The sequence below is a fragment of the Petromyzon marinus genome, unplaced genomic scaffold (genome assembly GCF_048934315.1).
Source record: "Petromyzon marinus isolate PM22_M1 ecotype Great Lakes invasive population unplaced genomic scaffold, UKy_Petmar_22M1.pri1.0 PM_G_Scaffold_30, whole genome shotgun sequence".
Taxonomy (NCBI): Eukaryota; Metazoa; Chordata; class Hyperoartia; order Petromyzontiformes; family Petromyzontidae; genus Petromyzon; species Petromyzon marinus.
Genome location: NW_027422873.1, coordinates 807535 through 879623, shown reverse-complemented (window position 1 = coordinate 879623; position 72089 = coordinate 807535). Strand labels below are relative to the sequence as shown.

At 44.7% G+C, this 72089-nt stretch overlaps 1 protein-coding gene across 1 annotated transcript; it reads right to left on the bottom strand.

Annotated features, from left to right (window-relative positions):
• Positions 1 to 28458: 28458 nt before the first annotated feature.
• On the bottom strand, positions 28459 to 60904 carry LOC142915370 (uncharacterized). The gene is made up of 11 exons (XM_076061204.1): positions 60741 to 60904; positions 55758 to 55974; positions 50450 to 50681; positions 45965 to 46053; positions 45066 to 45408; positions 42435 to 42485; positions 34824 to 34974; positions 34529 to 34650; positions 31431 to 33964; positions 30821 to 30934; positions 28459 to 29955 (listed from the first exon to the last, which is right to left on the bottom strand). Exons 1-11 carry the CDS (start codon positions 60902 to 60904, stop codon positions 29242 to 29244), a joined length of 4731 nt encoding a protein of 1576 aa, XP_075917319.1. The 3' UTR covers positions 28459 to 29241.
• Positions 60905 to 72089: the final 11185 nt, after the last annotated feature.

The following is a 72089-nucleotide window of genomic DNA, read 5'->3' as shown; positions in this document are numbered from 1 at the left end:
GCGTCTCCGGCGATGGTGCGCAGCGATTGGTCAACGGTTGTCCTATGCTAATTTTGGTATGCTAATTAGTTTTAATCTATATGCTAATGCAGTATATTTATCCATACTCATTAAGTTTAATGCTTATCCTAAATTAGTTAAAAATGTATTCTCGTTTAGTTAACATTCTATGATAGTATCGTTATATTTTTTATGCTATGATTACAGCAGTGCATACTGGCTGTGGTGGTACCTGCTATGATTACAGCAGTGCATACTGACTGTGGTGGTACCTGCTATGATTACAGCAGGTATACTGTGGTGGTACCTGCTATGATTACAGCAGTGCATACTGTGGTGGTACCTGCTTTCACTACATCAGTGCATACTAATGTGGTGGTACCTGCTATGATTACAGCAGGTATACTGACTAGTGGTACCTGCTATGATTACATCAGGTATACTGACTAGTGGTACCTGCTATAATTATATAAGGACATACTGTGGTGGTACCTGCTATAATTACATCAGGGCATACTGTGGTGGTACCTGCTTTCACTACAGCAGTGCATACTGACTGTGGTGGTACCTGCTAAGGTTACAGCAGTGCATACTGCTTATATGCTTTATCACGTGTCGTGAATGTGATAGTTTCATCCCAGAAATGGTGTCCTTGACTGGCCCAGAGCAGACATTTCACTTTGCCTTAGAACCTGAGGTGGCACAGCATTAGCAATTCCAAGATCTTTATGTGACCAATAGCAACGAATAATGTGGCAAGCATTTGAAATGAGTTGGTTATGACGTACTGTACTTCACTCTTATCGACCATTAACATGAGTCTGTGTTACTGGCGTTGTGCTGCCTTGGCTGGTACCAACTTCTTCTTTGACCACGTGGACCACGCAGATGAACGGTCTACGCGAGTCGAGCGACCGATGGAGAAGATCTATGGGGGCACGCGGCGGGAGACTTTCAGGCGAAATCATGGAAGTCGCGTGACAGAAGCCACGCGTGGAGGATAGATGCATGCTGGCGAGACGTCGTCTTCAGTTTAATTTAAGTTTCATGTGTCAGGTGTAGAGCCCTGTGAGCCGTGCGGCCCTTGACTCGGGTGCAACCGCAACAAACAAAAACGTGAACATATTCATGTTGTGGGTCACTGTTGACGATGTGGGTCCCTGATGACGATTTGGGTCCGTGTTAACGATGTTAGCACTGAATTGGTCCTCGTCTAATAGCCTATATGTTCTACCATATGTAAACCCATAAGACAATGCATGTTACAATACATAGCATGTATAAGAATTCAAATTCATGTCAACCACCACTCACCCTCCCCTCGACTCACTCCCACGCTCAGCCCTCCACCAGGGTACCCCCCCACCCCCGCCCACACCGGTGGCAGAGGGCCTTGTTTGACCCAAGACACCTCTCCATCTTTCCACAGAGCTACAAGACAATCAGAGTCTAGTCGTCCTACACATCGTCAGCAAGACGGATGAGGTGAGCTACGTCTGGCTGTGTGTGGCGCCGAGCGTGAAGATTTTCTTCTCTTCCGCAGCGTGCGTCCACGTCAACTTTCACCATCAAGCGCGCCCAGACTCCTCCACGGCTCCGCTGCCTCTCCTGCCCTCGTCCTCCTGCTTCCGCTCTGTCCGATCGCCCCCCTCTCCTCCCGCCCCTTGCCGTCTCTCTTCACACGCGCACTCCGACCTCCCTCGCCTTCCACGTCAGGAGGTACGCCCGAGATCATTCGTCCTGCCCGCACCAACGGCTAACCCATCGTCTGACCGCGTCTCCGTTCATGCAGGTAAGGGCACCATCACGGCGTAGCGGTTAGCGGCGCTGCGCCATTCTCGCTCACGGCCAATACCAGCGACAATTAGGGGCCGTCCGTGAATGACGTCACGCACCTAGAGGGGGGGGGGGGGCGGGGTCAGAGGTTTGTGACGATGTGACGAGGGGGGGGGTTTGAGAAAAGTGACGTCACATCAAATTGCGCAACTATAAATAAATATAAACACGTTCTACTTAATTAGACTTTGTAATAAATGTTTTTTACCTACATCAGAGTGCAGCGCCACATTAACTACGCACTACAATGACAACAATAGTTTAAAGCAATTTGAAGCATGTTTTATTTTTTGGGGGGGGGGGGCGGAGGGGGGCAGAGCTTTGTGACGTCATATTTGAGGCGAGGGGTCTGACTTTGTGACGTCGTGTGACGATGGGGGCGGGGGGGGTCAAAAAATCCTCTAAAATCACGTGACGTCATTTAAGGTCGGCCCCTTACCTGAAGCAGTCCTGAGCGTCACTTAGGTGGACTCAGCCATAATTAAGGAGGTGGTGAGGTGGGTGGGGGTGCTAACATCAGAATTTGAGAGACGAGCGGCCAGCCGTGGTTCTGTCCACACCAGCCCCTGGTGTTGTTCCATCGCGACCCTCACCGGTGCTCGCTAACAGCGCACGCCCAGTGGGAGTCGATGAGCCCGTGGGTTTCTGTGCGAGTCCGTGGGTCCACGTGTGGGTCTGTGGATGCGTCAGTCTACATTGGGGAGCCTTTGTCTTTGCAGTTTGGGGACTAGTGCAGCACTAGTGTATGTAGTGTATAGTAGTGTATAGTAGTGTAGTGTATAGTGTAGTGTATAGTAGTGTAGTGTATAGTAGTGTATAGTAGTGTAGTGTATAGTGTAGTGTATAGTGTAGTGTATAGTAGTGTAGTATATAGTGTAGTGTCTAGTGTAGTGTAAAGTGTAGTGTATAGTGTAGTGTATAGTAGTGTAGTGTATAGTAGTGTAGTGTATAGTAGTGTAGTGTATAGTAGTGTAGTGTATAGTGTAGTGTATAGTAGTGTAGTGTATAGTAGTGTAGTGTATAGTAGTGTATAGTGTAGTGTATAATAGTGTATTGTATAGTGTATAGTAGTGTATATTGTAGTGTATAGTGTAGTGTATAGTAGTGTAGTGTATAGTAGTGTTTAGTGTAGTGTATAATAGTGTATTGTATAGTGTATAGTAGTGTATATTGTAGTGTATAGTGTAGTGTATAGTAGCGTAGTATATAGTGCAGTGTATAGTGTTGTGTATAGTAGTGTATAGTGTAGTGTATATTGTAGTGTATAGTAGTGTATATTGTAGTGTATAAGTGTATAGTGTAGTGTAAAGTAGTGCATATTGTAGTGTATAGTGTAGTGTATAATAGTGTATTGTATAGTAGTGTTTAGTGTAGTGCATAGTGTATAATAGTGTTTAGTATAGTGTAGTGTATTGTAGTGTATAGTTTAGTATACTAGTTATCACGTGACTAGTGTAGCTAGCCAGGTGGTGACCACACCCGTGCGTGCATCTCCACTCGTCCGTGTCTGCAAGTAAGCGCTCGTGTGTGTATGTGCACCCGCGTGTTTGTTCGTGTTTGTATGTACGCACACTGTTGCACATGGTTCGCTCATGTGGGTGTGTAGTGGAACGCATTGCTCATGAAAACGTTGCCTCGTTATGCGGTAAATGCTGCGGGAGAACAGGAGGGAACTGCAGGGATGAGGCTCTCCGCTCTTGGTGCTGTGAATTAAAACAGCGTCAGGGTGGAGCGTCCCGTCCCTACAGCTCGTAGCTGTGACGGAGCGGGAGTGATCAGCGGACAGCCACCATGGTTGCCAGGTAAGGGGAGACTTGAACATTGTTGCAATAAACGTACGATCAGTAATCTTTAAAATATCCGACCTTTGTTGTTCCGCAAGAATATTAACGCTCAAACTCGTATCGAACTCTTCGTGAATTCACTTGGTCAAACAGTTCAGGTACTCGGCAAAGCATTTCACCACCCGGTATGCAACAGTTAAACAATCTACTCCAAATCAATACCGAAATGTCAAATTATCATCCACCATTGACTTCCACATCGATGGAAGCCATTTGCCATGACGTCCAAGCCATTAAACACCGGAACAACGAACGTGCCATTCAAGTACATCTTGAAACCCATTATCTGAAGTAGTTTGTATTAAACAATAACTAAATAATAGAAACACATTGAGCGAAGTTATAGTCACGGACTTTTTCCAACTTTAGCTCAACAGGACCACAAAAGCTCAGATATGTGGTTCATAATAAATGAATCAATATGATTGAAATCATCAACTGGCCAAACACTTTCCAATTTCAACATCACCTTATAAAAGAATAACATTTAAAATATAAGCGCACAACTTTATCTATCTGTGATGAGCGCTGCACTTTCCGTTGTTTTCATGCAGGGGGCGCTGCAAACCTACGCACCCCCTGCATGGACGACGGAGGCGCAGGGACAGACGTTCGATTACGTTGGAATCGATCTGCAGACGGTGGTCTTCTCGCACGGCCAGCTCCGTGTCGCCTTATCTCGATCCCGCAATCCCAACCAGGTGAAGGGCCGCATCGAACCGAACCCCCGGCAAGACCGTCTACTTAACGACGAGAGAAAATTCACATGAAATGTCCTTTTCAATGAAGTCTTCCAGATGTAAATTGAGACAAGCTTTTAATGAAGAAATAAAATTATCTAATTCAAAACACAACACAATTCAAAGATGCTTCATTTTAAAACTTCAAAACGGAGCATGGGGTACTTGCGTGAATGCGTCCTTCGTGTGCCGTAAATGTTGTGACTTTCCTGGCCTGAAGGCCGTCAACGTGTTGGACCATTATTGGTGCACAGCGTTTCAACAACAGCAGTGGGGTTTGCTTCAAACAATAGGTACGAACATCCAGACGTGAATCAGCAAGGTGCATTTCTAGTCCTAGTTAGACAAAATCTACGTCAACATGTAAGACAAAACTACAATTCGTGTTGTAGAGAATGTACCTCCTCCTATACGTGTAACTTTTAAGTGGTATGCCTTGTAACTGATGAATGATCCGAGCGTGCTACCTATTTCAAAGACAATGAGTTGCTCCAGATGCTTCGTGGAACACAAAAGTACCCTTTGACCTGTATCACAAGAACAACGGGTCTCACCTGAGTAATCTGTACAGGTTACTTTCAAACACACACACACACACACTTTGTCCTAACATCACTTAATCAATGTTTGACCCTTATAGATCAAATGTTACAAGTATGCACAAAACCAGACAAGTATACATTCTAAATTATTGACAGGCATATTAACAAAATTGGATTACTGCAGTGAAATATACTGCATCACGTTACATCGTATTGACAAGAAGCTTTTTAAAAAAGTTGCACAGTCTGCTTCACCGTGTATGTAAAACATACTATTGTGTCATTCAAAACGAGTAGGCCATTGCATGCTGGCAGCTGAGTGAAAATGTAGCAAATTCTAAACATTACCTACAAACCACACAACTGAGATAACACATCAATCATCGCCCCCTACTGACAGGCTCTTGTCCACATGCAGGCCGGTGCAGGGCCACCACATTGTGCCACACAGGGGCAGCTGCTACTTGGGGATGCTCTTTGAGTGTTTCAGGCGAGGTACGACACAAAACTCCGAGTTGCTGAGGCGATTAAGCAAGCACCGTGTAAAAGCAATTATTATAACATAGTGAATGCTTGGGAGCTTAATGGCTCTTGCTCCTGGTTAGAGATCTACCCAACCCACGGGCCCACAAAGTGTTCAACTTCACATTGTCATTAAAGGCTTGTGACAAAGGTGCATCTATTGTAGCGACATCGTCTCTGGCTTACACATCTACCGGGTCTCCACTTGACTTTGGATTGTCTCGGAGGAAGTCCACCCACACCTCCACTTCCACAAACTGCTGGGAGTTGCCTCGCTCTGCCTCACAGTCAGAATTCTCCTCCTGCTTTACGTTGCCTCCATCGATGTGAAGGTCCCATTTTGGAGTTGAATCTTCATCTTCACATTTCACCTTCACTTCTTCCCTCTTCACCATCACTTCTTCCCTCTTCACCATCACCTCTTCATATTTCACCTCGATACCTTTAAAAGTGTCCAAGCTGCGATTTTCGTCCGGTTCTTGTTTCATGAGGGATGGGCTTATTGTGGCACTTTGACTTTCACAAGCTGATTTCAGATTCCACTCCTTGCAGATCTTCTGATGCTTCCGTGTTCTCTGGTGTACTTGAAGATTTTATGACTGTGCAAACGCCTTCCCGCAGAGTGCACCTGAAGGGTCTCTCTCCCGTGTGTGTTCTCTGGTGTACTTTAAGATGTGATGACTGTGCAAACATCATCCCACACAGAGTGTACCTCAAGGGTTTCTCTCCTGTCTGTGTTCTCTGGTGTACCTGAAGATTTGATGAATGTGCAAATGCCTTTCCGCACACACTGCACTTGAAGGGTTTCTCTCCCGTGTGTACTCTGGTGTTTTTTAAGAGCAGATGACTGTGAAAATGCCTTCCCACACACAGTGCACTTGAAGGGTTTCTCTCCCGTGTTTTCTGGTGTGATTTAAGACCAGATGACTGTGAAAATGCCTTCCCACACACACTGTACTTGAAGGGTTTCTCTCCCGTGTGTGTTTTCTGGTGTGTTTTAAGAGCAGATGACTGTGAAAATGCCTTCACACACACAGTGCACTTGAAGGGTTTCTCTCCCGTGTGTGTTCTCTGGTGTTTTTTAAGAGCAGATGACCGTGAAAATGTCTTCGTACAAACACTGCACTTGAAGGGTTTCTCTCCCGTGTGTGTTCTCTGGTGTTTTTTAAGAGCAGATGACTCAGAAAATGTCTTCCCACACACACTGCACAAGAAGGGTTTCTCTCCCGTGTGTGTTCTCTGGTGTGTTTTAAGAGCAGATGACCGTGAAAATGCCTTCACACACACACTGCACTTGAAGGGTTTCTCTCCCGTGTGTGTTCTCTGGTGTGTTATAAGAGTAGATGAATCTGAAAATGTCCTCCCACACACACTGCACTTGAAGGGTTTCTCTCCCGTGTGTGTTCTCTGGTGTGTTTTAAGAGTAGATGAATCTGAAAAAGTCTTCCCACACACACTGCACTTGAAGGGTTTCTCTCCCGTGTGTGTTCTCTGGTGTCTTTGAAGATGAGATGAATCTGAAAATGCCTTCCCACACACACTGCACTTGAAGGGTTTCTCTCCCGTGTGTGTTCTCTGGTGTGTTTTAAGATTAAATGAATCTGAAAATGCCTTCCCCCACATACTGTACTCGAAGGGTTTCTCTCCCGTGTGTGTTCTCTGGTGTTTTTTAAGAGTCGATGAATCTGAAAATGCCTTGTCACACACAGTGCACTTGAAGGGTTTCTCTCCTGTGCGAGTTCTCTGGTGCTGTGTCAAATTTCCAGTCGGATCCGTGCTGTATGCACGCTGGTCGCATTGTTGACTTGTCGTACTGAGCTGCTGTGCTGACTGCATTTGCTCCATCAGACCAGCGTCAGCTGCAGACAGAAAATAAGAATATCCACACCATTGACACGTCAGTATCGAGCCATGGAGGAATTAATATATACAGTCACACGTGACTTACACGTCTATATTCATTCATGTATTCATGACTAGCTGTACTACCCGGCTTCGCCCGGGACTTGGATCCACCACGTCCGGCCGCCTTTGTCTCCCCAGTGGCGATGTTTACACCACAACAGTTACTCGTTTAAGGCTGAGTCGACCTAGGGGAGGCCCAGAAGCGGTTCAAATAATCGTCGCCGGTGGTGGCCGTGAGCGGGAATTGAACTCGGGTCGCCGGGTTCGTAGCGCGGCGTAGCGCTAACCGCTACACTGCAATGCGTTACGCTTACACACACACACAGACACACACACAACGCTAACCGCTACACTACAATGCGTTACTCTTCCACACACACACACACAGACACACACAGACATACACACACAGACACACACACACAGACACACACACACAGACAAGGCTAACCGCTACACTACAATGCGTGACGCTTCCACGTGCGCGGGTCACGTGACAGATTTGACGTCACAGCTCACTTGCCGTGCAAACAATTCAATACATTATTGAGCTCCCCCCCCCCAACAAAAACACAAAAGTGTATTGGTATAATGTTCGCACGGTGTACAGTCTGGAAAGTACCCACATGGCAAATTTCCAGTTTGTTGCATGTCGGGAAGTACGCTAAACATTTTGAACAGACAACACACACAATCACAACTTTGCCTTTTATATATATTTGGAGATGCAGTGAAAAACTTTCCCAAATTCATCACGCGGTTTCAGTTTTTTTATTTTCAGTTTGATTTATTTTGGTTATAGTCCCGTGAGCCATTCGGCTTTTGAATCGGGTGCAACCACAACAAGCAACAAAACAAAAACACGACCGAGAAAAACATCTTACAGTGACTATGTGACTGCAAACAGCACTGTCATGGCACGCAATGAGAGGGCAAATGTCAAATATTCCTGTAAGCCCTCGCATCTTCAACATTAATGTTGCCATAGAAACGTCGTGGGGTGTTTTGCTTCATTGTAAAAAAGAAAATTTTGTATCTGTTATTTTTATTTTATTTTCTATCTACGTGACTTTACCGAAAGAACCAAGAATATTAATTCCTGCAGTCACCAAAGTTTTAAGTCAAAACATTCACACACGTTGACAAAGCCTCACCTTGTGTTGTTGTGGGCAGGTCGCTTCTGATAACAAGAGCGGTATAGCAGCTCAAGCGGGCTTGGCCTGGTAACAAAAGAAAATAAAAACTGCGTGAATATTGACAATAAAACAAAGTTACAAAGTGGCGAGCCGGGTGAAGACAAATTAAACTTAAGCGAGATAATTAAAGTGAATGCAATCAGGCGAGGGCAGGAGGCAAGGCCCCGCGTGGCTAGGCCCCGCGCTGTAAAGTTCCAACCTGGACATCGATTCCCATGCTTGCTGCTACTCAACTGACATCCCTGAGAGAGAGAGGCTCTACCTTGGTAAACAACAACAACAACAACCACCACCACCACAACGACGAGAATTTCTCACCTCGGATTTCAGTGCAAGCGCGCACACGGCAGCTTCCTGTTGTGTCGCGACAGCAGGAAGTAGTATGACGTCACTTCCCTCCCACGAGCGGCTCTGTGACTGAATAAATTATGTTAATGAGGCCGGCCCATATGTCGAGCGATGGGGGCGTGGGCGCTGAACCCGTCGCAATAAACTTGCCACGGCTTTAACAGAAACATTATGTTAATGAGCTACCAGTCACTGGGCGTAGCTTTGCCCAAATAAGGATTGCCACTGGAACGATATCGGCAGTGACACAAACGGAGGTGACGTCACGCTCAACAGCGCGGTGGACGGAGGGGTGAATACCGTGGTGACATGACGTCACTAGCGAGGTACACCTCCCCCTGGGGTTTCACGCCGATGAAGTAATGCAGAGTGGTGATGTCACAGAGTTGGAGTTTAAGTTGATTTAGATTCATTTTACATTGCTCCCTCCCTTGGGTGTGTGAGCTCAGCAACAACGTGGACATTATTGTGTATACACTGTGTGTGTGTACACTGTGTGTGTGTCACTATGTCACTGTGTGTGTCACTGTGTGTGTGTACACTGCGTGTGCACACTGTGTCACTGTGTGTGTGTACAGTGTGTGTGTATATATACACTGTGTGTACCCTGTGTGTGTACACTGGGTGTATACACTGTATGTACACCGTGTGTACACTGTGTGTGTGTGTACACTGTGTATATCCTGTGTGTGTACACTGCGTGTGTGTACAATGTGTGTATAAACTGTGTGTGTACACTGTGTGTGTACACTGTGTGTGTGTGTGTACATTGTGTGTGTACACTATGTGTGTGTGTACATTGTGTGTGTGTACACTGTGTGTGTACATTGTGTGTACACTGTGTGTGTGTACACTGTGTGTGTGTGTACATTGTGTGTGTACACTGTGTGTGTGTGTCACTGTGTGCGTCACTGTGTCACTGTGTGTACACTGTGTGTGTACACTGTGTGTGTCACTGTGTCACTGTGTGTGTGTACACTGTGTGTGTACACTATGTGTATACACTGTGTGTGTGTACACTGTGTGTGTACATTGTGTGTACACTGCGTGTGTGTACATTGTGTGTGTGTACACTGTGTGTGTACACTGTGTGTATACACTGTGTGTGTACACTGTGTGTGTACACTATGTGTGTGTGTACATTGTGTGTGTGTACACTGTGTGTGTGTACATTGTGTGTGTGTACACTGTGTGTACACTGTGTGTGTGTACATTGTGTGTGTACACTGTGTGTGTGTACACTGTGTGTGTGTGTGTCACTGTGTGCGTCACTGTGTCACTGTGTGTACACTGTGTGTGTACACTGTGTGTGTCACTGTGTCACTGTGTGTGTGTACACTGTGTGTGTGTGTACACTATGTGTATACACTGTGTGTGTACACTGTGTGTGTGTACACTGTGTGTGTACATTGTGTGTGTGTGTACTGTGTGTGTACATTGTGTGTACACTGCGTGTGTGTGTACATTGTGTGTGTGTGTGTACACTGTGTGTATACACTGTGTGTGTGTACACTATACTCTTTGGTTCTATTGGGTAAAGTCACGTAGGTGAAAATAAAATAAAAATCACGACGTTTCGGCCACAACACAAGCGGCCTTCATCAGGTGAAGGGACGAGACTGCCTGGAGGACAGCGCTGGAGTGAGAAGCCACGCTTAGATCACGACCTTTAAGCTTGTGATCGCGGCATCTTTTGAGGAAGGTCAGCGTCTCGATGAGTTGCGACTTATTGTCCCGTTGTCTGTTAATAGAATAGAACCAAAGAGTATGGATCCTAGCAGTCACGAAAGCTTTAAATCTAGAATTGTGTGTACACTGTTTGTACACAGTGTGTGTGTACACCGTTTGTATACACTGTGTGTGTACACTGTGTGTATACACTGTGTCACTGTGTGTCGCTGTGTGTGTCACTGTGTGTGTCACTGTGTCACTGTGTGTCACTATGTGTGCGTCACTGTGTCAGTGTGTATATACTGCGTGTGTATATATACTGCGTGTGCACACAGTGTGTGTACACTATGTATATACACTGTGTGTACACTGTGTCACTGTGTGTGTGTACACTGTGTGTGTGTACACTGTGTACCTTGTGTGTACACTGTGTGTACACTGTATGTGTGTACAGTGTGTACAGTATGTGTACACTGTGTGTACACTGTGTACACTGTGTGTGTGTACACTGTGTGTGTGTACACTGTGTATACAGTGTGTGTGTACACTGTGTGTGTACCCTGTGTGTGTACACTGTGTGCACTGTGTGTGTGTACACTGTGTGTACACTGTGTATACAGTGTGTGTACACTACGTGTGTTTACACTGTGTACATACACTGTGTGTGTGTACACTGTATGTGTTCACTGTGTGTACACTGTGTATACACTGTGTGTGTAAACTGTGTGTGTACACTGTGTGTGTACACTGTGTGTGTGTGTGTACACTGTGTGTACACTGTGTGTGTGTGTACACTATGTGTGTGTACACTGTGTGTATACACTGTGTGTGTACACTATGTGTGTGTACACTGTGTGTGTGTACACTGTTTGTGTCCGCATTGAACCGAACCCCCGGAAAGGCCATCTACTTAATGACGAGAGAAAATTCACACGAAATCTCCTTTTCAATGAAGTCTTCCATATGTAAATTGATACAAGCTTTTAATGAAAAAATAAAATCATCTAATTCAAAACACAACACAATTCAAAGATGTTTCATTTTAAAACTTCAAAACGGAGCATGGGGTACTTGCGTGAATGCGTCCTTCGTGTTCAAATGTTGTGACTTTCCTGGCCTGAAGGCCGTCAATGTGTTGGACCATTATTGGTGCACAGCGTCTCAACAACAGCAGTGGGGTTTGCTTCAACCGATGGTTGCGAACATCCAGACGTCAATCAGCAAGGACCATTTCTAGTCCCAGTTAGACAAAATCTACGTCAACACGTAAGACAAAACTACAATTCGTGTTGTAGAGAATGTACCTCCTCCTATACGTGTAACTTTCAAGTGGTATGCCTTGTAACTGATGAATGATCCGAGCGTGCTTCCTACTTCAAAGACAATGAGTTGTTCCAGAGGCAGACGCTTCGTGAAACACAAAAGTACCCTTTGACCTGTATCACAAGAACAACGGATCTCACCTGAGTTCTCTGTACAGGTTACTTCCAAAACACACACACTTTGTCCTAACATCACTTATTCAATGTTTGTTCCTCATACAAAATGTTACACGTACGCACACAATCAGACAAGTATTCATTCTAAATCATTGACGGGCATATTAACATTGAATTACTGCAGCGAAATTGACTGCATCACGTTACATCGGATTAACAAGAAGTTATTTAACAAACACGCACCGTCTGCTTAACAGTGTATGTACAACGTACTATTGTTGCGTCATTCCAAACGAGTAGGCCGTTGCATGCTGGCGTCTGGGTCAAAATGTAGCAAATTTAAAACATTACGCTACAAATAATAGATCACGGCGTTTCGATGGCAACACAAGCAATCGTCATCAGGTGGGACAAGCACAGCAGCTAGAAGAAGAAACTACTGGAGTAGGCGCCTACTACTTCAGCAGTTTCTCTTGCTGTGGTTGTCCCACCTGATGACGATTGTTCCTGCTGTGATCTAAACGCCGTGATCTGTTATGTTTCTACCCACGTGGTGACTTTACCGAAAGAACTCAAGAGTGTGGATTCCTGCAGTCACGAAAGCTTCGAATCAAGATTGCCTACAAACTACACAACTGAGATGACGCATCAATCATCGCCCCCTACTGACAGGCTCTTGTCCACATGCAAGCTGGTGCAGGGCCACCACCTGGTGCCACACAGGGGCAGCTGCTACTTAGGGATGCTCTTTGAGTGTTTCAGACGAGGTACGACACAAAACTCCGAGTTGCTGAGGCGGTTAAGCAAGCACCGTGTAAATGCAATTATTATAACATAGTGAATGCTTGGGGGCTTATTGTCTCTCGCTCCTGGTTAAAGATCTACCCAACCCACAGGTCCACAAAGACTGGCCGCTCTTACCCTGCAGGTTGAACCAAGGAACTGAGTGTCCAACTTCACGTTCTTGTCATTAAATGCCTGTGACAAAGATGCATCTATTGTAGCGACATCATCTCTGGCTTACACATCTACCGGGTCTCCACTTGACTTTGTATTATCTAGGAGCAAGTCCACCCACACCTCCACTTCCACAAACTGCTGGGAGTTGCCTCGCTCTGCCTCAGTCAGAATTCACCTTCTGCTTCACGTTGCCTCCATTGATATGAAGGTCCCATTTTGGAGTTGAATCTTCATTTTCACATTTTACCTTCACTTCTTCGCTATTCACCATCACTTCTTCACATTTCACCATCACCTCTTCATATTTAACCTCGGTTCCTTTACAGTGTCAAAGCTGGGATTTTCTTCTGGTTCGTGTTTCATGAGGGATGGGCTCATTGCGGCACTTTGACTTTCACAAGCTGATTTCAGACTCCGACTCCTTGAGGATCTTCTGATGCTTCTGTGTTCTCTGGTGTACTTGAAGATTTTATGAATGTGCAAATGTCTTCCCGCACACACTGCACTTGAAGGGTTTCTCTCCCGTGTGTGTTCTCTGGTGTGTTTTAAGAGCAGACGACCATGAAAATGCCGTCCCACACACACTGCACTTGAAGGGTTTCTCTCCCGTGTGTGTTCTCTGGTGTGTTTTAATATTAGATGAATCTGGAAATGCCTTCCCACACACACTGCACATGAAGGGTTTCTCTCCCGTGTGTGTTCTCTGGTGTTTTTTAATATTAGATGAATCTGGAAATGCCTTCCCACACACACTGCACATGAAGGGTTTCTCTCCTGTGTGTGTTATCTGGTGGGTCTCAAGAACTGATGGCCATGCAAATGCCTTGTCACACACAGTGCACTTGAAGGGTTTCTCTCCTGTGCGAGTTCTCTGGTGCTGTGTCAAATTTCCAGTCCGATCCGTGCTGTATGCACGCCGGTCGCATTGTTGAATTGTCGTACCGCGCTGGTGTGCTGAGGGCCTTTGCTCCATCAGACCAGCGTCAGCTGCAGACAGAAAATAAGAATATCCACACCATCTACACGTCAGTATCGAGCCATGGAGGAATGAATATATACAGTCACACGTGACTTACATGTCTATATTCATTCATATATTCACGACTAGCTGTACTACCCGGCTTCGCCTGGGACTTGGATTCACCACGTTCGGCCGCCTTTGTCTCCCCAGTGGCGATGTTCACACCACAACAGTTACTCGTTTGAGGCTGAGTCGACCAGGGGAGGCCCAGAAGCGGTTGAAATAATCGTCACCGGTGGTGGCCGTGAGCGGGAATCCAACTCGGGTCGCCGGGTTCGTAGCGTAGCGCTAACCACTACACTACAATGCGTTACGCTTCCACACACACACAGACACACACACAGATACACACACAGACACACAGACGCAAACACAGACACACACACACAGACACACACACACAGACAACGCTAACCGCTACACTACAATGAGTGACGCTTCCACATGCGAGGGTCACGTGACAGATTTGACGTCACAGCTCACTTGCCGTGTAAAAAATAAATGCATTATTGAGCTTCCCTCCCCCCCCCCTTAACAAAACACAAAAGTGTATTTGTATGTTTGCACGGTGTACAGTCTGGAAAGTACCCACATTGCAAATTTCCAGTTTGTTGCATGTCGGGAAGTACGCTAAACATTTTGAACAGACACACACAATCACAACTTTGCCTTTTATATATATTTGGAGATGCAGTGAAAAACTTTCCCAAAATTCATCACGCGGTTTTGATTTTCAGTTTGATTTATTTTGGTTATAGTCCCGTGAGCCATTCGGCTCTTGAATCGGGTGCAACCACAACAAGCAACAAAACAAAAACACGACCAAGAAAAACATCTTACAGTGACTATGTGTGACTGTGCAAACAGCACTGTCATGGCACGCAATGAGAGGGCAAATGTCAAACATTCCTGTAAGCCCTCGCATCTTCAACATTAATGTTGCCGTAGAAACGTTGTGGGGTGTTTTGCTTCATTTAAAAAAAAGATAAATTATTATCTGTTATTTTAATTTTATTTTCTATCTACGTGACTTTACCGAAAGAACCAAGAATATTAATTCCTGCAGTCACCAAAGTTTTAAGTCAAAACATTCACACACGTTGACAAAGCCTCACCTTGTGTTGTTGTGGGCAGGTCGCTTCTGATAACAAGAGCGGTATAGCAGCTCAAGCGGGCTTGGCCTGGTGAAAAAAATGAAAATGAAAACTGCGTGAATATTTACAATAAAACAAAGTTACAAAGTGGCGAGCCGGGTGAAGACAAATTAAACTTAAGCGAGATAATTAAAGTAAACGCAATCAGGCGAGGGCAGGAGGCAAGGCCCCGCTTGGCTAGGCCCCGCGTTGTAAAGTTCCAACCTGGACATCGATTCCCATGCTCGCTGCTACTCAACTGACATCCCTACAAGAGAGAGAGGCTCTACCTTGGTAAACAACAACAACAACCACCACCACAACGATGAGAATTTCTCACCTCGGATTTCAGTGCGAGCGCGCCACGGCAGCTTCCTGTTGCCTCGCGACAGCAGGAAGTAGTATGACGTCACTTCCCTCCCACGAGCGGCTCTGTAACTAAATAAATTATATTTTTGATTTAAAGCTTTCGTGACTGCAGTAATTCATATTCTTAGTTTTTTCGGTAAAGTCACGTTGAAGAGAAACAACCGAAAAACTAAGAATATAAATAAATTATGTTAATGAGGCCGGCCCATATGTCGAGCGATGGGGGCGTGGGCGCTGAACCCGTCGCAATAAACTCGCGACGGCTTTAACGAACACATTATGTTAATGAGCCACCAGTCACTGGGCGTAGCTTTGCCCAAATAAGGATTGCCACTGGAACGATATCGGCAGTGACCCGAGCGGAGGTGACGTCACGCTCAAGAGCGCGGTGGACGGGGGAGGGGTGAATACCTTGGTGACATGACGTCACTAGCGAGGTAGACCTCCCCCTGGCGTTTCACGCCGATGAGGTAATGCAAAGTGGTGACGTCACAGAGTTGAAGTTTATTTAGATTCATTTTCCATTGCTCCCTTGGGTGTGTGAGCTCAGCAACAACATGGACATTATTGTGTATACACTGTGTGTGTGTACACTGTGTGTATACACAGTGTGTACCCTATATGTACACTGTATGTGTGCACTCTATGTACACTGTATGTGTGTACACTGTGTGTACACTGTGTTTGTGTATACTGTTTGTACACTGTGTATACACTGGGTGTGTACACTGTTTGTACACCATGTGTATACAGTGTGTACACTGTGTGTGTACACTCTGTGTACATTGTGTGTGTACACTGTCTGTGTACACTGTGTGTACATTGTGTGTACACTGTGTGTGTGTGTACACTGTGTATACACTGTGTGTGTACACTGTGTGTGTACACTCTGTGTATACACTTTGTGTGTACACTGTGTGTGTGTACACTGTGTGTGTGTGTACACCGTGTGTGTGTACACTGTGTATGTACACTGTGTGTGTACACCGTGTGTGTGTACACTGTGTATGTGTAGTGATGGTAGCATCACTACTGTGTACACACGCACAAGCGTGACGTCACTATGCGGGGAAGCGTCATGACCACGCGGGTCTACACACATGCATGACGTCATCCCGGCTGGAGGCGGGAATGACGTCAGGGCCGGTTCTGGGCTCGGGAGGCCACGAGGGTGGTGTGAGGCCGTGGCATGCTCTGTGACCCCGGCTGGACACATGACTGGACCCCAGTGGGGGCCGGGGGGGCCTAGGGGGCACCTCGGAGGGCACGTGGACAGCAGGGGGGCTTCGAGAGGGTTCTCGAAGGGAGGCGTGGCCGGGGCGGGGCCCGGGCACGCCGAGGCCCATATAAGCAGCCTCCTCACGAGGTTCGAGGCTGCCCGTATCAAGAGCGAAGATGCATCGTGAAGACCCCAAGAAGAGTCAAGTCTCCAGTCAGCGGACCTGGCAGTAGCCCACCTGGCTGGGTCACGCTAGAGTATTTGAGAAGTATGTGTTAAATTTCGATTTAAAGCTTTCGTGACTGCAATGATTCATCTTCTTTGGTTCTTTCGGTAAAGTCACGTAGAATGAGAATAAAATAATAAATTGATAAAATAAAATAACATAACACAATAATATTCTCACGACGTTTCGGCCACAACACAAGCGGCCTTCATCAGGTGAAGGGACGAGACTGTCTGGTAGGACAGCGCTGGAGTGAAAGAGCCACGTTCAGATCACGACCTTTAAGCTGTGTGAGAGGAAACAAAGCGCCTTGACAAAGGAATTAGCATAGAATTTAGCATTGAAATTGCTGAATGATTAGCTTGTGACTGGTCACAGAAATAGCTATGTTAAAAGTTAAAGCATACACATCCGCAGAGGCACCCCTTGATAAAGGAATTAGCATAGAATTTAGCATTGAAATAGCTAAGTTAAAGCATACACATCCGCAGAGATACCCCTTGACAAAGGAATTAGCATAGAATTTAGCATTGAAATAGCTGAGTGATTAGCTTGTAACTGGTCACAGAAATAGCTACATTAAAGTAAGAGCATACACATTCACCGAGGCACTTAGTACAAATCAAACAGGAGAATTGAGCATTGAAATAACTAGGCGAATTTAGCATTGAAATAACTGCGTGATTAGCTAGTGACTGGTCACAGAAATGACTATGTTGAAGTCAAGGCCTACACATCTGAGCTATTCACAGTACTATATAGTGAACCAATAAAAAACTAAAATATAAATTACCTTAATGTTATTAATAAACTCTATATTCTCCAATCAGCTAAGCTACCAACAATAAGTCGTTATATATCACAATGCTATATGGCGAAAAAATGGGTGGATTCTTACCCTCAACTTTAGCACCACGGATAGCTACGGGCCCCGTTCAGACGGACGAGTTCATCCATGGTCGGAACAGAGGAGGGGGAGAGAGACAGCTGCGAGGCGCTATTATACTTATGTTGTAAACCATACCATTAACCGTGGTGTGAGAAGTATTAAGAGTCAATGCTGGCGAAAGAGCTGCGGTCTGAAGGTCATCGTAAAAATACAATTAATTAAGAACAGAAATGATTTAAAACATCTTTCCTGTGGTTACTAAGCCAGAATCCATCTTCTCGGTTGAAATTGTCTCTGTGCTTGTATATGTGAATGGCCTCATGAACGAATCTCTCATGGTAGCCGGTTGGTTTGCAAAGAACCTCCGTCTTGGAGAAGTCAATGTCATGTGAGCCCACTGAATTATAACAGTGGTCTGCCACGGCAGAGGAGTTCGTCCTACCTTGTTTCAAGTCTGCTTTATGTTCGCGGATGCGGTCCGAGATATGTCGTTTGGTTTCTCCAATGTAGCTACTACCACAGAGGCACTTTAGTTTGTAAACGCCCGGGTACTGTATGTCTGGAACAGCATCTTTTACAGATGGAACTAAATCACGGATTTTATGTACTGTGTTGAATCGGACCTGGATCTTGTGTTTATTCAGGATTTTGGAGATCTTTTTAGTGACCCCTGCAATGTAGGGTAAGGTGATGGTTTTGAGTGGCTCCACAAGAGGATCCTTCTTCATGACTGGAGTGATGGCTTTGCGGATTGTGTAGTCGGAGTAACCATTAGCCCTGAGAGCCTGGTGTACGTGCTTGAGTTCACTGGTAATGTGTTCCTGGTCGTAAATGCATTGGGCTCTATGGTATAGAGCAGGGGTCGGGAACCTATGGCTCGCGAGCCAGATGTGGCTCTTTTGATGATTGCATATGGCTCGCAGATAAAACAAAATATTCTCACTTGTTTTAATCCATCCATCGATTTTTCACTGCGCATGTCCTGTTCAGGGCTGCAGGAGCAATTGTCCATTATTTTAATTGGATGATACTGGCCTACGTTTGCCGTTGCTGGGTAAAACAGGTAAACGCCCCCTTTTGAATCAGTCTGAGACTGCGTCTGCTCGGTCATTAGCTCAAAGCTAACCCTTCGACGAAGAAGATGGCGAAAAGAAAAAAAGACGACGAGTATCGTACATTTCAGGACGAATGGACCGAAGAATTCGCCTTTGTGGAGAGAGCGGGTTCTGCGGTGTGTCTAATTTGCAATGACAAAATTACATCGTTGAAACGGTCGTATGTAATGCGGCACTTCGACACGCGCCACGCTACCTTTGCATCAAAATACCCTGCGGGAGACAGCAGAAAGAAAGCGTGCCAAGAGCTTCTGAGCAGGGTGCAAGCTAGCCAGCAGCAACTCCGCGTATGGACCCGGCAAGGTGACTATAATTCGGCTAGCTTTGCTGGTTCTTTAGCAATAGTGAGGAACGGAAAACCATTCACAGATGGCGAGTATGCTAAAACGTTCATGCTGGATGTAGCCAATGAACTTTTTGATGATCTTCCGAACAAAGACAAGATAATCAAACGGATACAAGACATGCCTCTGTCGGCAAGAACTGTTCATGATCGTACCATCGTGATGGCAAACAAAGTGGAGGAAACGCAAGTGAAGGACATAAATGCAGCGCCGTTCTTTTCTCTGGCTTTGGATGAGTCAACAGACGTGAGCCATTTGTCGCAGTTCAGCGTGATTGCAAGATATGCTGTTGGTGACACACTGCGCGAAGAAAGTCTTGCTGTTCTGCCATTAAAAGGGTCCACAAGAGGTGAGGATTTATTCAAGTCTTTCATGGAGTTTGCTCAATAAAAAAGTCTACCTATGGATAAACTTCTCTCAGTGTGTACTGATGGTGCTCCGTGTATGGTGGGGAAAAACAAAGGATTTGTGGCGCTTCTCCGTGAACATGAAAATAGACCCATCCTAAGTTTCCATTGCATTATACACCAGGAGGCACTTTGTGCTCAGATGTGTGACAGGCAGTTTGGCGAAGTGATGTCGCTGGTCATTCGTGTGATCAACTTTATTGTTGCCCGAGCCTTAAATGATCGCCAGTTTAAAACACTGCTGGATGAAGTTGTAAATAACTATCCTGGTCTGCTTTTGCACAGCAATGTGCGTTGGTTGTCAAGAGGGAAGGTGCTTAGCCATTTTGCGGCTTGCCTGAACGAAATCCGGACTTTCCTTGAAATGAAAGGCGTCGAGCATCCTGAGCTAGCCGACACCGAGTGGCTCCTCAAGTTTTACTATCTCGTAGATCTGACTGAACATCTGAACCAGCTCAACGTGAAAATGCAAGGCATTGGAAATACAGTGTTATCCCTTCAACAAGCTGTATTTGCTTTTGAAAACAAGCTAGAGCTTTTCATCACGGATCTTGAAACAGGTCGTTTACTACATTTTGAAAAACTGAGCCAATTTAAAGATGCATGCACAGCAAGTGAGCCCATTCAAAACCTTGATCTCCACCAGCTAGCTGGCTGCACATCCAGTCTCCTACAGTCCTTCAACGCACGCTTTGGAGAATTTCGTGAGCACACTCGTCTTTTTAAGTTCATCACCCATCCAAACGAGTGTTCACTGAACACAGCCGACCTGAATTACATCCCTGGTGTCTCCGTCAGAGATTTTGAAGCAGAAGTGGCTGACCTGAAGGCCTCAGACATGTGGGTGAATAAGTTCAAGTCACTGAATGAAGATTTGGAAAGAATCACACGACAGAAAGCGGAGTTGGCGAGCAAGCACATGTGGACAGAAATGAAAAAACTCCAACCCGAAGACCAGCTGATTCTCAAAACTTGGAACGCGCTTCCTGTCACATACCACACACTGCAGCGTGTGAGTATTGCTGTATTGACCATGTTTGGATCTACGTATGCATGTGAGCAGTCATTCTCACATCTTAAAAACATCAAGTCCAACCTACGATCACGTTTAACGGATGAAAGCCTCAACGCTTGCATGAAGCTTAACCTCACCAAGTACCAACCCGACTACAAAGACATCAGCAAATCCATGCAGCACCAGAAGTCGCATTAATGGTGAGTGTTATAACAACATTATTTAAAAGAATAAATTCAGAGGCTTATTATACTGACATTTAGTTGAATTCACTTTTAAAATATATTATATGGCTCTCACTGAAATAAATTTCCAAATTTTTTGCTTTCATGGCTCTCTTAGTCAAAAAGGTTCCCGACCCCTGGTATAGAGTCTTGATGAGGGAGTTCTTCTGGGATGGATGGTGGTGGGAATCCGGTTTCAAGTAAGCATCTGTATGGGTAGGTTTCCTGTAGACAGAGTGGCTCATTGAACCATCATGTATCCTTTTAATTAAGACATCCAAAAAGGGTAGTTTGCCATCTTTTTCGACCTCCATGGTAAATCTGATGGCTGGGTGTATGGAATTGATGTGGTCGCGGAATTGGTCTAGAGCAGGCTGGCCATGTGGCCAGATGACAAAGGTGTCATCAACGTACCTCTTCCATAAGGTCGGGCGTAGAGTGGCAGTCTGGATGGCGTCAGTTTCAAATTTTTCCATGAATACGTTGGCTACAACCGGAGATAGGGGGGAGCCCATTGGGGTGCCCTCAGTTTGTTTGTAGAAAGTTCCATTCCAGGTGAAGTATGTGTTGGTTAAGCAGTGTCTCACCAGGGGGGGTACATCAGTATGCAGTCCTTGATGAACCAGGTCTTCAATGATAGCGATGGTGTCAGGTACCGGGACTTTGGTGAACAAGGACACCACATCAAAACTGACAAGCAGGTCGTCTGGGGACAGGGAAATGCCTTTGATTGTCCCGGTACCTGACACCATCGCTATCATTGAAGATCTGGTTCATCAAGGACTGCATACTGATGTACCCCCCCTGGTGAGACACTGCTTAACCAACACATACTTCACCTGGAATGGAACTTTCTACAAACAAACTGAGGGCACCCCAATGGGCTCCCCCCTATCTCCGGTTGTAGCCAACGTATTCATGGAAAAATTTGAAACTGACGCCATCCAGACTGCCACTCTACGCCCGACCTTATGGAAGAGGTACGTTGATGACACCTTTGTCATCTGGCCACATGGCCAGCCTGCTCTAGACCAATTCCGCGACCACATCAATTCCATACACCCAGCCATCAGATTTACCATGGAGGTCGAAAAAGATGGCAAACTACCCTTTTTGGATGTCTTAATTAAAAGGAGACATGATGGTTCAATGAGCCACTCTGTCTACAGGAAAGCTACCCATACACATGCTTACTTGAAACCGGATTCCCACCACCATCCATCCCAGAAGAACTCCCTCATCAAGACTCTATACCATAGAGCCCAATGCATTTCCGACCAGGAACACATTACCAGTGAACTCAAGCACGTACACCAGGCTCTCAGGGCTAATGGTTACTCCGACTACACAATCCGCAAAGCCATCACTCCAGTCATGAAGAAGGATCCTCTTGTGGAGCCACTCAAAACCATCACCTTACCCTACATTGCAGGGGTCACTAAAAAGATCTCCAAAATCCTGAATAAACACAAGATCCAGGTCCGATTCAACATAGTACATAAAATCCGTGATTTAGTTCCATCTGTAAAAGATGCTGTTCCAGACATACAGTACCCGGGCGTTTACAAACTAAAGTGCCTCTGTGGTAGTAGCTACATTGGAGAAACCAAACGACATATCTCGGACCGCATCCGCGAACATAAAGCAGACTTGAAACACGGTAGGACGAACTTCTCTGCCGTGGCAGATCACTGTTATAATTCAGTGGGCTCACATGACATTGACTTCTCCAAGACGGAGGTTCTTTGCAAACCAACCGGCTACCATGAGAGATTCGTTCATGAGGCCATTCACATATACAAGCACAGAGACAATTTCAACCGAGAAGATGGATTCTGGCTTAGTAACCACTGGAAAGATGTTTTAAATCATTTGTTCTTAATTAATTGTATTTTTACGATGACCTTCAGACCGCAGCTCTTTCACCAGCATTGACTCTTAATACTTCTCACACCACGGTTAATGGTATGGTTTACAACATGGAGTATAATAGCACCTCGCAGCTGTCTCTCACCCCTCCTCTGTTCCGACCATGGATGAACTCGTCCGTCTGAACGGGGCCCGTAGCTATCCGTGGTGCTAAAGTTGAGGGTAAGAATCCACCCATTTTTTCGCCATTTAGCATTGTGATATATAACGACTTATTGTTGGTAGCTTAGCTGATTGGAGAATATAGAGTTTATTGATAACATTAAGGTAATTTATATTTTAGTTTTTTATTGGTTCACTATATAGTACTGTGAATAGCTCGGATGTGTAGGCCTTGACTTCAACATAGTCATTTCTGTGACCAGTCACTAGCTAATCACTCAGTTATTTCAATGCTAAATTCGCCTAGTTATTTCAATGCTAAATTCTCCTGTTTGATTTGTACTAAGTGCCTCGGTGAATGTGTATGCTCTGACTTTAACGTAGCTATTTCTGTGACCAGTTACAAGCTAATCACTCAGCTATTTCAATGCTAAATTCTATGCTAATTCCTTTGTCAAGGGGTGCCTCTGCGGATGTGTATGCTTTAACTTTTAACATAGCTATTTCTGTGACCAGTCACAAGCTAATCATTCAGCCATTTCAATGCTAAATTCTATGCTAATTCCTTTGTCAAGGCGCTTTGTTTCCTCTCACACAGCTTAAAGGTCGTGATCTGAACGTGGCTCTTTCACTCCAGCGCTGTCCTACCAGACAGTCTCGTCCCTTCACCTGATGAAGGCCGCTTGTGTTGTGGCCGAAACGTCGTGAGAATATTATTATTTTATTTTATCAATTTATTATTTTATTCTCATTCTACGTGACTTTACCGAAAGAACCAAAGAAGAAGTATGTGTTAGCTAGAGTAGGTCGGTGGTCACCACCTTATGTGCAGTGTTATATTACTTACCGTTCTAATAAATCAGCGTTGCCTCCCAAGGAGTCGTGTGTGCACCTAATTCGAACCCACTACAAATGCAATACTACTGTAGAATTCAGTGGTAAATGCAATACTACTGTAGAATTCAGTGGTAAATGCAATACTACTGTAGAATTCAGTGGTAAATGCAATACTACTGTAGAATTCAGTGGTAAATGCAATGCAACTGTAGAATTCAGTGGTAAATGCAATAATACTGTAGAATTCAGTGGTAAATGCAATACTATTGTAGAATTAAGTGGTAAATGCAATAATACTGTAGAATTCAGTGGTAAATGCAATAAAACTGTAGAATTCAGTGGTAAATGCAATACTACTGTAGAATTCAGTGGTAAATGCAATACTACTGTAGAATTCAGTGGTAAATGCAATACTACTGTAGAATTCAGTGGTAAATGCAATACTACTGTAGAATTCAGTGGTAAATGCAATACTAATGTAGATTTCAGTGGTAAATGCAATACAACTGTAGAATTCAGTGGTAAATACAATAAAACTGTAGAATTCAGTGGTAAATACAATACTACTGTAGAATTCAGTGGTAAATACAATAAAACTGTAGAATTCAGCGGTAAATGTAATAAAACTGTAGAATTCAGTGGTAAATGTAATACTACTGTAGAATTCAGTGGTAAATACAATAAAACTGTAGAATTCAGTGGTAAATACAATACTACTGTAGAATTCAGTGGTAAATACAATAAAACTGTAGAATTCAGTGGTAAATGCAATAAAACTGTAGAATTCAGTGGTAAATGTAATACTACTGTAGAATTCAGTGGTAAATACAATAAAACTGTAGAATTCAGTGGTAAATGCAATACTACTGTAGAATTCAGTGGTAAATACAATAAAACTGTAGAATTCAGTGGTAAATGCAATAAAACTGTAGAATTCAGTGGTAAATGTAATACTACTGTAGAATTCAGTGGTAAATGCAATACCACTGTAGAATTCAGTGGTAAATGTAATACTACTGTAGAATTCAGTGGTAAATGCAATACCACTGTAGAATTCAGTGGTAAATGTAATACTACTGTAGAATTCAGTGGTAAATGCAATAAAACTGTAGAATTCAGTGGTAAATGCAATACTACTGTAGAATTCAGTGGTAAATGCAATACTACTGTAGAATTCAGTGGTAAATGCAATACTAATGTAGATTTCAGTGGTAAATGCAATACAACTGTAGAATTCAGTGGTAAATACAATAAAACTGTAGAATTCAGTGGTAAATACAATACTACTGTAGAATTCAGTGGTAAATACAATAAAACTGTAGAATTCAGCGGTAAATGTAATAAAACTGTAGAATTCAGTGGTAAATGTAATACTACTGTAGAATTCAGTGGTAAATACAATAAAACTGTAGAATTCAGTGGTAAATACAATACTACTGTAGAATTCAGTGGTAAATACAATAAAACTGTAGAATTCAGTGGTAAATGCAATAAAACTGTAGAATTCAGTGGTAAATGTAATACTACTGTAGAATTCAGTGGTAAATACAATAAAACTGTAGAATTCAGTGGTAAATGCAATACTACTGTAGAATTCAGTGGTAAATACAATAAAACTGTAGAATTCAGTGGTAAATGCAATAAAACTGTAGAATTCAGTGGTAAATGTAATACTACTGTAGAATTCAGTGGTAAATGCAATACCACTGTAGAATTCAGTGGTAAATGTAATACTACTGTAGAATTCAGTGGTAAATGCAATAAAACTGTAGAATTCAGTGGTAAATGCAATACTATTGTAGATTTCAGTGGTAAATGCAATACCACTGTAGAATTCAGTGGTAAATGCAATACTACTGTAGAATTCAGTGGTAAATGCAATACTACTGTAGAATTCAGTGGTAAATGCAATACTACTGTAGAATTCAGTGGTAAATGCAATGCAACTGTAGAATTCAGTGGTAAATGCAATAATACTGTAGAATTCAGTGGTAAATGCAATACTATTGTAGAATTAAGTGGTAAATGCAATAATACTGTAGAATTCAGTGGTAAATGCAATAAAACTGTAGAATTCAGTGGTAAATGCAATACTACTGTAGAATTCAGTGGTAAATGCAATACTACTGTAGAATTCAGTGGTAAATGCAATACTACTGTAGAATTCAGTGGTAAATGCAATACTACTGTAGAATTCAGTGGTAAATGCAATACTAATGTAGATTTCAGTGGTAAATGCAATACAACTGTAGAATTCAGTGGTAAATACAATAAAACTGTAGAATTCAGTGGTAAATACAATACTACTGTAGAATTCAGTGGTAAATACAATAAAACTGTAGAATTCAGCGGTAAATGTAATAAAACTGTAGAATTCAGTGGTAAATGTAATACTACTGTAGAATTCAGTGGTAAATACAATAAAACTGTAGAATTCAGTGGTAAATACAATACTACTGTAGAATTCAGTGGTAAATACAATAAAACTGTAGAATTCAGTGGTAAATGCAATAAAACTGTAGAATTCAGTGGTAAATGTAATACTACTGTAGAATTCAGTGGTAAATACAATAAAACTGTAGAATTCAGTGGTAAATGCAATACTACTGTAGAATTCAGTGGTAAATACAATAAAACTGTAGAATTCAGTGGTAAATGCAATAAAACTGTAGAATTCAGTGGTAAATGTAATACTACTGTAGAATTCAGTGGTAAATGCAATACCACTGTAGAATTCAGTGGTAAATGTAATACTACTGTAGAATTCAGTGGTAAATGCAATACCACTGTAGAATTCAGTGGTAAATGTAATACTACTGTAGAATTCAGTGGTAAATGCAATAAAACTGTAGAATTCAGTGGTAAATGCAATACTACTGTAGAATTCAGTGGTAAATGCAATACTACTGTAGAATTCAGTGGTAAATGCAATACTAATGTAGATTTCAGTGGTAAATGCAATACAACTGTAGAATTCAGTGGTAAATACAATAAAACTGTAGAATTCAGTGGTAAATACAATACTACTGTAGAATTCAGTGGTAAATACAATAAAACTGTAGAATTCAGCGGTAAATGTAATAAAACTGTAGAATTCAGTGGTAAATGTAATACTACTGTAGAATTCAGTGGTAAATACAATAAAACTGTAGAATTGAGTGGTAAATACAATACTACTGTAGAATTCAGTGGTAAATACAATAAAACTGTAGAATTCAGTGGTAAATGCAATAAAACTGTAGAATTCAGTGGTAAATGTAATACTACTGTAGAATTCAGTGGTAAATACAATAAAACTGTAGAATTCAGTGGTAAATGCAATACTACTGTAGAATTCAGTGGTAAATACAATAAAACTGTAGAATTCAGTGGTAAATGCAATAAAACTGTAGAATTCAGTGGTAAATGTAATACTACTGTAGAATTCAGTGGTAAATGCAATACCACTGTAGAATTCAGTGGTAAATGTAATACTACTGTAGAATTCAGTGGTAAATGCAATAAAACTGTAGAATTCAGTGGTAAATGCAATACTATTGTAGATTTCAGTGGTAAATGCAATACCACTGTAGAATTCAGTGGTAAATGCAATACTATTGTAGAATTCAGTGGTAAATGCAATAATACTGTAGAATTCAGTGGTAAATGCAATACTACTGTAGAATTCAGTGGTAAATGCAATACTACTGTAGAATTCAGTGGTAAATACAATAATACTGTAGAATTCAGTGGTAAATGCAATACTACTGTAGAATTCAGTGGTAAATGCAATACTACTGTACAATTCAGTGGTAAATGCAATACTACTGTAGAATTCAGTGGTAAATGCAATACAACTGTAGAATTCAGTGGTAAATGCAATAAAACTGTAGAATTCAGTGGTGAATGTAATACCACTTTAGAATTCAGTGGTAAATGTAATACTACTGTAGAATTCAGTGGTAAATGCAATACAACTGTAGAATTCAGTGGTAAATACAATAAAACTGTAGAATTCAGTGGTAAATGCAATACTACTGTAGAATTCAGTGGTAAATGCAATACTACTGTAGAATTCAGTGGTAAATGCAATAATACTGTATAATTCAGTGGTAAATGCAATAATACTGTATAATTCAGTGGTAAATGCAATAATACTGTAGAATTCAGTGGTAAATGCAATACTACTGTAGAATTCAGTGGTAAATGCAATAATACTGTATAATTCAGTGGTAAATGCAATAATACTGTATAATTCAGTGGTAAATGCAATAATACTGTATAATTCAGTGGTAAATGCAATAATACAGTAGAATTCAGTGGTAAATGCAATACTACTGTAGAATTCAGTGGTAAATGCAATAAAACTGTATAATTCAGTGGTAAATACAATACTACTGTAGAATTCAGTGGTAAATACAATAAACCTGTAGAACTGCACACGCTCTTGTGTGCCGGTTACCTAACATTTACAAACGGATGCACAGAAAAATAAACATCCCCAATATCTGCATTACCGTATATGTTCAACAGTATGAACATGCAACTCTTTGTCGCTTAATGCAGATACTCTGCAATGGGTATACGGCACAGCGCTCGTACGTGCTGGTTTCTGTATGCACCGACACACAGGGCATAAAACGAAACAGGCTGCATCAAGTGTTTATTCGTATATCAACACGAAACGCATCATTAAACCTCCAAAATGTAAAAAGGGACAAACGCTCCCAACATTTTCTATTGAACACATGAGTACAGTATAACGTAATGGACACATCTTCCATTTTCTTTGGTTCTTTCGGTAAAGTCACCACCACGTAGAATGAGAATAATAAAATAATAAAATAACACGATAAAATTCTCACGACGTTTCGGCCACAACGCAAGCGGCCGTCTTCAGGTGAAAGGAACAGACCCGTCGGGACGACAGAGCTTCAATGAACGTTGTTAAGATTCGTAGCGACTTTTTAGCTGGTTGGGAGAAGTGAGGCACCTTGACAAAGGGGTTTACATATCAAACAGGAGAATTTAGCATTGATATGTAAACCCCTTTGTCAAGGTGCCTCTCTTCTCTAAACCAGCTTAAAAGACGCCTCGAATCTTAACAACGTTCGTTGAAGCTCTGTCGTCCCGACAGGTCTGTTCCTTTCACCTGAAGGCCACTTGTGTTGTGGCCGAAACGTCGTGAGAATTTGTTATTTTATTTTGTTAATTTATTATTTTATTCTCATTCTACGTGGTGGTGACTTTACCGAAATAACCAAAGAAGATGAATCCTTGCAGTCACGAAAGCTTTAAATAGAAACATCTTCCATTCTTTCTTAGCTTTCTTCTTTTATATACGCGAGGGATTTGCCTCTCGAACGGTGGGGTTCACGTCGAAAAATATTTGACGCCTGGCACGCCCTAAGCCCCGCGGTGGGAATAGGCTATTCCTTTTTCACGTCCGTCACATTAAACTTTGGTTTTTGCACCACAGGTTTTGACTTCAGCATCGGTCCAAACGGACCGCTGTCTTCACCTGATGGTTTCCTCTGCTCGTGAATGAGACTGGGACTTCCCGGTGCAGTTCCAGTGGTATTTGAAACTGTGGGAGGCTGATGGAAAGGACTTGCGACCGCGGATTTTGGAGAACTGAGAACGGACTGAATTTGAGACGAGTTAGACGCTGATTTTACATTAAAAGGGTTTCCACTACTTGGTTTAGGACTCACCGGAGGTGGTGACTTGACAGGAAAAACGGCGTTCTTAGTCTCTGAATGACTCGACGCCACACTCACGCTAGATGGCTCGTCATCTTTGAACAAGACGCTTGGGAAACTGACTGGTCTGAATGGTTTCGGCTTCCACTGGTGAACTCGTGGTGGCTCAGTTACAATCACCTTCTTAGGCATGCCAGCACAACTGCCGGATCGGATGGCATCAAGCATGGCCAGACGTGCATCCTCGGGCCTACGCTCTGTACCTGTGGCCCCGTTACCCACAAGGATGACAGGAGGTGGTGGGGCTATGGGGACTGGAGGAGAATGCACAGGTGCAAGCCGTGGCCGCACTGTGGCTGAGTCGCCCGAGTCGGCTTCTCTCAACTGCTGAGACACCAGTTCTTCGTCTTCTGCTGCTGCCGCTGCTGCTGCAGATGGGGTCTATGGAAACCAGAAGACAGTAGAACACAGCAGTCAACGAGACACCAAGACTTGTGCTACCTGGGGTAACAACACTTCAAGTTCAGACAAATCACGCCATTGTTCGATGCCGTGCAAACGTACATCCTCAAGCTCAAAGAAAATTATGTTGAAGGACGTTTTTGTTAATGTATTAATGGGAGCAAGACAAATAGGCCCTAATATGCGTGATTCGTGTAATTTGCAACAGCTGTCAGGTTCACAAAAGTTCCATTATCCACGGCCCTATTCTTCCTATTATCCTCGATTATCCCCGACTTTCTCATTAGTCATTGCGGAATGGCTTCCTATGATCTGAGATTTTTGAAGGTAAGTGTCCCACGCGGGCACATACATCCCTATCGTACAGAAACTTTTAATTAAAAAAATCACTTTGGCCAAAGCAAATGAACGGATGGCACTTGCTTTGTTTATACACTGCATGGGAAATCAAAGACACAAAGACGAGACACACACACACGAGACACAAATATCCCCACCCTCCCCCACCCTGTACAGCTGTCACTGACTCTTGGAGCAAGTGATGTTAGCACGTGCTAATGTTTACACACCGCACCGGGTACTCATTTGAGGCCGAGTCACGTAGAAGGGAAACAATAAAATAATAAAAAACAAAACAATAAAATTCTCACGACGTGAAAACCACACCTGATGATGATTGCTTGTGTTGCAGTCGAAACGTCGTGAGAATTTTATTGTTATTATTCATTGTTTCCCTTCTACGTGGTGGTGACTTTACCGAAAGAACCACGAATGTGAATCCCTGCAGTCACGAAAGCTTTAAATCAAAATTAAATACACAGCTGTCACTTGCATTCCCACTTACTTTTCTCAGTCGTTTCCCTCCTGCGCCTGATGGAACAGCGGCAGAAATGCGAGCATCTCTCTCTGCCTCACTGTCTACAGCTGCCAGCATTGCCTGCAGATGTTCACCCGAAACCTAGAATATAACGGAACAGCGACCAGAACATTTACGGAAATGTTGTACAACGTTTCACGTTAGCAAGGTAAATGTTTAATATAATATTGTTAGCTCTTTCGGTAAAGTCACGTTGAAGGGAAACAATAAAATAATAAAAAAATATATAAAACAATAAAAATTCTCACGACGTTTCGACCATAACACGACCGTTTGTGTTATGGTCGAAACGTCGTGAGAATTTTTATTGTTTTATATATATTTTATTATTTTATTGTTTCCCTTCAACGTGACTTTACCGAAAGAGCTAAGAATATGAATTACTGCAGTCACGAAAGCTTTAAATCAAAATGTTTAAGATAACTTTAATTATACATGTGCAATCATGGTTAACAATGCAGGTTCTACAAATACTTTTTTTTAAATAAACGAATCACATTTAATTTAGGCTAAACACAACATTTTCCATATTTATTACAATATTTTAAATGTGACGATGTAGACAAAGCAGGCTGACCTTTCTCAATGTGCCCACGTTGTCTGTAGACTGAAGCGCTTCCATTAGGGAACCATGTGCATTGTTATCCTTCACAATTGGTGTTTGCACCACAGGTTTTAACTTCAGCATCGGTCCAAACGGACCGCTGTCTTCACCTGATGGTTTCCTCTGCCCGTGAATAAGACTGAGACTTTCCAGTGCAGTTCCAGTGGTATTTAAAACTGTGGGAGGCTGATGGAAAGGACTTGCGTCGGTGGATTTTGGAAAACTGAGAACGGACTGAATTTGAGATGAGTTAGTGGCTGATTTTACATTAAAAGGGTTTCCACTACTTGGTTTAGGACTCACCGGAGGTGGTGACTTGACAGGAAAAACGGCGTTCTTAGACTCTGAATGACTCGACGCTACACTCACGCTAGATGGTTTGTCATTTTTGAACATGACGCTTGGGAAACTGACTGGTCTGAATAGTTTTGGCTTCCATTGATGAACTCGTGGTGCCTCGGTTATAATAATCACCTTCCCCGGGTCACCTGGAGCATTTGGAATGTTGGCATTTTCTTCCGTAGAAAACTGTGGTGGTGGTGGAATCGTGAGCTCATCCTGTTCCCAATTTACCTGAATTGATGGCAAAGCATGTACAGGTGTTGTATTTGTTGTGGTTGTGCCACTGTAAGTTTCATTCGGAGCATCAATGGCCTTGTAGGCTGTTCTCTTGGCAATGGCAGATGCCACGTAGATGCTGGAGGCCCTCCTGCCGGGACGGAAAAATGCATCTTGCTTTGAGCTCGATGGTGGTGGTGGTAGTGGTGGTGGAGATGTGGCAGTGCTGGCAAGTGGCTCGGTGGCAGAGTGTTGCTGAGATATTGCCTCCGTAGTACACTGGAGGGAATGGGACCTCTGGAATGGGCGAGCCACAATTGAGAGCCCTGATAAATGAGGAATCATTGGTGGAGGAATCACTGGTGGGGGAATTAATGGTGGAGGAATCACTGGTGGAGGACTTAATTGTGGAGGAATCACTGGTGGGGGAATCAATGGTGGAGGAATCACTGGTGGGGGAATTAATGGTGGAGGAATCACTGGTGGGGCAATTAATGGTGGAGGAATCACTGGTGGGGGAATCAATGGTGGAGGAATCACTGGTGGGGGAATTAATGGTAGAGGAATCACCGGTGACTGATGTGCTGTATGCTGTTGTGGATTGGTTGTAATGTCACCGATCTTCGCTGTTGAGTAGTATTTCAACGTTTCTTTGATTTCTTTTGTAGCATTGGTTGCAGTAGCATTTTCAGTCTTGCCGGGTTCTGTTTTATAAGCTGGTAGAAGGAATGGGACATCAGCTGTTCCAGGTTTTGGTCTTATGACTGGCTTGGAAGGAACAATTCTGTAAGTGGTCAATCCCACTTTAGGAAGGTAATCTCTGGTGATTTCATTTGTGGACCTCCAACGATCTGAAGGCTGCTTACAGACAGGAAAAACTGGAGAAGATGTTTCAGCAGAATGATTTTGACATTCAACTTCAGGTGCACGTCGCTCTTTTGAAATTGATCGAGTCTTGTGAAAAATTCTGTTTTGCATCGAAGCCCCAGGCTCATTTGACTGGTCCATTACTGGCTGTGAAGTTTCATTTATTTCGGATACTTTTTCACTTTTAGTTAGCCTTGCTTCTGCAATAACCTTGCAAACTTTGTCTGGCTCAACTATTTCTTCTCTAGCGCCGGCAATTTCTTGACGGATTTCCACTGGCTGGATCAATACAGACTCTTCCACGTGCGTCTTGTGTTGGCGTGTTACCAGTTGTTCCGTATGCTGTTCGGATGATGCATCCTGTCGCTCCACAGGTATACTCTTTACTTGCTTGTCCACAGATTTGGCATGCACTACGGGGATTTTCTCCACGTGCGCATTTAGAAAGGTTTCGTTTTTAACGGGCATTTTATCCAGGCACTTTAGACTTCCTCCACCACGCCTTCCTGCCCTGCTTAACTCACTATTGGGTTTGGTGGACGTGTCAGGGAAAGCCACGGGTAACCTTTTACGTCCGGGGTCTTGTTCACCCACGACACAACCAGACGCTTCTGCGGTGGCCCCAGTAAAAGACCCACAAAGGGCAGGTTTGGATTTACGGTCAAGTTGCTGGGCCAAGGCAGATTCCCGAACCTTGGCAAGGAAATCGACTTTCGCTTCATTACCATTCTTTGTCTGAGTAACGGGTGGCTCGGCAGAAACCTGCGGCGCGTTTCCAGCCTCGTTTCCATCGGCTGCTTCCATTCTTTGCACATCATCGCGAGCTTTGAGAAACTGCAAAGGTTTTTCTGAAGGTCCTCTGTTGACATCTGTTGCCACATTGGCATTTGTCTCATCGTTCACGTCGACTTTATCAGTTTTATCGGAGCTGCTGTCCGCAGTGGCTTTCATCACTGTTGAATCTGGAAGGGCTGGTTCTGGCTTTTTAACCGGCTCTACAGTAGAATCAACGTCAGCCTCTGTTTTATTTATTTTTACAGTTTCCACGTTGCGGGGACCACTCTTAGACCTCGAGTCATCATCTGCAAACAAGACAAAAGCATATTTTTTACATAATGTTTAAATCACAAATGCCACACCCCAATTATTCCACGTATTTTTTTTTTAATGGTAATATTATCACTCATTTGCTTTTCGCTCATTGCACGCTTTATGAAACAACACTGAATTTTATCACACGTTAAGTAGTCTTCTTTGGCTCTTTCGGTAAAGTCACCATGTAGAATGAGAATAAAATAATAAAATAAAATAACACAAAAAATTCTCACGACGTTTCGGCCACAACACAAGTGGCCTTCTTCAGGTGAAAGGAACAGGTTTGTTTTGTTCCTTTCACCTGAACAGGTCTGTTCCTTTCACTTGAAGAAGGCCACTTGTGTTGTGGCCGAAACGTCGTGAGATATTTTATTGTGTTATTTTATTTTATCATTTTATTATTTTATTCTCATTCTACGTGGTGACTTTACCGAAAGACCCAAAGAAGATGAATCCTTGCAGTCACGAAAGCTTTAAATCGAAATTGTTAAGTATTGTGCTTCGTTATTCTTATTTCCGCGACTAACCGTTTTGTGTGTGAAAGCGCTCACCCGTCGTCAGCCCTATTTCAAGTTCAGCAATTAACTCGTCCAATTCAGCCGTTGCTGCGGCACCGGCGTCAGCCTGCGCCAGGTCTGACGGGCCTCCTTGCACCGCGTTATCAGCTACGGCCCTGCGCCGACATTAACAGACGGCACAGACCGACGTGGGGAACGTGTTCTTTTAGCGTGACAGGACGCGTGACGTGGCAGCGTTTTCAACGCATCTAAATTAAAATGAAAGGAGTGTGTCGCGTGTAAAAAAAGAGCAAATCTGCCCGAAGAGGAATGGGTTGCGACGCCTTACCCAGCTTGTTGAGATGTGACGCAGAAAGTCTTCTGCGTCTCAGACTTGGCGGTGGGTCCTTGTTCGAGCGTACGGGGCGACGACGCTTCGGGCTGTTGCCTTGTGACATCGGGATCGCCGCCCATTCCAGCACCCTCGTTCAAAGATGTTTCTGCGGCGGTAATCAACGTCCAACGACGTAGATGAACGAGGTCCGTTAAACATTGCGGATATGAACACCGTGACGTACTTCAGAACGTTGAGCAATGTTTTTTATATTCTTGGTTCTTTCGGTAAAGTCACGTTGAAGGGAAACAATAAAATAATAATATATATAAAAAATAAAAAAATGTTTTTATAAATATGTAGTGATTGTAGAATCACTACTGTGTACACACGCACAAGCGTGACGTCACTATGCGGGGGAGCGTCATGACCACGCGGGTCTACACACACGCATGACGTCATCCCGGCTGGAGGCGGGAATGACGTCAGGGCCGGTTCTGGGCTCCGGGAGGCCACGAGGGTGGTGTGAGGCCGTGGCACTCTCTGTGACCCCGGCTGGACAGGTGACTGGGGGCCTAGGAGGCACCTCGGAGGGCACGTGGACAGCAGGGGGGCTTCGAGAGGGTTCTCGAAGGGAGGCGTGGCCGGGGTGGGGCCCGGGCACGCCGAGGCCCATATAAGCAGCCTCCTCACGAGGTTCGAGGCTGCCCGTATCAAGAACGAAGATGCATCGTGAAGACGCCAAGAAGAGTCAAGCCTCCAGTCAGCGGACCTGGCAGTACCCACCTGGCTGGGTCACGCTAGAGTATTTGATAAGTATGTGTTAGCTAGAGTAGGTTGGTGGTCACCACCTTATGTGCAGTGTTATATTACTTACCGTTCTAATAAATCAGCGTTGCCTCCCAAGGAGTCGTGTGTGCACCTAATTCGAACTCACTACATTTGGTGTCAGAAGTTGCGGAAAAATAAATAACGTTAGGTGTTATCCTAGTCAGTGTAATATGTGCACGATTACTACAACTTACCTGCTCACTTTCACACGACGAGGAGGCGAGACGATCATCTTCGGGGCAGCCCCGGGGTTCTGCAGCCTCGGTGAAGGAGGGAGATGGCGCTGCAGGCGGGGCAGCAGCACGCACATCACGTCGCTGCTTCGCCGCCATCGAGACAGAGAGCGACGGAGCTGGAGGAGAGAGGACGCCGCCGCCGCTGCTGCTGCTGCGGGTGCCTGGGCGGGAAATTCGCGCGCGCAGGGTGCACGCGCGGCCGCCATCTTGGCGGGCGGTCGGGACGCGGTTCCCGCCAAAACGCCGCTCCCGCCATTCTCAACGCCTGTGGAGGGAGATCTTGGGCCGTCTTGGTGGCATCCTGTGCTCACCATCCAAGAGTCTTCAAGTTCCACAGTGCAGCCTCCGTTCCTCACGGCCTCTCAGGCGAGTCGTGACACAATGCACCCGGCCCTAAAAACACACTTCACCCATCTTGCGTGCGCCGGGTTGCGATTAGGTGTTTTTTTTTTTACTCGCTGGGTTGCGAAGCGTGTTAGTTGGGTTGGGTGCGTGGTAGATTGACGCGGCGCCCGTGCGTGTGTCTGCTTTGTAACAGTGTTAAGTACGGCGTCAGGATTGTTATCTTAAGGAGCCAGTTAATTATTAATTCGGCTATGTGGGGGGTCTCGGGCTCCGTTAAGATCCAGTGAATTGCCGGGTTAATGATTTGTTGACACTTTGTTTAATTGCCGTTGCGGAGTCGCGATTGTTTTTGCGTATACAGTATGGCGCTTCGCTCGTGAATGTTGTCAATGTGTGACTGCGAAACTTTGCTTGTGAGTGTTAACAATGTATGCTTTGTATGGAGCTTTGTTCGTGATTGTTAATATATAGCTTGTGCCACATTTGTTAACGAAGTGTTGATTGTATGGGATTTTTCTCGAGATCGCGATGTGTGGACTGTGTGTACTGCATAGACTGTCTCTCTGCACTGATACGGGTTGTGACGTACATTGTTGTGATCCTTGTTGCGGATCGTTAAATTGTGATGGTGACATGGTGCCAGTGATTTGGATTGTGCTGCTGGCTGTGGCTAATCTGGGCCAAAGATCCTGACCAGAATGCCCCCCTGTCATTGTTGCGTGTTGACACGAGTGTGGTCCCGTCATGGTGTGGCTGACGGCTTGACCTGACAGCCCGGAGATTGAGACACTCCGTGGCGTGTCTATCCTAGTGGGCAGTTCGCTCACATGACTCGGAGAGTGAGGTCCCGTCATGCTGTGGCTGATGGCTTGACCTGGCGGCCCGGAGATCGAGACACTCTGAGGCGCGTCTGAGACAGTGAGCCAGAGGCTCAGGGAGCTTGTGGTGAGTTGCTCGCTCAGCTCGGTTGGTACAGCTAAATGCTGCAATGCGAGGCTTGGAGAGAGGGGTTGGTGTGTCCTCTCAACCCGGTTGGGACAGCTGATTGCTGCAATGCGAGTCCTGGAGAGAGGTGTTCTTGTGTCTTCTCAGCTCGGTCGGAACAGCTACATGCTGCGATGCGAGTCTTGGAGAGAGACTGGGTTATAATTCCCCCAATACGGCCGACACGTGCGCGTCGGAAAGGCGGGGGGTGCTACCGAGTGGCATGAGATGTCTGGGTTGGCCTTCAAGGGAGGGCTTCTGAGTTGTGCGAGCGCGGAAAACGCGCGTGGGGCCGCCATTTTGTGCGAGCGCGGTAAACCGCAGGGGATGCGGCTCGTGCATGCGGCCGCCATTTTGTGCGTGCATGGGTATTTGTGTGAACCATTTCTGGGCAAGAGCAGACATTTTTTTTGTCACGTCGATTTAACATTTTTTTTTACAAAAAATGTAGATACTGAGGCAACGCTGAAGTGCGACTTCTTTGCCCAGTACATGGGTCAACCTGGAAGCATGACTTCCTTGACCCGGGATGTTGTACAACATCCAACGGTTGTACCTTTGGTTGCAGCATACTGGCTCGACCTTGAAGAGTGACTTCCTTGAGCCAGTACATGGGTCGACCCTGAAGTGCGACTTCTTGACCTGGGACGTAGGGAGACGTCCGGAATGTTAAGTGGTGTTTGTAGGTGGGTGTTAGACTTTCGGTCTTCGCCCTATTGCCACCTGTGGGGTGGAACGGTAACAGGGCGGTGTGAGACCCTGCCATCTATGGGGTGGTTGTGTGGTTTTTGTTTGATTTACCGGTGTTGGTTGTGCATCCAACGCATCGGAATCTATGTATTTTTGTTTTTATTTCTTCCGCCGGGCGGAATACGATCATCTCCACTTCCCTGGGCCGGGTGGCTGTCGTGTCCGACGAGCTGAGGCGTGGGCTTGTGGTGCTGTGCCTCAGGAGGTGGTTTCTCCTTGTCACAGGATTCCTGCACCTGCCGCCCTTGGAGTCGCCGGTTATGCTGACCGGATGTGGACTTGAAGGGGAGAGTGGAGCGCCCGTACGTCACTCCTGCTCATCCTGTTGCCCAACTTCTGGGGAGGGGCCGTGCCCTTTTTGGGCCTTTTTCAAGTTCCCCCAGGACCTCCAGGGAGAGCGTGCTCGCCTCCCCTGGAGGCTCGGCCACGCGAATTCGTTTGAAGACTGGCCGCTGTCCATGACTCTCACACCTTGTTGATTGCCTACACCGTTGTCAAGCAGCCACATTCATATGTTGGTGCATGCGTACAAATTCACACGGATGGGCTGTGCTAAGGGATAAGTGGGTTGACCAGTTCTTTTGGTGTACATGTTGTTGTTGGTTCCCCTCATTCCATACATTCTTCCCTTCCCCTCCTCTCGGTGTGTGTACATATGTTTCTCGGGGTGATTATTGTCGGTCGCCGGTTGTTTGTTGACGTTGTTGTTGGAGGCACACTGTTTTTTTTCTGTATTGTCACAGCCGAGACGGCTGGTTTTTTTACATGGGGGAGGGTGATGTAGTGATTGTAGAATCACTACTGTGTACACACGCACAAGCGTGACGTCACTATGCGGGGGAGCGTCATGACCACGCGGGTCTACACACACGCATGACGTCATCCCGGCTGGAGGCGGGAATGACGTCAGGGCCGGTTCTGGGCTCCGGGAGGCCACGAGGGTGGTGTGAGGCCGTGGCACTCTCTGTGACCCCGGCTGGACACGTGACTGGGGGCCTAGGAGGCACCTCGGAGGGCACGTGGACAGCAGGGGGGCTTCGAGAGGGTTCTCGAAGGGAGGCGTGGCCGGGGTGGGGCCCGGGCACGCCGAGGCCCATATAAGCAGCCTCCTCACGAGGTTCGAGGCTGCCCGTATCAAGAACGAAGATGCATCGTGAAGACGCCAAGAAGAGTCAAGCCTCCAGTCAGCGGACCTGGCAGTAGCCCACCTCGCTGGGTCACGCTAGAGTATTTGAGAAGTATGTGTTAGCTAGAGTAGGTTGGTGGTCACCACCTTATGTGCAGTGTTATATTACTTACCGTTCTAATAAATCAGCGCTGCCTCCCAAGGAGTCGTGTGTGCACCTAATTCGAACTCACTACAAATACACTGTTTAAAAATAAATAAATTTATGCAAACCGACACACCTGATGACGACCGTTTGTGTTATGGTCGAAACGTCGTGAGAATTGTTTTTATTGTTTTATATATATTTTATTATTTTATTGTTTCACTTCAACGTGACTTTACCAAAAGAACTAAGAATATGAATTACTGCAGTCACGAAAGCTTTAAATCTAAATTTAATGTTTTTTATTTTTTTCAACGAGTGACGTGAATCCATTTTCTCGGACAAAATCGTTAAAGTTCGCGCAAACTATCACGCTGTGTAAGAGCACTTGGGGGGTGAAAAAAAAATCGGGTTCTTTTCATTTACGTCTTCAACACCACAAAGATGTCTTATTAAAATCCACAAAACGCAAAGCGTAGAGTAATTTTTGAACGCGGACGAATGGCACTCTTTCGCCGTGCTGTTCGGCATTTCCACGAGCAAGCAATTTGCAAACCAACGGATTTTCTCCGACGTGAACGTGTCATCAGTGCGCGGGTTGCTTCGAATAAAGGCAAACAGCGGGGCAGCGTTTACACTATGAGACCTCCTTTGCCAGGAACAAGATATAGCAATAGGTTTTACCCTTTTAACTGGCACAAAAAACTGACACCTGTATTCAAGGCATCGTGTCTGCAATAACCACAACACAAGCAGTCAAAATGCAAACAAAAAAGAAAACTCTGAAAATAATATTGGCACTGTCCTTGAAGTTGATTGGTCCACACCCGAGACGGCTTTCTTTAGAGCCTAGTCTCCACTAGTATTGTACGCCTTTTGGCGTCTTCTGGTCCAACACCAGTGGAGACTAGGCTCTAAGAAAAGCCGTCTCAGGTGTGGACCAATCAAATTCAAGGACAGTGCCAATATTATTATCAGAGTTGTCTTTTTGTTTGCATTTTGACTGCTTGTGTTGTGGTTATTGTAAACATGATGCCTTGAATAAAGGTGTCAGTTTTTTGTGCCCGTTAAAAGGGTAAAACCTATTTCTATAGCGAGGCAGTATTTATACTGCGAGGCCGTGGGGCTCCATGAATGAGGAGGCATAAAAGGCGTTCCCATTGTGATCTCAGGGCATCTGCTCTGGGGGTTTCGTGTGAAGTTTTTGTTCAACAAAAAGAGCTTTTGGCCAAGTGTGCTGTACAACAACCAGAATAAACACCGTGGCCAATGATGACATCTGGTCACCGTTACATTGCATTTATGGCTTTTATTTTGGTGATTTCGAAAAGTTTTTTTTGGTTTTGGCCATGTTTTTGTTTATTGTAGTACGGAGTTAGACTGATGGCCTTAATCTAAGTTGTCTTGTGGTTGTTGTTGTTTGACTTGCATCCCACTGGGATTTTTGCACACAGCGTTGGTGGTGTACGGTGCTATTTCAGGAATATTTTGATGTTTTTTTCCTGGATTTTCTGTTTGCAAAGTCACACACAAAGTCACTTTAAGATGTTTTCTTGTTCATGTTTTTGTTTGTTGCGGTTGCACCCGATTCAAGAGCCGGATGGCTCACAGGGCTATACCACATAAATGAAACTATGGAACTAAATGAACTATGGAGAACAGACTTGCTGAAATGTACAAATTGTGCATGAAAAGAGTCAACTTACACGAACGGTAAGCAAAAGTACGAGTCCAACATTGGCAGAAGAAATTGCTTGTGAGTTTTTTTGACGTAATAAACATCAACTTGTATGCGCATTTGAAATTTAAATTTGTGCAAGCTTTCAGAATTTACGTGTATTTTAAATCAATAATGCTTCCATCAAAAGCGCAATTGATTAGCACCTCACATTATCACGTCTGGCTACGTACGGTGCGAAATAATTGCAACATACATACATTAAATATTGTTTGGATTCAAACAGAACGTCACGTTAATGTCAATCACGTATGGCTACGTACGGTGTGAAATAATTTCAACATACATAGATTAAATATTGTTTGGATTCAAACAGAACGTCACGTTAATGTCAATCACGTCTGGCTACGTACGGTGTGAAATAATTGCAACATACATACATTAAATATTGTTTGGATTCAAACAGAACGTCACGTTAATGTCAATCACGTCTGGCTACGTACGGTGTGAAATAATTTCTACATACATACGTTAAATATTGTTTGGATTCAAACAGAACGTCACGTTAATGTCAAACATACAATGCTTGACCTGTTTGTCCATTGGAAATCCAAATTCCAGTTTTACAAAACATCATCAACAACCAAACAATAAGGTAATGGTGTCGTTTAGAACATAGGTAGCCAATGAAATAAAAAATAGAGCACTTGGTGGAGTATCCAAGAGCTTTCATTCCGAAATCTATAACGTACACTCACACTACCACTTTAAACGAGTTGAATATGTTACGTTACAAGCACCACAACTGCCCTTTAAACAAAGATTCACAGCTCAAACACAGGTTGAAAACATAACATACGTACGTGTTCAACATATGTATGAGCAGTTGTGTAAGATGATATACCTTATGAGATTCCACAAGAGATGTTTGACAGCCAGTTATATGTGCCAGCCAAATAAAAGATTTTAAAAAAATCCAATTGGTTGTCCTTGTTAAAGAGCCGCTGAGCTCAATTGGCTTTGCCAGCTGGAATAAAGTTAGTCTGAAATTGCATGGAACATATGTAAATTAATAATAATATGTAAATCACTAATTCGAATGTTTTTTTTGTTGGTATTTTGGCAGGCTGTTTGCTCCACAGCCTGTCAACATTTTCGTGGAAAAATGAGGACCGGGAAGGTTAAAGGACTTTCAAAAGATCCTTCAATTAATCCACACACTTTCAAAGGAAATGGTGCCCCTGCTGCAAGGTTATGCAGTTGTTTTACCTTGTAAGCATTATTCTGCAGTATGAAAGTCAATTTTATATCTGAATTATGCCCTAAAAAAACTCTTAATAAATAACATATTTTATCAAAGTAGCGTAATAATTAGCCAATTGTCGGAACACGATTACAATTTTGATCACAAGATATCTAAATGAACAACCATTTAAAGAAACAGTTTATTGGATTAAAATTACTTCTGGCCTCCATACTGCTTATACAGAGCCATCTATTCCAATGAAGCTGTGCATTTTACAATATTTACCTTCTTCATTTTCATCCTTTAACGGTAAGCGCCCAGAACTTTGAGCGGAGGCTGAGAAACACAAAACAACATTTCCATACATGTGAATGCCATTCATTAGCATCAGCACATTTGACTTACCCATAACCGGTCAAGTGAATTCTTTAAGGTTCAAACAGCAGCTGGCTGTTAATATAAAACATGTTCGTCACATGCATGCACGCACACACACATACACATAAGTACTCACATACACTCACTCACAATCACATATATACATATACACACTATGTACATGCTCACTGGACCAACTTGCTCACTGATTGGATGACTGTTGGATTGTGATGCCACCTGACTAACAAGAACACAACTGACAGCATGCAACTCCCATCACAACACATTGCACGGTACGATGCCATAGTGCGGCACATTTCTGTGTAATCTATCACAACAAGACAAGATTTCATCCATATAGTAATAGGTTTTACCCTTTTAACTGGCACAAAAAACTGACACCTTTATTCAAGGCATCATGTTTGCAATAACCACAACACAAGCAGTCAAAATGCAAACAAAAAGACAACTCTGATAATAATATCAGTTGTCTTTTTGTTTGTTGTGGTTATTGCAAACACGATGCCTTGAATAAAGGTTTCAGTTTTTTGTGCCAGTTAAAAGGGTAAAACCTATTTCTTGTTACTGGCAAAGGAGGTCTCATAATGTAAAATATTTCATCCCTTTTACTGGCCATCTGTGAAAATGAGCTTCACAGTTCATCAGATTTCTCCAGTCTAAATAAAGATTCTGATGGCACCCCAAAATTGCAAAATGTCTCTCTTCACAATAATAAAAAAAATAATTTCGTTTGGTCGATGAACAATTCATCCCGGCCAAATCTCTTAAACATAATTCACTATTGCTTCGCGAGGACATTAAACCCCGGAAACATTACTGGGTTAGGCACTTTAACATTCCACGACTTCAACCCTTCATTAAGCGTAACAATGATGATACATTCTGTGTTGATGTCCTCAAAAATAAGTCGCCAATTAAATATTTCACCTTGTCATCATATTACAAACGGTGCTTTGACTGACGACAGACATCGTGGGGCTCATAGACTCTTTGTGTTTCTTCGGTAAAGTCACGACGTAGGTAAAATAAAATAAATAAAACAACTACATTAAATCACGACGTTTCGGGGGCAACACCAAGCTTCCGTCTTCATGGGGAAACCGTCACGGCAAAATTGCTGCATCAACTCGATACATAAATTCAGGTGGAAACCGTCACGGCAACATTGCCGCATCAACTTGATACAGAAATTCAGGTGGAAACTATCACGGTAATATTGCTGCATCAACTTGATACAGAAATTCAGGTGGAAATCGTCACGGCAACATTGCTGCATCAACTTGATACAGAAATTCAGGTGGACACAGGTCACGGCAAAATTGCTGCATCAACTCGATACAGAAATTCAGGTGGAAACCGTCACGGTAAAATTGCTGCATCAACTTGATACAGAAATTCAGGTGGAAACCATCACGGTAAAATTTCTGCCTCAACTTCATACAGAAATTCAGGTGGAAATCGTCACGGTAAAATTGCTTGATACAGCTGTGACGGTTTCCACCTGAAGAAGGGAGCTTGGTGTTGCCTCCGAAACGTCGTGATTTAATTTAGTTGTTTTATCATTTATTTGTTTTTTAACTACGTCGTTACTTTGCTGAAAAAAACACAGAGTGTGGTGAATCCTTGCAGTCACGAAAGCTTCAAATCTGGAAATAGTGGGGCTCACAAGGTAAATGTGTAGCAGCAGAGGTCTTGTTGAAAGAAGACAGTTGAAGCCAAACAAAACCGCATGCACGATTGGAACGTGTTCGCTTACCGTCTCCCCTGTGTAAACATGATGTTGACAAATCGGCTAGGTGATGATACTGTGTAGGAACCTCCTGGTTACTACACCACCAGCCCACAGGAGATTATTATTGTGTCAGTCTGTCGCGCATCCAAACATGGGAGGGGTGGGGCTGGGTGGGGAGGGGAGGGTGGGGAGGGGCTGGTGGGGAGGGGCTGGGTGGGGAGGGGAGGGTGGGGAGGGGCTGGGTGGGGAGGGGCTGCGTGGGGGGTGGGGCTGGCTGGGGAGGGGCTGGTCACCCCGTGGTGCCCTTATAAAACTCAACGTTTAACCTACTCACGCCGGCTTGTGCCTGCCCTCAAAGTCGGGCATATTTACGGAACACACCACGTGGTGGTGCCGCCGTTGACCCTGGCCATTGACCGAGCAACCCAACAACGTTCCTACCAGCTCCTCCCTCCGCAGGAGAATGTGTTTAAGTTTAGGTATTGTGCCTAAGCAGTTCACTGCACTAAAAGCAATGGAATTTCACTTTTTGCTCCCCGAGATGCTTGCAGGTTGTTACCAAGACGAAACGAACAGAAGCTTTTTTTAGACATACTTTTTCGCTTAAATCAAAACGTTTGCCCGATGGCACAGCTTAAATTCCCGCATTTTGAACAGGGCCAAAAAGAGCCGCTCCGTCGTAAAAAAAAAAAATCGGCCTTGAATCGATAGAACTATAAAGGGCACTTGATAAAAATAAAAAAAATGGAAAATGTGAGCACGTGAGAGCCCTCTCTCTCTCTCACGTGCGGAGCTGCTCCGCCTTCGACGCTCGTTCTCCACGCCAGGCTGCACAGGAGGAGTGGATCCAGGCTGCGACAACAACAACAACGCCGCCGGCCGCGCCTGTTCTGGGGCAGATCTCGGAAGCGGAGGCGGCGGCTCGGGGCCGGCAGCCTGCGTACCCCGGGCGGTGGTGGATGGGGGGGGAGGAGGAGGAGGAGGCGCACGGGGCTTGGTGCGACGCCGCAGCGTGCCGAGCGGCGACGTGGCTCCAGCGGCCCGGGTCGAAGGCGAGGCCAACGGTGCGGGAGGGGGTGACCGGCTTCTTCCGGTCTCCTGTGCGAGGCGCGGCTGGCCTGGAGGGCTCTGAGCAGGAAACACAAGGTTTACATCGTTAGACCTCCTTTGCCAGTAGCCAAAATGTAATAATAATAGGGGGTTTTTCAACCTTTTTTCTGGCAACAAAACTGAAACCTTTTACATTATGAGACCTCCTTTGCAGAAACAAGATATAGGAATAGGTTTTACCCTTTTAGTACGCCTTTTGGCGTCTTCTGGTCCAACACCAGTGGAGACTAGGCTCTAAGAAAAGCCGTCTCGGGTGTGGACCAATCAAATTCAAGGACAGTGCCAATATTATTATTATTTTCAGAGTTGTCTTTTTTGTTTGCATTTTGACTGCTTGTGTTGTGGTTATTGCAAACATGATGCCTTGAATAAAGGTGTCAGTTTTTGTGCCAGTCAAAAGGGTAAAACCTATTACTATATCTTGTTACAAACATGTCTCCGTGTATCTACACATGACACTCCTCTCGACAAGAGAATAACACACCGTTTAATGAAGTCACAAGAGAACACCACGGCAAGAAAAACCACTGCTCAATTTCAAATACGCAGGGGTGCAAGTGTGTCACGTACTGACCTTCTTTATCTTTGGCCGCAAAAAGCTCCAAAGCCCTTTGTGTTTTTTCTCCGGGAGGTCTGCGTTGTCGTTCAGGTCATGGCCCAGCTCTGTAACGCAAAGAGAGCCACTCAATATATCCACAGGGTACTCTTTGGTTCTATTCGCTAAAGTCACGTAACAAGCAAAAAAATTAAAAATTCTCACAACGTTTCGGCCACAACGCAAGCGGCCTTCATCAGGTGAAGGGACCGTGCTGTCACGAGGACAGCGTTGGAGTGAAAACAGCCAAGCCCAGGTCGCGTACTTTAAGCTGTGTGGGAGGCTGTTTTCACTCCAATGCTGGCCTCATGACAGCAGGGTCCCTTCACCTGATGAAGGCCACTTGTGTTGTGGCCGAAACGTCGTGAGAATTTTTCAATTTTTATTTTGTTGTTGTTTGTGACGTGACTTTACCGAATAGAACCAAAGAGTATGGATCATTGCAGTCGCGAAAGCTTCAAATCTAGAACATCCACAGGTGAAGGTTTCCATTACCTGAGCGTTAATGTGCATATAGCAACAGGGATGACACGCAGCGAATTCGCTTCACAGTGAACGGTCCGTAGTTTTTGCAGATGCAACACAAAGTTAAATTATCATTAGACCTCCTTTGCCAGTTCCAAAATGTAATAATAATAGGGTTTTTCCCCTTTTTGATGACAACAAAACTGAAACCTTTTTACAAGGATTCATGTCTACTGCATTAACCACAATACCTGTGCACCAATCAGTTTCAAGCACAATGCACCATATATTATCATAGTATGTTTTTTGTTTGCATTTTGACTGCAGGTATTGTGGTTAATGCAGTAGGCATGAATCCTTGTTAAAAAGGTTTCAGTTTTGTTGCCAGAAAAAAGGGGAAAACCCAACTATTATTAAAGTTAAATTAATTAAGCCTTTCAATACGTGGTCTATTTTTTTATTAATTGTACGACGCTTGAAACCCAAGAAACTTCAAATTGCAAAAGGTGTACTATTTTCACGCACGTACCAAAATTATCAAGGTGTTTATTAAATGTTGATATAAACATGCATATTACACCATACTTGTGTATATATATTTTTTTAGGTACACCTCTACGGAGCGTTCACATTGTTCATTGTAACAATACTTCTCCACTAGATGGCAGGATTGTAAAAAAATTAAAATATTTTACACTTAAATTTCGATTTAAAGCTTTCGTGACTGCAGTGATTCATATTCTTGGCTCTTTCGGTAAAGTCACGTTGAAGGGAAACAATAAAGTAATAAAAAAGATATATCAAACAATAAAAATTCTCACGTTTTCACAACTGATGATGACCGTTTGTGTTATGGTCGAAACGTTGTGAGAATTATTATTGTTTTATATATTTTATTATTTTATTGTTTCCCTTCAACGTGACTTTACCGAAAGAGCTAAGCTTATATATTTTACACTTCTTCAATTTCCCACCGGGTGGCGCTGGTGGCACACAAAATGCAGCAAAGCGCGCAGCAGAGAACGGCGCTGGTTGTGCCAAGGGGTTGAAACTTGCAGCCCGTCACGGTAACCATGGAGCTGTCCAAGCACGGACATTCTAAGCCTCCCAAGCCATTATTAATGCGGCCAAGAAGTCAGTTCACCCACATGGTGGCCGCACACGGGACGTGTGAACATTCCGTGCTCGATTCCAGCAGCCAGCAAGCCCAAACATGCAGCTCATAAACTCGCACGCACGCACGCACAAACAAATAACACGAACAATCCTCTGCATTAGTAATAGGTTTTACCCTTTTGACTGGCACAAAAACTGACACCTTTATTCAAGGCATCGTGTTTGCAATAACCACAACACAAGCAGTCAAAATGCAAACAAAAAAGACAACTCTGATAATAATATTGGCACTGTCCTTGAATTTGATTGGTCCACACCCGAGACGGCTTTTCTTAGAGCCTAATCTCCACTGGCGTTGGACCAGAAGATGCCAAAAGGCGTACAACTCAAAAACAGCGCACCATCAGAGTATTGAGGGCTCGGGGTGAGCATTTACATTATGAGACCTCCTTTGCCAGTAACAAGATATAGTAATAGGTTTTACCTTTTTAACTGGCACAAAAACTGACACCTTTATTCAAGGCATCGTGTTTGCAATAACCACAACACAAGCAGTCAAAATGCAAACAAAAAGACAACTCTGATAATAATATTGGCACTGTCCTTGAATTTGATTGGTCCACACGCGAGACGGCTTTTCTTAGAGCCTAGTCTCCATTGGTGTTGGACCAGAAGACGCCAAAAGGCGTGCAACTCAAAAACAGCGCACCATCAGAGTATCGAGGGCTCGGGGTGAGCATTTACATTATGAGACCTCCTTTGCTATGCATGGGTAGCCAAAGGAACGACAGAGAAATCCAATCACGGCGGCTTTAGGTTCGAAGCCAATTCATGCGCTTTGCCTACTGACACAAATTAGCACGAGGCAGAGGCGACTAAATTTCGATTTGAAGCCTTCGTGACTGCAAGGATTCATCTTCTTTGGTTCTTTCGGTAAAGTCACCATCAATAAAATTCTCACGACGTTTCGGCCATTCTACGTGGTGGTGGTGACTTTACCGAAGGAACCAAAGAAGATGAATCCTTGCAGTCACGAAAGCTTTAAATCGAAATTTAACCTCTACGGGGAGGGATTTCACACAACCTTAAGCACCTGAAGACGGCCTCTTGCGTTGTGGCCGAAACGTCGTGAGAATTTTATCGTGTTATTTTATTATCTTATTATTCTCATTCTACATGGTGGTGACTTTACCGAAAGAACCAGAGGCAACTAGACCGAGAGTGAGCAGACTGAGAGAGTTTGCCGGGCGGACTGATTTCAAGCAATGCTCACATCAGCATCTAACTAGAGATATTTGAGCAGGTGCCACGTGCACTATTTACTTTAAAAATGCTAGCAGTTATGAACACTGTCACAAAAGTAGGCACAGCAACTAGAATATACTTGTAAGAGACCTCTACGTGGACAGCAAGGCTATTTATTATAGTGGAGGGGGGGGTATCAAAACTGAAAGTCAGATGACCAGGGCATATTTCCAGGACGCTGACAAGTAAAATACCTTGAAACCCAAAAGATATACCGATGTCTGAAAACTTTAGAGGTGAAAAAATGAGTAGAATATCAAAAAATTAAAACTTCAGAAGGTGCACACGGTTTGAACCATCACCACATGGGGGTCCGCGATTCCAAATGAACTGTAATAATGATAAAAGTACGTGAAAGGAAGACAAGTGTCATTGCATTTGGAATCTCAGAAAAAAACCATAAACAGACCATAGACTATTCTTAGCTCTTTCGGTAAAGTCACGTTGAAGGGAAACAATAAGATAATAAAATATATTTTGTTTAAAATATATTTTATTGTTTCCCTTCAACGTGACTTTACCGAAAGAGCTAAGAATATGAATTACTGCAGTCACGAAAGCTTTAAATCAAAATTTAGACAATAGACTGTACATCAGAACGATTGAAATGAGAACAGAATTATTTCCAAGTATATCAGGGTAGTGTGGAAGGCATCAAAATGAAATGTAAAAAAAAATGTATTGCATGATGATATAAGAAACATTTTTACGCGTTATATATAGGCCTGTAATGTACAAAATATAGTCGCACATGAACACATACACACATATATACAGACGTCTAAAACAAATTGTTATCTTAAAAGTCATACCGATAAAATAAACAATTCTAGGTCAAATTTCGATTTAAAGCTTTCGTGACTGCAAGGATGCCTCTTCTTTGGTTCTTTCGGTAAAGTCACCACGTAGAATGAGAATAAAATAATCAATTAATAAAACACAATTAAATTCTTACGACGTTTCGGCCACAACACAAGTGGCCCTCTTCAGGTGAAAGGAACAGACCTGTCATCTGACCTTTATTGTGTTATTTTATTTTATTAATTTATTATTTTATTCTCATTCTACGTGGTGACTTTACCGAAAGAACCAAAGAAGATGAATTCTAGGTCAATAACCAGGAGGTTCTATTGACAAGTCTAAAAGAAACTGCAGGGAAGGTAGGCTTTAAGCCAGCCTTATAAAGGACCGCCATGATAAAACGAATTTTTTATTCTTTGGTTCTTTCGGTAAAGTCACCACCACGTAGAATGAGAATAAAATAATAAATTGATCAAATAAAATAACAAAATAAAATTCTCACGACGTTTCGGCCACAACACAAGCGGCTCCAGCGCTGTCCTCCAGACAGTCTCGTCCCTTCACCTGATGAAGGCCGCTTGTGTTGTGGCCGAAACGTCGTGAGAATTTTATTGTGTTATTTAATTTTATTAATTTATTATTTTATTCTCATTCTCCGTGGCGGTGACTTTACCAAAAGAACCAAAGAAGGATGAATCCTTGCAGTCACGAAAGCTTCAAATCGAAACGAATTTTTTGTTCTTTTCCATCAGCTCAAAAGTAACGTTAAAACAAAACCTCTGCTCCTGTCGACGGCGTACACCTCCTTGACGCCGAGCTCGGACAGCGAGCACGACGTATCGAGCAGCTCCGTCTCGCTGGCGTCCCCGAACAGCGCCGTGTGGTGGACGTCAAGCTCGCACTCGTTGCAGATGTCGGGCAGCAGCGCTTGCAGGGCCACGCGCGGGCTCGCCAGAACTACGGTCTTCTTACGCGCTCGCGAGTAGTTCACCGTCAGCCGCACCGTTTGCTGAAAAACAAATTAAGTGATGTAATACTCTTTGCTTCTATTCTGTAAAGTCACGTAGGTAAAAAAAATCACGACGTTTCGGCCACAACAACACAAGTGGCCTTCATCAGGTGAAGGGACCGTGCTGTCACGAGGACAGCGTTGGAGTGAAAACAGCCAAGCCCAGGTCGCGTCCTTTAAGCTGTGTGGGAGGAAGCAAAACGCTTTGACAAAGGAATTAGTATAAACATGAGCACGATGTACGTAGGAGGTGCATGGGCCATGACCTGAGCTTGGCTGTTTTCACTCCAACGCTGTCCTCATGACAGCACGGTCCCTTCACCTGATGAAGGCCGCTTGTGTTGTGGCCGAAACGTCGTGATTTTTGTTATTTTATTTTTTACCTACGTGACTTTACCCAATAGAACCAAAGAGTATGGATCCTTGCAGTCACGAAAGCTTCAAATCTAGAATTAAGAGATTTAAGTAGAGGATCGACGAATTGAACGCTGTCGTTAACAAATCCCCTCTTCGTTTACCCTCTTAGGATCCAGCTGTCAACGTTCATCAAATTTCTCCATTTAAAAATGAAATACTGGGCTAGGCTGTGGATTAAGGGGGACTAAAACTGGGTTACACTTGGTCTGAATTACAGTATAAAACCTCACGATGTGCTGTAGTGGAGGTTCAATGGGACAGGAAGCCCACCTCTTCACACAAATACCAATGTCATTGTATTTGTCTCTCAGCCAATGGGGCCTCTGCCTTTGCAGGAAAACTCTGCACCAGTTTCGACCTTGTGGATTGCCCTTTTAAACAAATGCTGTTTCCAGCTGTTGAGAACAGCAGCACCATTAAAGCTATGGTGGATTTAGCAGCAGAAAACAGAAAAACTATACACAAACTCAAGTTTGTGGTGGAGGATCATGGGTAATGAATACATAATACACAGACTGTAAAATTATGTTTTGTCTTTCTGTTCCCCCCCTTGTACTGTGACTCTGTACTGGGCTCATGCTCAGTCCCAACAAAAACCTTTTTGTAATGATGTTTCATCCATTCTGCCTATGGACCTTCCAGACCAATATTTTCCAGCAGTGCAGACAAAGCATGATTTCAGAAAGTAAGCTGGTTTCGAATTTCTGGATCACATCACCAGTATATAACCTGCTTAACAAATGATGCTGTGTAATATTCCATATATCCTGGATGACAGGATGCATGCATTTGTACCCCTGGGGAGAGCCTCTAACTAAGCAAATTCATCGTGTAACTTGTATGATTCACGATAAAGGTTTTTGGGTGAGATCGCGTTATTTATAAATGTGTCGTAAAACCCTCCACCACCCAACATGGCCAAAGCAGTAAACATGTGTCACGTTCACAAAAGACAAAATATTCTAGATTTGAAGCTTTCGTGACTGCAAGGATCCATACTCTTTGGTTCTATTCGGTAAAGTCACGTAGTAGGTAAAAAAATAAAACAACAAAAATCACGACGTTTCGGCCACAACACAAGCAGCCTTCATCAGGTGAAGGGACCAGCCTGTCTAGAGGACAGCGCTGGAGTGAAACACAGCCAAACTTAAAGGTCGTAGTCTGAGCGTGGCTGTGTTTCACTCCAGCGCTGTCCTCTAGACAGGCTGGTCCCTTCACCTGATGAAGGCCGCTTGTGTTGTGGCCGAAACGTCGTGAGAATTTTATTGTTTTATTTTTTTACCTACGTGGTGACTTTACCGAATAGAACCAAAGAGTAAAAGACAATTAGTTCACTACTTTAGCCCATTTGCGCGTAGAAGAGTGAATCCACAACATAATTTACAACATTGTGAATACGACGTTTCGCTGGTGATTAGATCCAGCATCATCGGGCAATTCGCCAGAATGGTGAAGCCCTCTCCGCTTGCTCCCGGTCTTAAATAGAGCAGCAGTAGGGTGACGTCATCATTTAACTCATATCAGGCGCAGCGATTAGAGGTGGATAGGGGGAGGGTATTGTAATTATATAATAGATTGGTAATTATTCAATTGTTATTAATTACTAGTAGTTTCCCCTATAAGGAATTGTAGTTGCAATATATTTAATTTAACAATAAGGGTTACGACACGTTTATAAATAACGCGATCCAACCCAAAAGCCTTTATTATGAATGATATTGGTCGCGAAAGCCTACGTGTTAAACTTGTAAGATGAAAATAAATGCACCAAAGGTTATCGGTCTGTATCCAGCTATATGCCTCTGTGTCTAGTATACAATAAACAACCATCACAAGATAAAATCTAAGACGTTTTGTCATTTGGTAGAATATCAACTAATGTACCATGGCCTCTGGTACAATTGGGCTTTCACAACATTTACATACTCGCTAAACATTCTAAACTAGCCCCTGATCCTGGTGTACAATGCAAAGCCACCACAGGAGAGAAGATCAAGGCCTTGTTCACTGATCCCCAGGATTAAAGCACCTGCAGTTGCTAAGCATGCTTAAATTACATTTCAGACTAAACAATGCAGAGTAGAATTGGAAATACGTAATAGATTTGGATATCATGGAAAACACATGTCTCTAATTACCAATATCTATCCATATCTCTGTTTAAGAGCATTTCATTATTGTAATTTAATTGTACTTGTGTTGGTGTCAATAAAGTAGGAAATATGGAAACAGTTGCATAAAACTATGACAGTATAGGCTGACCTGGCTATAAATCAAAAGTAAACGCATCTATGCCTCTATGTAAGGAACGAGACAGGAAGACTTCTCCACAAATCTGGATGTCGCCTGATGAAGCTGGTTGTAATTACTGGCAAAACGTCGTACTCAGATTGTAAATGTTGTGGCTTGGCTCCCCAACACACCGGTGTGCTGTACTAGTACACTACACTATACACTACACTATACACTACACTACTATACACTACACTATACACTACTAGACACTACACTATACACTACTATACACTACACTATACACTACACTACACTATACACTACACTATACACTGCTATACACTACACTATACACTACTATACACTACACTATACACTACTATACACTACACTATACACTACACACGAGTGCTGTACTAGTGACGAATCGTCCACGTTCTGTTTACGCGACAGCCCTTACTAGTTGGCTGTGTCGGGTGGTGGCGGGTTTTCACGACACAACATTTATATATTTATACGCGGTCTAACCCAAAAACCTCTATGATGGATATTGGTCGCGAAAGCCTGCTACGTGTTAAACTGACCAACTCCAACTCTGCCTGACCACCACAGTCCTACTCAAATAGTCACACAAAGTGGCTGCATCTTAGCCCTTCGTATTATTCATAAGACTGCCGGTCTCCTTTTACCAATTGAAATCTTACTCCAACCATTCACATATTTCCAAGAGGAAATTTGACTTCCTCATTACTACCAAGTAACGAGGCAGTCAAATTTAAAAGATTTAACAACAAAAAGCATCGTACGCTTTTCGAAGCAGACTTCAACTTTGCACAGAAGAACGGAACGGTCCAACTCTATCTTCTCAATAAAGCCAAGTATGGCGCGTAAATACTTTGATCTAAAAGCAATCCATCCTTTTCACTGAATGCAAGTGATAAATATAATCACAGCCGGTGAAGTGACGAGAGGGAAATATTTTCCTTTAAAATTAATTAGGTTGCAATGTTTATACAAGTTGCTTAAAAGTAAAACATTTTTAAAATAAGAATGTTTGCATAGCATATTCCACCCATGGATAAGTATTATCATCATCATCCACATCATCATTCAGTATAAATTTTCTACTGGATGAATGCTAAGTATAGCCTGGTAAAAACATGATCTGCAGGCGAACTGAGCCAAAGCAAAATGTAGTTACTCTTTGTTTTTTTATCAGTAAAGTCACGTATAAATAATAAATAATAAAATAACATAATAGCGTACGACGTTTCGGTTGCAACACAAGCAGCCATCATCAGGTACAGAAGAGCTAAGTTTACGAGAGAGAGGGGAGACACAACCTCAGATGTATACACAGACACCCAAGTAGGGGGGAACTAACACAGATACAACAGGGGACACAGAGATAGAAGCATACCAGACAAACAGGGTTTAGCAACATTTGGAAACCATATAAAGCAACACAGTCGGTCGGTCAAAACACAATCAACGCGTAGTCCGGTTGATCATGCTATTTCAAAGATTGATAAATTGCAAGTTGTAAACTGGCGGGTAACACCAACCGGTGCATCCAGTGAGGCATGATGTGATAATGGCATTTCATCATGTTTCATTAGTCAAGATACCAAAATCCAACCAAATCCAGTCTCACAAATATTTCCATTCATAAGTAGATTTGACCCAAAGGGGTCAAGGTTTCCCGATGATAACTCATCGCGTGACGGTGTAGTCGGCAGCATGCGTGCAAGGTTCAGAAATGAATCCGGCACATTATCACAAAGGTCAAATCGGAGAGCCATGTATATAACATGGTAATCCACAGATGGACCCTAATACAAAACTGTACAAAATCCTTTTACCTGTAACAACACGTGAGACTTTCTACAAAGTGTCAACAAGCACGACACGGCCGAGGAAATGTGTGAAAGACGCCTAATGCAGAAGCTAACCAATTGAGGCAATGACGTCTAAAATGTACTTAAGGAGAATTTAACTAAAATTGTGTACTGACAATGTACACACATGCTGTGTTAACACACACCCATAGCCACACCTAGCTCAAAGTGTAGTTTCAAACTCTTATAATTCATCTAATAATAGTTATTTGCATGTACGCATGAACCGGGCCACTTTGCTTACACGTCCATTTTTCTAATCAGCTTTGTCACTCCGAGATCTCTACGCAGGTTTCAGCGTGTTTCGACTGTACAAAGTCTTGTCTACGACGAGGCCGCGTCAGCGAATCAACGCTTTACCTCCGGGACAACGGGCTGCATCGGCTTCCTGAGTCGGTCATCAGTGGCGGGCCGAGGCTTTTTAGGAGGAAGGCCGTCACTCCAAGATCTCTACGCAGGTTCCAGCGTGTTTCGACTGTCAAAGTCTTACCTACGACGAGGCCGCGTCAGCGAATCAACGCTTTACCTCCGGGACAACGGGCTGCATCGGCTTCTCCAGTCGGTCATCGCCGGCGGGCCGAGGTTTGAGGAGGGCTGTCCCAGCACCGAGGGCCCCCAGCGGTGTGCTGGGCCCGTACTGTAGAGGCGATGCATCGTCCCTCGATAGCAGCTCCAGGGTGTGGCCATCAGGGCTCAACCGGTAGGGACCGCAGAGTTCAACCAGGAGGTCCGTCACCGTCCTGCTGCTCACACAGCAACATGTGGGCAGCAGCAGCAGCTCCAAGTCAACGTCAAAGTGTGAGTCGTGCGTAAGGACATTTGTTGTTCCCGACTGAGGCCCGACTCGTAATTTAGAAACCAGAAAATTGTTCAAAAGATGCAGCGTGATATTCTTACAGCATGGCTATGAACGCTCGCGGATGCGTTTGTGTCATGTTTACATTCGATGTGTGGAGTGTAATTTAAATTACTGTTTACGGGGCCGTAGCAATGAGTATGGAATGTAAGTAAAAAATTGTACACAATGCATCTTCAAAACACTCACCATCCTAACGTATTACAAGGAGGGGGATCAATCATACGTCTTGTTCACACTCATGGATTTCAAACACGGCTTAACAAGTTAAAACGTGTTGCATGGATACAAAATATACTTTTAATGTTGTATTCAAAATGACCGTAAATGTTTTCCAAGAAATAAAATGGCGTGTTTATTATATCCATAGCGATTATTTGCGCATTTAACAAATCCCAAAAAAAATAACACACCGGCAGATGCAATCACCCAAAAGATGACCACATTACAGACAACTGGAAATAGCTCATTATAAAATTGCTTGCAAAGAGGGCAATTTGACCTCGCGGCCATGAAGATTTATGCTTCGTGAAAATAACACATTTATTTTAATGCATTTAAAACCCGCTGTGTGAGCACAGAAACATTCCACGTGGAGCCAGTTTTACCTGGGATCATTCGCCCACCCACGCAGCACGTCCACCACTCTCATTAAACTCCACTCACCACTCTTATTAAACTCCACTCACCACTCTTATTAAACTCCACTCACCACTCTTATTAAGCTCCACTCACCACTCTTATTAAACTCCACTCACCACTCTCATTAAACTCCACTCACCACTCTCATTAAACTCCACTCACCACTCTTATTAAACTCCACTCACCACTCTTATTAAACTACACTCACCACTCTTATTAAACTCCACTCACCACTCTTATTAAACTCCACTCACCACTCTTATTAAACTCCACTCACCACTCTTATTAAACTCCACTCACCACTCTCATTAAACTCCACTCACCACTCTTATTAAACTCCACTCACCACTCTTATTAAACTCCACTCACCACTCTTATTAAACTCCACTCACCACTCTTATTAAACTCCACTCACCACTCTCATTAAACTCCACTCACCACTCTCATTAAACTCCACTCACCACTCTTATTAAACTCCACTCACCACTCTTATTAAACTACACTCACCACTCTTATTAAACTCCACTCACCACTCTTATTAAACTCCACTCACCACTCTCATTAAACTCCACACACCACTCTCATTAAACTCCACTCACCACTCTTATTAAACTCCACTCACCACTCTTATTAAACTCCACTCACCACTCTTATTAAACTCCACTCACCACTCTTATTAAACTCCACTCACCACTCTTATTAAACTCCACTCACCACTCTTATTAAACTCCACTCACCACTCTTATTAAACTCCACTCACCACTCTCATTAAACTCCACTCACCACTCTTATTAAACTCCACTCACCACTCTTATTAAACTCCACTCACCACTCTTATTAAACTCCACTCACCACTCTCATTAAACTCCACTCACCACTCTTATTAAACTCCACTCACCACTCTTATTAAACTCCACTCACCACTCTTATTAAACTCCACTCACCACTCTTATTAAACTCCACTCACTACTCTTATTAAACTCCACTCACCACTCTTATTAAACTCCACTCACCACTCTTATTAAACTCCACTCACCACTCTTATTAAACTCCACTCACCACTCTTATTAAACTCCACTCACCACTCTTATTAAACTCCACTCACTACTCTTATTAAACTCCACTCACCACTCTTATTAAACTCCACTCACCACTCTCATTAAACTCCACTCACCACTCTCATTAAACTCCACTCACCACTCTCATTAAACTCCACTCACCACTCTCATTAAACTCCACTCTCACGCCTTTCCAAATTGACATTTCAATGCTTGTGTAGCACCACAGATGGTACTACGGTACCACGTAGTGTAACACCACAGATGGTACTACGTAGTGTAACACCACATATGGTACTACGTAGTGTAACACCACAGATGGTACTACGTAGTGTAACACCACAGATGGTACTACTAGTGTAACACCACAGATAGTACTACTAGTGTAACACCACAGATGGTACTACGTAGTGTAACACCACAGATGGTACTACGTAGTGTAACACCACAGGTGGTACTACTAGTGTAACACCACAGATGGTACTACGTAGTGTAACACCACAGATAGTACTACTAGTGTAACACCACAGATAGTACTACTAGTGTAACACCACAGATAGTACTACTAGTGTAACACCACAGATAGTACTACTAGTGTAACACCACAGATGGTACTACGTAGTGTAACACCACAGATGGTACTACGTAGTGTAACACCACAGATGGTACTACGTGGTGTAACACCACAGATGGTAATACGGTACCACGTAGTGTAACACCACAGATGGTACCTCGTAGTGTAACACCACAAATGGTACTACGGTACCTCGTAGTGTAACACCACAGATGGTACTACGGTACCACATAGTGTAACACCACAGATGGTACTAGGGTACCTCGTAGTGTAACATCACAGATGGTACTACGTAGTGTAACACCACAGATGGTACCTCGTAGTGTAACACCACAGATAGTACTACGGTACCACGTAGTGTAACACCACAGATGGTACTACGGTACCAAGTAGTGTAACACCACAGATGGTACTACGGTCCCACGCAGTGTAACACCACAGATGGTACTACGGTACCACGTAGTGTAACACCACAGATGGTACTACGGTACCACGTAGTGTAACACCACAGATGGTACTACGGTACCTCGTACCGTCGGGGTGAAGGGCTACGGGGCTTCTAGGATCCCAGACAGCTGAGCCCCTCACTGGGCAAGGGGCATCAAAGGGGACCTCCCCAAGCCGATCTGGGACCAGTTGAAGACCGAAGCCGAAGACCGGTAGCAGCCAGACAGGACCCTGGGGCCCCTTGCAAGGGCCCCGGGGACGCCGTGCGGGCCGGTGGTGAGACTCTGGGCCGGTGGTGGGACTCTGGGCCGGTGGTGGACTCTGGGCCGGTGGTGGGACTCTGGGCCGGTGGTGGGACTCTGGGCCGCTGGTGGGACTCTGGGGCCAGTGGTGGGACTCTGGGCCGGTGGTGGGACTCTGGGGCCAGTGGTGGGACTCTGGGCCAGTGGTGGGACTCTGGGCCAGTGGTGGGACTCTGGGCCAGTGGTGGGACTCTGGGCCGGTGGTGGGACTCTGGGGCCGGTGGTGGGACTTTTGGCCGGTGGTGGGACTCTGGGCCAGTGGTGGGACTTTGGGCCGGTGGTGGGACTCTGGGGCCGGTGGTGGGACTCTGGGCCAGTGGTGGTGGGACTCTGGGCCAGTGGTGGGACTCTGGGCCGGTGGTGGTGGGACTCTGGGGCACTGGTAGTGGGACTCTGGGCCAGTGGTGGGACTCTGGGGCCAGTGGTGGGACTCTGGGCCAGTGGTGGGACTCTGGGCCGGTGGTGGGACTCTGGGGCTAGTGGTGGGACTCTGGGCCAGTGGTGGACTCTGAGGCCAGTGGTGGGACTCTGGGCCAGTGGTGGGACTCTGGGGCCGCTGGTGGGACTCTGGGGCCAGTGGTTGGACTCTGGGGCCAGTGGTGGGACTCTGAGGTCAGTGGTGGGACTCTGGGGCCGCTGGTGGGACTCTGGGCCTGTGGTAGGACTCTGGGGCCAGTGGTGGGACTCTGGGACTCCCCGGCCCTACGCCCTTATAAGGGCGAGGTCAGAGGAAGCCAGAGTGTAGACCCTGGGTCGGGGTCAGGGGTCAGCCCCCCCTTAGGGTGATCACAGCGGAGTAGCCGAGAGCGTTGCCAGCGTCACGGCACGCCGGGAGTAGGCCGTGTCCCTAGGGCTGTAGCAGCCCATCAGGACTGTCGGGGAGCGCTGTGTTGTAATAAAGGAGTTGTCTATACGAAGGTGTGTCTACGGAACCCATTACGCCTGTGCCAAACTTGGGCGGCCATAAAATGCTTACCCATCCATCGCTTGATCCCCGCAGGAATGGAATGAGTGTGCGTGTGTGTGTGTAGCGGTTAGCGCTACGCTGCGCTATGAACCTGGCGACCCGGGTTTGATTCCCGCTCACGGCCAACACCGGTGACAATTATCTGAACGGGTCCCGGGCCTCCCCTAGGTCGACTCAGCCTCAAATGAGTACCTGGTGCGGTGGATAAAAACATTGCCACTGGGGAGACAAAGGCGGTCGGGCGTGGTGCTGGCCACCCACCCCCTCGTGTACCGTTCCGGCCTTCATAAGTGCTCACTAACAGCACTTGCCCAACAGTCTGTTAAGGCTACACGGGGGATCTTTGTCTTTGTGTGCTGCTCGCTAACAGCACTTGCCCCTACAGTCTGTTACAGGCTACACGGGGGATCTTTGTCTTTGTGTGCTGCTCGCTAACAGCACTTGCCCCTAAAGCCTGTCACAGGCTACACGGGGGATCTTTGTCTTTGTGTGTGCTCGCTAACAGCACTTGCCCCTACAGTCTGTTACAGGCTACACGGTGGGGGATCTTTGTCTTTGTGTGTGCTCGCTAACAGCACTTGCCCCTACAACTCTGTTACAGGCTACACGGGGGATCTTTGTCTGTTTATCTTTGTGTAAATAATCCAAGTGCACGACAGGCACCTCCCGTCGACTCGGGCGACGTGGTGCACCCCGCCCGGCAGGATGACGTTGAGCTCCACATTGTCCACTGGGGGGCCGTCGCCACCGTCCGGTGGGTCTAAGCTGGGGGTCCCAGTCTGGGACTGGGACCGCATCAGCGGTGGTACCGGCGCACGGGGCTTCATCTTCCTGGCTGCTGCGGAACGACAACAAAATAAAGAGCAGTGGGACGTTGCGCTGCTAGGCCGTTTTAAGGATTTATATTGTTACATCAACAAGGGGGGTTGGGTGTGCAGTCAGGGTTGATGCAGGTACATTCGTTAGGTCAAGGCGAAGCCACTCATTCTCCAACGTCGGTGGACTGGCGTTTTGTTAGGAACAACGAATGATCGGCCACTTAAGAGATCACAAGGCAATGGGGATCAATGCGTCAACATTCAACCCTGACTTAAAACTGCAATTAATCAAGTGATAGGCGTGTGACCGCCCTTACACACATCACTTTCAGATCTCGCATGGCCACGTGCACCTATATTCACAAATTGAAAGGAAATTAATGTATTCATTTAGTGGTTAGCAGCAGTAATGGATGATCATGATGCTTTAAATAAATAAAACATTTCATAAAAACGAAGCAGATGGAACCATTATATTACAAACACAGTAGCTCCATGTGATGCTTATGTAAAACGCAATATCTACGTAAATGCAATTGCCAGTTCAACGTAACACGTTTGCTACTTTGTTGCATGCAATTTCACGTTCACTTAAAATTGGGCAGTGCTCTTTGAATACATCTTGCACTGACTGTGCAAGCCCTGTACCGCCATGAAATTACTACACAGAGAAGTGATATTAAATCACTCTTGACAACAGGATGTTGATGAGTGATTAGCACGTGATGAGTCATTCATTGATCCGTTCATTTTTTTTTAAATCATCTATCAGTATGGTGGGGGGGGGGGTGTGGTCACTCCGTCAAGTAACCAGTTAACATTATCAAGACACACCTTAGTACATGACTTAAGTGAGTTTAGGGGTGTGATCAGTACGTACGATATAATTTTTGTTTGGGTGAATAATTATCCCGAATGTTTACGATCTGACCACTTACTGCATTCTTGGCGTAATGCAGTAAGAGTGTGAGTGTGTGTATGTGTGTGTATGTATGTGTGTGTCCGGCAAAACAACCCCCTACCTCCTCGCGGTGCCGGACGGGCAACTCTGTCGTGGACAGCGCTGTGGGGGGAGATCCAATTTTGATTGGCTCCTCCCCTCATGGCATATGTGTCCACCACAGGGGCTAAACGGGGGCTCTGGACGGGTGCGAGGGGCTGGTAACCCCTCCACCTTCAATTAATTACCACGAAACCACGAATTAAACTGAAATATGTAACAACTAAGCTTGTGCCGGAGGCCCCGGGGGGCCAGGCGTCTATGACGTCTCCTGGCCAAACCCCAATTGGCGGAGCCAGGAGATTGAATACCTACCCTCGGGGCTACTCCAGAAACAACGAAAAGCCACTACGGGTGGCCACGTGGAATGTTCGAACGCTCACTGCAGAGGAGAGGCTGCCACTCCTCTGTCGGGAGCTGGACCGGTACCGCCTGGATCTATGCGGCATTCAGGAGGTCCGGTGGACCGGCTCTGGCTCCTGCCACCATGAGGGGTGGACAGTCCTCTACTCGGGGCAGCAGACTGCCAAACAACAGGGTGTGGGTCTTCTTTTGAACAAAAGAATGAAGGGGGCGTGGGAGCGTGGCGGTGAGGTGTGGGAAGCTGTAAGCCCCAGGCTACTTTGCGCTCGCCTTCCCATCAACCGGAGGCGAGGAATGGTGGTCGTGGTTACTTATGCCCCCACCGAAGATGAACATCCGTGGAGGGATGCAGGCAAAGCCGATGAGTCAGATGCCTTCTATGACCTCCTGTCACAGGTGCTGGCTAAAGTGGCCCCTCGGGATAGAGTCATCATGTTGGGTGACTTCAATGCCCGAGTTGGTCATGATACTGGCACCTGGTCTGGAGTGATTGGAGGGCATGGGCCAGATCAGCTCAATAACAACGGTAGGAGGCTGCTAGATTTTTGTGCAGCCCATGGGCTTGTAATTACCAACACGCTGTTCCGGCATCGGCGCATCCACACAACATCATGGATGCATGCCGGGTCCAAGCAAGAACATCTGCTGGACTACATAGTGACGGACCAGCGAATGCGAGCCCATGTCCTTGACACCAGGACCTACCGTGGAGCTGATCTGCCCTCTGACCATCGACTAGTCATCTGTAAGATGCGCCTGCCATTCCTCCACTCCGGTGGTGGGTGTACACCCAGGACCCCATTCCAACCTAAAGTGGCCTGGTCTCAGTTATCTGATGAAAGTTGCAAGCGAGAATTTCATCATCGCTTGCGGCTGGGATTGGCATCGTCCCCGACTCCTCCTGATGTCGAGGGTAAATGGGCGAGGTTTAGGACTGTGACTCATGCAGCTGCAATGGCTGCTCTGGGTACGTGGTCCAGACCTCCCCAGACACCCTGGATGACAGAGGAGTTGTTCAGGATGGTTGAGAAAAAGCGACAGGCCCACTGTCATCGGCTACCGAATCCCACGTCAGAGAATGAGGAGGCTTACCGCAGCCTTCGCTCAGAGGTTCGGAGAGCCGTGAGGCGCTGCAAGGATGGGTGGTGGTCGCGGGTTGCTGAGGAGATGGAGTCTGCCTCAGTGGCCCGTGATCACAAATCTCTATTTAACTCCATCAAAAAAGTAACCTGCAGCGCCACACCTATTACCATCATTAGGGGAAAAAACGGTGATCCAATTTCCGACCCCCAGGAACAGGTTCGCAGATTTGCTGAGCATTTCTGTGAGGTCCTGGGGGAGGGAAAATCCCTCAGCCAGGAAAACATTGTGGCACAAAGTGAGGATGACCCTGCTGAGGCTGCGGTGCCTCAAATATTGGATGAAGTCACCCCCTGTGAGTGGCTGGCTGAGGTGCCATCTGCTGAGGAAGTATTGAAGGCGATCCGGAGTCTGAGACCAGGAAAGGCAGCGGGCAGAGATGATCTCCCAAGCGAAATGCTGAGGGAGGGTGGCGTTTGTGCACAGACTGCCCTATATGACATCATAACAACAGTCTGGACCACTGGACGGGTTCCGCAGGATTGGAAGGATGCCCTGGTGGTCCCCCTTTTTAAGAAGGGGGACCGCACAGACTGTAACAACTACAGGGGCATCTCACTCCTCAGTGTGCCGGGAAAGGTCCTGGCAAGGATTATTCAGCATCGCCTTGCCAGGCACGCTGAGGAGAGGCTTGCGGAGCCCCAATGCGGTTTCAGGAAAGGGCGGTCCTGCACAGATGCCATATTTTCTGTCCATCTGCTACAGCAGAGGTGTAGGGAATTCCAACAAGACCTACATCTCTGCTTTATTGACCTGGTCAAGGCCTATGATACCATCAGTAGGCCTGGGCTCTGGGTCGTTCTTCGTGCTTTTGGAGTACCTGACCCTCTGCTCACGATCATTAAGGACCTTCATGATGGTGAGCGGGCCCGGGTAAAACTACGTGGCCGGGAGTCAGAGCCATTCCCTGTACATCTTGGGGTGCGACAGGGATGTCCTCTGGCTCCCACATTATTTAACATCTATTTTGACCACGTAGTTCGTGAAGCCTTCAATAGCTGTACCGGGGGAATCTCCATATGGTACAGATATAATGGGAGGCTAATCGATGCCCGGGTGCGGTCAAGGGATGGCTCCCTATTGCTCAACCACGTTATGTATGCTGATGATTTGGTAATAGCTGCTCAGTCAGAGGAGGAGTTGGAGACGCTGCTGCTGAGACTGGAGCGTGCCACTAAGAGGTGGGGCCTTACCATCAGCCCCACCAAAACTAAGCACCTGCCTGGGTATTTTGTACCATCGGACACTCCACCCCCACAACTCCCAATCGGTGATGGGGCAGTTGTGGAGAGAGTGGAGAGTTTCCCATACCTGGGCAGTGTGCTTATGACTGGCTCCAGTTTAACAGCAGAGGTCTCACTCCGAATCAGTCGAGCGGCAATATCTTTTCATCGGTTGCGTAACGCTGTGTGGAAGCTACCTGGTCTGTCGCTCCGCACTAAGCTTCAGGTCTTCTCGGCCACGGTCATTCCCTCCCTTCTCTACGCTTGCGAGACGTGGACCCCCCTGGTGGAACATCTTCGCCGGTTAGAAACATTTAGGCTGGCCTGCCTACGATCCATCCTGGGTTTAACCAGACTGGATTGTGTGAGGAGCTCACAAATCCTTGAAAGATCTGGGCAGGGTCCCATCGGTGAGCTCCTCCGGCAGGCAAGGCTGCGATGGCTGGGTCATGTAGCCCGCATGCCCAGCCACCGCATGCCGAAACAGCTTTTGTTTGGCCGGATTGAGGGGGCTGGGCGGGCGCGGCACGGGCTAGAGAAGAGATGGAGTGATGTGGTACAGGAGGACGTGGAGCTGAGTGGACTTGCCGATGACTGGTACCAGCGGTGTCAAGATCGGCCTCTGTGGAGGAGGCTCGTGAAGGATGCTACTGGGCAGTTGGAGGCAGTCGCCCTCCAACAACAACGGAGGGCGGAGGAGCGACGCTCACAACAGCGAGCGGAGCGCCGGGTGGCTAAAGCACAGCAGGTTGGCACAGTAGGGGGCACAGGTGGTGCATCAGCCAATCATCTCAGTCAGTCGACCCGTGGCACCTGGGTCTGCCCCGTGACCTCCTGCCAGCGGGCGTTCGACACTTCACGTGGCCTCAGGGTGCACATAGCCTGGCACAAGCGTCGTGGTGACGTCACCGCCACTTAGTGGCGAATGGCGGTTGTTGTTGTATGTGTGTATGTGAGTGTGTATGTGTGTATGTGAGTGTGTATATGAGTGTGTATGTGAGTGTGTATGTGAGCGTGTATGTGTATATGAGTGTGTATATGAGTGTGTATGTGAGTGTGTATGTGAGTGTGTATGTGAGTGTGTATGTGAGTGTGTGTATGTGTGTGAGTATGTATATGAGTGTGTATGTGAGTGTGTGTGTATGTGAGTGTGTATGTGAGTGTGTATGTGTGTATACAGTCTGTTAAGGTAATATGGGGGATCTTTGTCGTTGTTGTGTATATGAGTGTGTATGTGTATGTATGTGAGTGTGTATGTGAGTGTGTGTGTATGTATATGAGTGTGTATATGAGTGTGTATGTGAGTGTGTATGTGTGTATGTATGTGAGTGTGTATGTGAGCGTGTATGTGTATATGAGTGTGTATATGAGTGTGTATGTGAGTGTGTATGTGAGTGTGTATGTGAGTGTGTATGTGAGTGTGTATATGAGTGTGTATATTAGTGTGTATATGAGTGTGTATGTGTGTATGTATGTGAGTGTGTATGTGTGTATGTATATGTGTGTATGTGAGTGTGTATGTGAGTGTGTATGTGAGTGTGTATATGAGTGTGTATATGAGTGTGAATGTGAGTGTGTATGTGAGTGTGTATGTGAGTGTGTGTGTATATGAGTGTGAATGTGAGTGTGTATGTAAGTGTGTATGTGAGTGTGTATGTGTGTGTGTATATGAGTGTGAATGTGTATATGAGTGTGTATATGAGTGTGAATGTGAGTGTGTATGTGAGTGTGTATGTGAGTGTGTATGTGTGTGTATGAGTGTGAATGTGAGTGTGTATGTGAGTGTGTATGTGTGTGTGTATGTGAGTATGTATGTGAGTGTGTATGTGAGTGTGTACATGAGTGTGTATGTGTGTGTGTATGTCAGTGTGTATGTGAGTGTGTATATGAGTGTATATGAGTGTGTATATGAGTGTGTATGAGTGTATGTGAGTGTGTATATAAGTGTGTGAGTGTGTGTGTGTTTGTACAAGGATGTTGCAACCTGCTGTGTACGGTGTACACTGAAGTTATTCTATGTGTAAGCACCTTGGCAGGAGTTTCAAAGGGGGAGGAACAACAACAACAACCTGCTTGCACACACACGGACACACACGGACACACACACGGATACACACACAGACATACACACACAGACACACACACACGGACACACACACACGGACACAATACAACAATGAGTACACACGTGTCAGCCAGAGTGAGCGGACACTGCTCAGATGGATCAACGTTTTCCATCATTAGACCTCCTTTGCCAGTACCAAAATATAATAGTGTTTTTTCCCCTTTTTTCTGGCAACAAAACTGAAACCTTTTAACAAGGATTCATGTTACTGCATTAACCACAATACCTGCAGTCAAAATGCAAACAAAACACATACTATGATCATATATGATGCATTGTCCTTGAAACTGATTGGTCCACACCAAGAAAGCCATCCCTTGGTGTGGACCAATCAGTTTCAAGGACAATGCATCATATATTATCATAGTATGTTTTTTTTATTATCATAGTATGTGGTTAATGCAGTAACATGAATCCTTGTTAAAAGGTTTCAGTTTTGTTTTGCCGAATCGATTGTTAAAAAGCCACTCGCCATAACAATTACGTCATCCATTGTGATTCACAGCATCTCAATACTACATTGTTCAAGCGTTATGTAACATGCCCGTATTTGTATTCAGCAAGTTATTTAAACATGCGCTTGAGTGTCATAGATTTTACACGTATGTAGAAAATGCAAAGAAATGTGTCAGGCATATTATCATACGTCCTATTAAACCGCTCCCACCGTCTGTACACACACACGGTGGTGGTGGTACTTTATACTGTAAAACACAGCACTTATAATACACCTTTATAAATGACCGCAGTCGTAAATCGGCCACGTGTATTAACCACGTGGAGCTCATTAACACAGCCACGTTAGCCACGAAAAATCAGACACAGTCGTTCACTCGTAACTTAGAACTTGTAAAATCTATACACGTTACTTTTAAACTACGAATAAGAGTACTGTAATTACGGCAAAAATACATTAGAGGTGCTGTATATCAGAACAATAAATCAAACAATAACACAGCCACGTAAACCACAAACGCCAAAGGCCCCGTTCACCACCACAACTTGTGCTAAAATATTCTTGGTTCGTTCGGTAAAGTCACCACGTAGAAGGGAAACAATAAAACAATAAAAATATAAAACAATAAAATAATAAAAATATAAAACAATAAAATTATTATTCTTGGTTCTTTCGGTAAAGTCACATAGAAGGGAAACAATAAAATAATACAAATATAAAATAATACAATTCTCACGACATATCGACTGCAACACAAGCAATCATCATCAGGTGTGAAAACCACAACAAAATATTCTTGCTGTGGTTTTCACACCTGATGATGATTGCTTGTGTTGCAGTCGAAACGTCGTGAGAATTTTGTGTTATATTTTTATTATTTTATAGTTTCCCTTCTACGTGGTGACTTTACCAAAAAGAACCAAGAATAAGAATCCCTGCAGTCACGAAAGCATAAAAATCAAAATGTAACTTGTGCCAAGTTATCAGAGTTACTCATCAATCCGACTTGTTCAACGTATAGCTGCTACGGCTTCAAAGATTATCACAAACAACAATCATTAAACATAAATAAGGGAGCCCAGAACACCCCACCACCAACAACCACAACAACCACGCCATCATCAACGTATAGCTGCTACGGCTTCAAAGATTATCACAAACAACAATCATTAAACATAAATAAGGGAGCCCAGAACACCCCACCACCACCAACAACCACACCACCATCAACGTATAGCTGCTACGGCTTCAAAGATCGTCACAAACAACAATCATTAAACATAAATAAGGGAGCCCAGAACACCCCACCACCAACAACAACCACACCATCATCAACGTATAGCTGCTACGGCTTCAAAGATTGTCACAAACAACAATCATTAAACATAAATAAGGGAGCCCAGAACACCCCACCACCAACAACCACAACAACCACACCATCATCACGGACGACATAAACTTGTTTACTTCACACCACGCAACAACTTTACAAACTGTTGTTGTTGTTTACGAATGCGACCTCGCAGAACCGCAAGAGTTTGTGACGCTGTGCAAGCAAGCAGCAGCATCACCATCTATTTATAATTAATATCGTGAACAAAACAAGTACAAACTTCTCCGTCTCTCTCCACTTCCACACTTGCAACCAACCCCACTTCCTCCACGTGCTGCTGCTGCTGCTCACACAGACAGCGACAACAGCAGCAGCGTGCGACAAAAGGTAGCCATTACCACGTGCTGGTGATCACGTGCTGGTGGTGCTGGTCACGTGGTTGTTTGTAGTCGTGGATTTTGTCTTAACGGGGTCTCCAGACAAAACCTTGTAACTCCACAGGCTGCTGGCTGCTGCTGCTGGCTGCTTGCCGTCTCTCACTCCTCCCTGGAAGCCGGGAGGCGGGCGGGCGGGGCGGGCGGGAGCGTGAACAGAACTCGACGGCAGTGTGGCCGGGACCTCGGTTACGGTCGGTCTCAGACGGGCCCCGTCACCGCTGCGTAGTCCCGTCGTCGTGTGCGCGAAGGGGCCCACGGAGCGGATGAGCGAGAGAAGGGGAGAGAGAGAGAAGGAGAGAGAGATTATGGGAGCTGTGAGAGAGAGAGCGAAGTGGAGTTGATGAGAGCGGCAGGAGGAGGGGGAGGGGAGGGACGAGGAGGGGGCGGTGCCGTAGTGGGCGGGGTCACACTACGGCACCGCCACCTCCTCGTCCCTAGTGTGACCCCGCCCACTACGGCACCGCCCCCTCCTCGTCCCTAGTGTGACCCCGCCTACTACAGCACCGCCCCCTCCTCGTCCCTAGTGTGACCCCGCCCACTACGGCTGAGACTTGAAGCCAACTCGGTGTGTGGGTGTGGGTGGTTACTAAAACAAACATTCAGATTTATTAGTGCAGCAAAGCGCTTCATAAACTCAAGCCGTGTTTAATTTTACCAGGGTAAGGCTCACTGGGCTCTGTTAGATCTGCTTTAATTTATTTGTCTTTCCAGAAGAGATCTGCATATCGTCGCAAATGATGGGTCAACCAAATTGGCTTATCGTGGGTAAATTTGTAAGACGCTAATGCAGGGTGGTTTAAAAAAATGTGGACCCAATTTCAAAGCGGTATATTTCACGATGGCAACAACACGTTACAATTACACAACAAGTTACAAACGTAACAGTAGGGGTCTTCCCCCTTTTTTCTGACAACAAAACTGAAACCTTTTTAACAAGGATTCATGTCTACTGCATTAACCACAATACCTGCGGTCAAAATGCAAACAAAAAACATACTATGATCATATATGATGCATTGTCATTGGTGTGGACCAATCAGTTTCAAGGACAATGCCACATATATTATCATAGTATGTTTTTGTTTGCATTTTGACTGTAGGTATTGTGGTTATGCAGTAGACATGAATCCTTGTTAAAAAGGTTTCAGTTTTGTTGCCAGAAAAAAGGGGGAAAACCCCTATTGTTACATTTTGGTACTGGCAAAGGAGGTCTAATGAAGTTACAAACGCTTTAATGAGTTATCAAGATTTACTAACCATTTTATAAATTCTCTATGTGCCCTCCACCAACATCGAGACGATAGTTGAATTCGTCCCAAACGCCTCTCAAAGCGAAGTCTTCTCTTCCACTGAAGTCACCGCTTGCCGTGATTCTGTTTTTGAGGTCATCCAGATGAGTCGCTGATGGTAGCACCAAAATCACTCTACGGGTCTTTGACGTATCACCACAAGGACAAGTCGCAGGGTGTGGCCGGTGAATGACTGAGGCTAGGGGATGTTTGTGCGCTGGCAGAAGCATCTAGCGGTTATCATTTTAAACTCTATGCCCCGCCGTTTCAAGTGGTATTGCCCGATGACGTTGGATGTAATTACCAGCGTAACGTCACAGTACTAATCAAACTGTAAATGTTGTGGATTCACTCTTCAACCACCACCGGTGTGGGGCTAAAGTAGTGAACTAATTGTCTTTTTTCAACGTGACGCTTTTTTTTGCTGATTGGCCGTGTCGGGTGGTGGAGGGTTACGACACAGTTATAAATAACACCATCTAACCCAGAAAACCTTTATTGTGGATTATTATGAAGAGTTCGTGGTTTGCAGAGATGTAGCGATTTCAAATCGGGTCAATGTATTTGAAACACCCTGCTCTAAAATCCTGACCCGAACCTTAATAACAATACGATTATATTAAAACATTATAGCAATGCATTGATAAAAATTACATATTTACAGTGGTGGTAAATATTCAACATGCAAAAATAATGTGCGGTGCTTCTAAAAGTATTACATTTGCATCTTCCGGCATAATTATGAAGACAACCTAGACTGGATCAGCCCATCATCTGTCGGGGGTAGATACTGTGGAGGAGAAGTCAACAGTGGTTGCCTTTATGTGTTTACTTGCCCCCGCCATAGTAACGTCGAATTTCCACCACGTGGCTCAGAGCTCTTAAACGGGAGATGAGCACCGCCTAAATGCTCACTTTGTAAAAAAAATATTTTTGAGATCAGAACGCATCAGTACAAATACAATATTACAGTAGAGTTCACATTGCAGCAGTACACAGACAAGTCACAATCATTCATTGTTATTATTTTATCCAGGCGAGATTGCAGGATTCAATCCATGCAACCTATCTTGGCCACGGATCAGTAACAAAGGGATGGGGAACCTTACGACTTCGGCTGATTGTTGATCCTTCAACAACAGCCTTGTGCCATTGTAATGTTTTTTATTTAACGTAAAGGCATTTATGTTTTTTAACTTTATATTTTGAAAAGTAATGTCCGTTTGTGTTGACCCTGCAACCACAGCCTTCCGATTAATTATTAGACGGTTGGCTATTTTATCATTCGTTATTTTACAATAATTAACTTTACTTCTGAACAATCACTTCGCTGTCTCCTGTAAATCGTTCATTGAATGTTTTTGATCTTTTTATTCTGAATCTGCTCGTGTAAAATCGATGTTTTCATTTTATTAAAAAATTTGAGCGATGCATCAATGCGTTTGTTTTTGTCAATTTCCCCGTGTCTAATCGGCACCAGTGATTCTGTCAAATTCGCTTCAGAACGATGGACCCACAAATCAACTTTGGTTACAGCCTGCTTTGTCGAGTCTTAGAAGATGTGCAGTTTGTGGATTAACGCTCCACGATTAATTGGTGATGTACAGTGGGATGATGTATGAAGAAATATTTCATACTGTGGGAATTGCAGGTTAAACTTCACAGACTGTACCCAGTCTTTGGGGGGTAGGGGAGGGAAAATGTCCTTCCTTGTTATAGTAATAGGTTTTACCCTTTTAATTGGCACAAAAACTGACACCTTTATTCAAGGCATCATGTTTGCAATAACCACAACACAAGCAGTCAAAATGCAAACAAAAGCGACAA

Excerpts from the sequence above, each read along its gene's own strand:
- LOC142915370 (XM_076061204.1), bottom strand. The coding sequence starts at position 60,904 with ATGAAGCCCCGTGCGCCGGTACCACCGCTGATGCGGTCCCAGTCCCAG. Across the intron at positions 33,965-34,528 it reads TGAAATAGGGCTGACGACGG|ATGATGACTCGAGGTCTAAG; the intron begins GTGAGCGCTTTC and ends TCTTGTTTGCAG. Across the intron at positions 30,935-31,430 it reads ACGTGGGCACATTGAGAAAG|GTTTCGGGTGAACATCTGCA; the intron begins GTCAGCCTGCTT and ends GTTATATTCTAG.